Source organism: Bubalus kerabau, chromosome 6 (genome assembly GCF_029407905.1).
Source record: "Bubalus kerabau isolate K-KA32 ecotype Philippines breed swamp buffalo chromosome 6, PCC_UOA_SB_1v2, whole genome shotgun sequence".
Classification (NCBI taxonomy): domain Eukaryota; kingdom Metazoa; phylum Chordata; class Mammalia; order Artiodactyla; family Bovidae; genus Bubalus; species Bubalus kerabau.
Genome location: NC_073629.1, coordinates 40,619,059 through 40,691,147, shown reverse-complemented (window position 1 = coordinate 40,691,147; position 72,089 = coordinate 40,619,059). Strand labels below are relative to the sequence as shown.

The 72,089-nt window shown below is 36.9% G+C and overlaps 1 protein-coding gene across 3 annotated transcripts; it reads left to right on the top strand.

The window, feature by feature from the left end:
• Positions 1-25,577: 25,577 nt before the first annotated feature.
• Positions 25,578-48,330, top strand: LOC129655046 (alpha-amylase 2B-like). 3 transcript variants are annotated; one of them, XM_055584941.1, is made up of 11 exons: positions 25,578-25,882; positions 37,064-37,277; positions 37,614-37,760; positions 38,825-39,022; positions 39,417-39,647; positions 40,468-40,601; positions 43,413-43,466; positions 43,560-43,659; positions 46,394-46,512; positions 46,620-46,745; positions 48,083-48,330. In XM_055584941.1, the coding sequence occupies exons 2-11, from the start codon at positions 37,110-37,112 to the stop codon at positions 48,270-48,272; spliced, it is 1,467 nt and encodes a 488-aa protein (XP_055440916.1). In that variant the 5' UTR covers positions 25,578-25,882; positions 37,064-37,109; the 3' UTR covers positions 48,273-48,330. The 3 variants fall into 3 exon arrangements, with proteins under 3 accessions (XP_055440916.1, XP_055440914.1, XP_055440915.1); XM_055584939.1 differs by having other exon boundaries at positions 25,580-25,882; positions 43,344-43,466; XM_055584940.1 differs by lacking the exon at positions 25,578-25,882 and adding an exon at positions 25,934-26,097 and having other exon boundaries at positions 43,344-43,466.
• The last annotated feature ends 23,759 nt before the right edge of the window (positions 48,331-72,089 follow it).

The window sequence follows — 72,089 nt, the reverse complement described above, 5'->3', positions numbered from 1 at the left end:
CAACCCAAAAGTTTTTCAATTATTTTTGTACCTCTACATAAAACAGTGACAAATGATCATGGAATTGTATGGATTTATCTCAAGTGTATCATGTTTGGTAAAATAAACCAGACTCAGAAAATCACATACTATAGGCAAAACACTCTCCGACATACATCACAGCAGGATCCTCTATGACCCACCTCCCAGAATATTGGAAATAAAAGCAAAAATAAACAAATTGGACCTAATTAAACTTAAAAGCTTCTGCACAACAAAGGAAATTATAAGCAAGGTGAAAAGACAGCCTTCAGAATGGGAGAAAATAATAGCAAATGAAGCAACTGACAAACAACTAATCTCAAAAATATACAAGCAACTCCTACACCTCAATTCCAGAAAAATAAATGACCCAATCAAAAAATGGGCCAAAGAACTAAATAGACATTTCTCCAAAGAAGACATACAGATGGCTAACAAACACATGAAAAGATGCTCAACATCACTCATTATCAGAGAAATGCAAATCAAAACCACTATGAGGTACCATTTCACACCAGTCAGAATGGCTGCGATCCAAAAGTCTAAAAGCAATAAATGCTGGAGAGGGTGTGGAGAAAAGGGAACCCTCTTACACTGTTGGTGGGAATGCAAACTAATACAGCCACTATGGAGAACAGTGTGGAGATTCCTTAAAAAACTGGAAATAGAACTGCCTTATGATCCAGCAATCCCACTGCTGGGCATACACACTGAGGAAACCAGAATTGAAAGAGACACGTGTACCCCAGTGTTCATCGCAGCACTGTTTATAATAGCCAGGACATGGAAGCAACCTAGATGTCCATCAGCAGATGAATGGATAAGAAAGCAATGGTACATATACACAATGGAGTATTACTCAGCCATTAAAAGGAATACATGTGAATCAGTTCTAATGAGGTGGATGAAACTGGAGCCTATTATACAGAGTGAAGTAAACCAGAAAGAAAAACACCAATACAGTATACTAACGCATATATATGGAATTTAGAAAGATGGTAACAATAACCCTGTATAGGAGACAGCAAAAGAGACACTGATGTATAGAACAGTCTTTTGGACTCTGTGGGAGAGGGAGAGGGTGGGATGATTTGGCAGAATGGCATTGAAACATGTATAATATCATATATGAAACGAGTCGCCAGTCCAGGTTCGATGCACGATACTGGATGCTTGGGCTGGTGCACTGGAACGACCCAGGGGAATGGTATGGGGAGGGAGGAGGGTTCAGGATGGGGAACACATGTATACCTGTGGTGGATTCATTTTGATATATGGCAAAACCAATACAATATTGTAAAGTTAAAAAATAAAAAAAAAGAAAAAGAAAATCATATACTATGTGGCTACATTTTTATATAATAGTATAACATTAAAACTATAGAACAGCTAGTGAATTGGATAACCTGGTGAATGGTTACCAAGGGGCCAGGTCTGGTAGACGAGTTGACTACAAAGAGAATTGTGAAGTGTGATAGAAATATCTATTGTAATCTTTTCAAAAGTTCCATAAATCTTTATTGAGCTCCCATGGGTTGCAACATAGAGATATAATTTTATTGTTCTCTGTGTGTTTATCCAGTTTTCCAATACCAAATGTTGCAGAGACTATCCTTTCCTCTTGGGTGTTCTTTGTTCTCCTCTGAAATAATAGTTGACTGTATATTTAGAGCTTTTAATTTGGGGCTTTCTGATCTGCTCCACATGTCTATTTTTTTGCCATTCCCTACTGTTTTTTTGTTTTTATTACTATAGATTTAAAGCATAATTTAAAATCAGGAAATGTGATACTTTCAGTTTTGTTCTTTTTCCTTAGTACTGTTTTTGTTATTTAGGGTTTTTTGGGGATCCATACAGATTTTAAGATTGTTTTCTTCTGTTTCTATACAGAAAGTCATTGACATTTGATGGGAATTGTGTTGAATCTATAGGTGGATTTGGGTAGTATGGGTATTTTAGTAACATTAATTCTTCCAACCCATGAACACAGGATATTTTTTCATGTGTTTGTGTCTTCTTCAGTTTCTTTTGCAAACTCATGATTTTTGTTGTACCAATGTTTCACTTTCTTGGTTAAAATTATTCCTAAATATTTTGTTATTTTGTTTTTTTTTGTTTTGTTTTTAATTTTATTTTATTTTTAAACTTTACATAACTGTATTAGTTTTGCCAAATATCAAAATGAATCTGCCACAGGTATACATGTGTTCCCCATCCTGAACCCTCCTCCCTCCTCCCTCCCCATTCCATCCCTCTGGGTCGTCCCAGTGCACCAGCCCCAAGCATCCAGTATCATGCATCGAACCTGGACTGGCAACTCGTTTCATACATGATATTTTACATGTTTCAATGCCATTCTCCCAAATCTTCCCACCCTCTCCCTCTCCCACAGAGTCCATAAGACTGTTCTATACATCAGTGTCTCTTTTGCTGTCTTGTATACAGGGTTATTGTTACCATCTTTCTAAATTCCATATATATGCGTTAGTATACTGTATTGGTGTTTTTCTTTCTGGCTTACTTCACTCTGTATAATAGGCTCCAGTTTCATCCACCTCATTAGAACTGATTCACATGTATTCTTTTTAATGGCTGAATAATACTCCATTGTGTATATGTACCACAGCTTTCTTATCCATTTATCTGCTGATGGACATCTAGGTTGCTTCCATGTCCTGGCTATTATAAACAGTGCTGCGATGAACATTGGGGTACACGTGTCTCTTTCCCTTCTGGTTTCCTCAGTGTGTATGCCCAGCAGTGGGATTGCTGGATCATAAGGCAGGTCTATTTCCAGTTTTTTAAGGAATCTCCACACTGTTCTTATAGTGGCTGTACTAGTTTGCATTCCCACCAAGAGTGTAAGAGGGTTCCCTTTTCTCCACACCCTCTCCAGCATTTATTACTTGTAGACTTTTGGATCGCAGCCATTCTGACTGGTGTGAAATGGTACCTCATAGTGGTTTTGATTTGCATTTCTCTGATAATGAGTGATGTTGAGCATCTTTTCATGTGTTTGTTAGCCATCTGTATGTCTTCTTTGGAGAAATGTCTATTTAGTTCTTTGGCCCATTTTTTGATTGGGTCATTTATTTTTCTGGAGTTGAGCTGTAGGAGTTGCTTGTATATTCTCGAGATTAGTTGTTTGTCAGTTGCTTCATTTGCTATTATCTTCTCCCATTCTGAAGGCTGTCTTTTCACCTTGCTAATAGTTTCCTTTGATGTGCAGAAGCTTTTAAGGTTAATTAGGTCCCATTTGTTTATTTTTGCTTTTATTTCCAATATTCTGGGAGGTGGGTCATAGAGGATCCTGCTGTGATGTATGTCAGAGAGTGTTTTACCTATGTTCTCCTCTAGGAGTTTTATAGTTTCTGGTCTTACATTTAGATCTTTAATCCATTTTGAGTTTATTTTTGTGTATGGTGTTAGAAAGTGTTCTAGTTTCATTCTTTTACAAGTGGTTGACCAGAGTTCCCAGCACCACTTGTTAAAGAGATTGTCTTTAATCCATTGTATCTTCTTGCCTCCTTTGTCAAAGATAAGGTGTCCATATGTGCGTGGATTTATCTCTGGGCTTTCTATTTTGTTCCATTGATCTATATTTCTGTCTTTGTGCCAGTACCATACTGTCTTGATAACTGTGGCTCTACCTGAAGTCAGGTAGGTTGATTCCTCCAGTTCCATTCTTCTTTCTCAAGATCGCTTTGGCTATTTGAGTTTTTTTGTTTTTCCATACAAATTGTGAAATTATTTGTTCTAGCTCTGTGAAGAATGCTGTTGGTAGCTTGATAGGGATTGCATTGAATCTATAGATTGCTTTGGGTAGTATACTCATTTTCACTATATTGATTCTTCCAATCCATGAACATGGTATATTTCTCCATCTGTTAGTGTCCTCTTTGATTTCTTTCACCAGTGTTTTATAGTTTTCTATATATAGGTCTTTAGATTCTTTAGGTAGATATATTCCTAAGTATTTTATTCTTTCCGTTGCAATGGTGAATGGAATTGTTTCCTTAATTTCTCTTTCTGTTTTCTCATTATTAGTGTATAGGAATGCAAGGGATTTCTGTGTGTTGATTTTATATCCTGCAACTTTACTATAGTCATTGATTAGTTCTAGTAATTTTCTGGTGGAGTCTTTAGGGTTTTCTATGTAGAGGATCATGTCATCTGCAAACAGTGAGAGCTTTACTTCTTCTTTTCCAATTTGGATTCCTTTTATTTCTTTTTCTGCTCTGATTGCTGTGGCCAAAACTTCCAAAACTATGTTGAATAGTAATGGTGAAAGTGGACACCCTTGTCTTGTTCCTGACTTTAGAGGAAATGCTTTCAATTTTTCACCATTGAGGATAATGTTTGCTGTGGGTTTGTCATATATAGCTTTGATTATGTTGAGGTATGTTCCTTCTATTCCTGCTTTCTGGAGAGTTTTGATCATAAATGGATGTTGAATTTTGTCAAAGGCTTTCTCTGCATCTATTGAGATAATCATATGGTTTTTATTTTTCAATTTGTTAATGTGGTGTATTACATTGATTGATTTGCGGATATTGAAGAATCCTTGCATCCCTGGGATAAAGCCCACTTGGTCATGGTGTATGATCTTTTTAATGTGTTGTAATTAGAGCAGAAATAAATGCAAAAGAAACAAAAGAGACCATAGCAAAAATCAACAAAACCAAAAGCTGGTTCTTTGAAAGGATAATAAAATTGACAAACCATTAGCCAGACTCATCAAGAAACAAAGGGAGAAAAATCATATTAATAAAATTAGAAATGAAAATGAAGAGATCACAACAGACAACACAGAAATACAAAGGATCATAAGAGACTACTATCAATAATTATATGCCAATAAAATGGACAACAAGGAAGAAATGGACAAATTCTTAGAAAAGTACAACTTTCCAAAACTCGACCAGGAAGAAATAGAAAATCTTAACAGACCCATCACAAGCACGGAAATTGAAACTGTAATAAAAAATCTTCCAGCAAACAAAAGCCCAGGTCCAGACGGCTTCACAGCTGAATTCTACCAAAAATTTAGAGAAGAGCTAACACCTATCCTGCTCAAACTCTTCCAGAAAATTGCAGAGGATGGTAAACTTCCAAACTCATTCTATGAGGCCACCATCACCCTAATACCAAAACCTGACAAAGATCCCACAAAAAAAGAAAACTACAGGCCAATATCACTGATGAACATAGATGCAAAAATCCTTAACAAAATTCTATTTTGTTATTTTGAATGAGATAGATTTCTTTATTTTTTTAGATGTTACATGATTAAATCAATGTATAGAAATATAATTGATTTCTGTATGTTAGTTTTATATCTTGCAACTTTACTGAAATTGCTGACTAGTTACAATACTTTCTTTGGCTGAGTCTTTGAGATTTTCAATGTACAAGCCCATATTATTTGGAAATAACTACAGTTTTACTTCTTCTTTTTGGATGTTAATGACTTTTGTTTCTTTGTCTCACCAAATTGCTCCAGTTAGAACTTCTGCTATATTAAATGAGAGTGATAAAAGAGGACCTCTTTGTTTTGTTACTGATCTTAGATGAAAAGGTTTCAACTTTTTTTCCTTTGAATATAATGTTAGGTGTGTATTTCTTGTATATGGCCGTTATTTTGTTGAGGTATGTTCCTTCTATGCCCAATCTGTGGAGTATTTTTATCGTGAAAGGATGTTGTGTTTTGTCAAATGATTCTTCTATATCCAGTGAGATGATTGAGATATTTGTCTTTAATTTTCTTAAAAAGTTACATTTATTATATATGTTGAACCATTCTTACATCCCAGGGATAAATCTTACTTGGTCATGATGTATATGCATTTTAATGTATTCTTTAGTTGAATTTGCTAATATTTTGTTGAGAATTTTTACATCTATATACACCAGAGATACTGTCCTATAGTTTTCTTTTCTTGTGGTGTTCTTAGGTGACTTTCATATCAGGATAACATGGGCCTCATGGGATAAGTTGGAGGTATTCCTTCTCAATTTTCTGGAAGAGTTTCAAGAAGGGATGGTGCTAATTCTTCTGAAAATGTTCAGTAGAATTTGCCAGTGAAATTGTCTGGTCCTGGGGTTTGGGTTTTGGAAGGGCTTTGATTACTGATTCACTTTCTTTACTTGCTATTAGTCTGTTCAGATTTTCTGTTTCTTCCTGATTCAGTCTTAATAGGTTGTGTGTTTCTAGAAATGTTTCTACTTCTTCTACATGATTTAATTCATTAGCATCTAATTGTTTTTAATAGTTTCTTATGACTTTCTGTATTTCTTCAGTATTATCATCTTCTTCGTTTCTTTCTAGTTTTATTTCTCTTTTCTTCATAGTTAGCCCAGCTAAGGCAATGGCAACCCACTCCAGTACTCTTAACTGAAAAATCCCATGGACGGAGGAGCCTGGTAGGCTGTGGTTCATGGGATCGCAAAGAATTGGACACGACTGAGCGACTTCACTTTCCCTTTTCACTTCCATGCATTGGAGAAGGAAATGGCGACCCACTCCAGTGTTCTTGCCTGGAGAATCCCACGGACAGGGGAGCCTGGTGGGCTGCTGTCTATGGGGTCACAGAGAGTCAGACATGACTGAAGCGACTTAGCAGCAGCAGCAGCAGTCCAGCTAAAGATTTGTAATTTTTAAAAATCTTTATGAAGAAGCAGCTTAATTATGTTGAACCTTTTTATTTTGCTGATCTCTATTCATATATTTTCCCTCTAATCCTTACTACTTTCTTCCTTATGCTAACGTTGAGCTTACTTTGCTCTTTTTTTCTAGTTCCTTGAGATATAAAATAAGACTTTTTTGGTCATTTTTCTAATTTCTTAATATCTACATTTAACACAATGAACATATCTCCCAAAATTGTTTTTGCTTTATACCATGCATTTTGATATGTTGTATTTCCATTTTCGTTCAAGATAGTTTTTTTTTTTTACTTTTTTTTTAATTGATTTACACAATTTTGTGTTTTCTGTCAAAGCTCAACATGAATCAGCCATAGGTATACATATACCCCCTCCCTTTTGAACCTCTCTCCTATCTGCCACCCCAGCCCACCCCTCTAGATTGATACAAAGCTCCTGTTTGAGTTTCCTGAGCAACACAGCAGATTCCCATTGGCTATCTATTTTATGTATGGTAATAAAAAAATGGAAAAAAGCAAAATGGCTGTCTGGGGAGGCCTTAAAACTAGCTGTGAAAAGAAAAGAAGGGAAAAGCAAAGGAGAAAAGGAAAGATATAAGCATCTGAATGCAGAGTTCCAAAGAATAGCAAGAAGAGATAAGAAAGCCTTCCTCAGTGATCAATTCAAAGAAATAGGGGAAAACAACAGAATGGGAAAGACTAGAGATCTCTTCAAGAAAATCAGAGATACCAAGGGAACATTTCATGCAAAGATGGGCTCGATAAAGGACAGAAATGGTATGGACCTAACAGAAGCAGAAGATATTAAGAAGAGGTGGCAAGAATACACAGAAGGACTGTACAAAAATTTTCTTCACAACCCAGATAATCAGAATGGTGTGATCACTCACCTAGAGCCAGACATCCTTGAATGTGAAGTCAAGTGGGCCTTAGAAAGCATCACTACGAACAAAGCCAGTGGAGGTGATGGAATTCCAGTTGAGCTATTCCAAATCCTGAAAGATGATGCTGTGAAAGTGCTGCACTCAATATGTCAGCAAATTTGGAAAACTCAGCAGTGGCCACAGGACTGGAAAAGGTCAGTTTTCATTCCAATGCCAAAGAAAGGCAATGCCAAAGAATGCTCAAACTACCACACAATTGCACTCATCTCACATGCTAGTAAAGTAATGCTCAAAATTCTCCAAGCCAGGCTTCAGTAATACGTGAACTGTGAACTTCCTGATGTTCAAGCTGGTTTTAGAAAAGGCAGAGGAACCAGAGATCAAATTGCTAACATCAATTAGGAGTACGTCAAGTCTATATATTGTCACCTTGCTTCTTTAACTTATATGCAGAGTACATCATGAGAAACGCTGGCTGGAAGAAACACAGGCTGGAATCAAGATTTCTGGGAGAAATATCAATAACCTCAGATATGCAGATGAGACCACCTATATGGCAGAAAGTGAAGCACTAAAGAGTCTCTTGATGAAAATGAAAGAGGAGAGTGAAAAAGTTGGCTTAAAGCTCAACATTCAGAAAACTAAGATCAAGGCATCTGGTCCCATCACTTCATGGGAAATAGATGGGGAAACAATGGAAACAGTGTCAGACTGTTTTTTTGGGGGGCTCCAAAATCACTGCAGATGGTGACTGCAGCTATGAAATTAAAAGACGCTTACTCCTGGAAGGAAAATTATGACCAACCTAAAGAGCATATTAAAAAGCAGACATTACTTTGCCAAAAAAGGTTCATCTAGTTAAGACTTTAGTTTTTCCAGTGGTCATGTATGGATGTGAGAGTTGGACTGTGAAGAAAGTTGAGCACCGAAGAATTGATGCTTTTGAACTGTGGTGTTGGAGAAGACTCTTGAGAGTCCCTTGAGCCTCAAGGAGATCCAACCAGTCCATTCTAAAGGAGATTGGTCTGGGTGTTCTTTGTAAGGACTGGTGCTTAAGCTGAAACTTCAGTACTTTGGCCACCTCATGCGAAGAGTTGACTCATTGGAAAAGACTCTGATGCTGGGAAGGTTTGGGGGCAGGAGCAGAAGGGGACGACAGAGGATGAGATGGCTGGATGGCATCACCAACTCGATGGACGTGAGTCTGAGTGAACTCCAGGAGTTGGTGATGGACAGGGAGGCCTGGCTTGCTGCAATTCATGGGGTCACAAAGAGTCAGACACGACTGAGTGAACTCAACTGAACTGAGTGTAAGTTTCCATGTTACTTTTTCCATATATTTCCCCTTTCCTCCCCTCTCCCTATGTCCATAAGCCTAACCTCTATGTCTGTTTCTTCATTGCTGCCCTGGAAATAAATTCTTCACTACCATTTTTCTAGATTCCATATATATGCATTAGAATATATTTGTCTTTTTCTTTTTTGACTCACTCTGTATAATAGGTTCTAGGTTCATCCACCTCATCAGAACTGACTCAAATGTGTTCATTTTTATGGCTAAGTAATATTCCATTGTGTATATGTACCACAATTTCTTTATCCATTTATCTGTCAATGGACATCTATGTTGCTTCCATGTTCTAGCTATTGTAAATAGTGCTGCAGTGAACAGTGGGATACATGTGTCTTTTTCAGTTTGGTTTCCTCAGGGTATGTGCCTAGGAGTGGGATTGCTGGGTCTTTGGTGGTTTTATTCCTACTTTTTTTTTAAAGGACTCTCCATACTGTTTTCCATAGTGGCTGTATCAATTTACATTCCCACCAACAATGAAAGAGCATTCCCTTTTCTCCCCATCCTCTCCAGCATTCATTGATTATAGACTTTTTGATGATGACCATTCTGACTGGTGTGAGGTGATATCTCATTGTAGTTTTAATTTGCCTTTCTCTAATAATGAGCAATGTTGAGTATCTTTTCATGTGTTTGTTAGCCATTGATATGTCTTCTTTGGAGAAATGTCTCTCTAAGTTTTTTTCCCACTTTTTGATTGAGTTGTTTGTTTTTCTGGCATTGAGTTGTGTGAACTGCTTGTATATTTTGGAAATTGATCCATTGTCAATTGTTTAATTTGCTATTATTTTCTCCCATTCTAAGGGTAGTCTTTTCACCTTGCTTATAGTTTCTTTAGCTATGAAAAAGCTTTTAAGTTTAATCAGGTCCCACCTGTTTATTTTGTTTTTATTTGCATTACTCTAGGAGGTGGGTCATAGAACATCTTGCTTTGATTTATTCATTGAGTGTTCTGCATATGTTTTCCTCTACAGTTTTGTACTTTCTGGTATTACATTTAGGTCTTTAATCCATTTTGAGTTTATCTTTGTGTGTGGTGTTAGGAAGTGTTCTAATTTCATTCTTTAACATGTTCAGTTCAGTTCAGTCACTCAGTCGTGTCCGACTCTTTGCGATCCCATGAATCGCAGCACACCAGGCCTCCCTGTCCATCACCAACTCCTGGAGTTCATTCAAACTCATGTCCATCGAGTCAGTGATGCCATCCAGCCATCTCATCCTCTGTTGTCCCCTCCTCCTCCTGCCCCCAAAACTTCCCAGCATCAGAGTCTTTTCCAATGAGTCAACTCTTCGCATGAGGTGGCCAAAGTACTGGAGTTTCAGCTTTAGCATCATTCCTTCCAAAGAAATCCCAGGGCTGATCTCCTTCAGAAGGGACTAGTTGGATGTCCTTGCAGTCCAAGAGACTCAGAGTCTTCTCCAACACCACAGTTCAAAAGCATCAATTCTTCGGCACTCAGCTTTCTTCACAGTCCAACTCTCACATCCATACATGACCACTGGAAAAACCATAGCCTTGACTAGACGGACCTTTGTTGGCAAAGTAATGTCTCTGCTTTTCAATATGCTATCTATGTTGGATATAACTTTCCTTCCAAAGAGGAAGCATGTTTTAATTTCATGGCTGCAGTCACCATCTGCAGTGATTTTGGAGCCCCAAAACATAAAGTCTGACACTGTTTCCACTGTTTCCCCATCTATTTCCCATGAAGTGATGGGACCAGATGCCATGATCTTGGTTTTTTGAATGTTGAGCTTTAAGCCAACTTTTTCACTCTCCACTTTCACTTTTTTTTTAAATTTAATTTTATTTTTTAAACTTTACAATATTGTATTGGTTTTGCCAAGTATCAAAATGAATCCACCACAGATATACATGTGTTCCCCATCCTGAACCCTCCTCCCTCCTCCCTCCAGAGGCTTTTTAGTTCCTCTTCACTTTCTGCCATAAGGGTAGTGTCATCTGCATATCTGAGGTTATTGATATTTCTCCCAGCAATCTTGATTCCAGCTTGTGTTTCTTCCAGTCCAGCGTTTCTCATGATGTACTCTGCATATAAGTTAAAGAAGCAGGTGACAATATATAGCCTTGACGTACTCCTTTTCCTATTTGGAACCAGTCTGTTGTTCCATGTCCAGTTCTAACTGTTGCTTCCTGACCTGCATATAGGTTTCTCAAGAGGCAGGTCAGGTGGTCTGGTATTCCCATCTCTTTCAGAATTTTCCACAGTTTTTTGTGATCCACACGGTCAAAGGCTTTGGCATAGTCAATAATGCGGAAATAGATGTTTTTCTGAAACACCCTTGCTTTTTCCATGATCCAGCAGATGTTAGCAATTTGATCTCTGGTTCCTCTGCCTTTTCTAAAACCAGCTTGAACATCAGGAAGTTCACGGTTCATGTATTACTGAAGCCTAGCTTGGAGAATTTTGAGCATTACTTTACTAGCATGTGAGATGAGTGCAATTGTGTGGTAGTTTGAGCATTCTTTGGCATTGCCTTTCTTTGGCATTGGAATGAAACTGACCTTTTCCAGTCCTGTGGCCACTGCTGAGTTTTCCAAATATGCTGGCATATTGAGTGCAGCACTTTCACAGCATCATCTTTCAGGATTTGGAATAGCTCAACTGGAATTCCATCACCTCCACTGGCTTTGTTCGTAGTGATGCTTTCTAAGGCCCACTTGACTTCACATTCCAGGATGTCTGGCTCTAGGTCAGTGATCACACCATCGTGATTATCTGGGTCGTGAAGATCTTTTTTGTACAGTCCTTCTGTGTATTCTTGCCACCTCTTCTTAATATCTTCTGCTTCTATTTGGTCCATACCATTTCTGTCCTTTTTCGAGCCCATCTTTGCATGAAATGTTCCCTTGGTATCTCTGATTTTCTTGAAGAGATCTCTAGTCTTTCCCATTCTGTTGTTTTCCTCTATTTCTTTGCACTGATAGCTGAGGAAGGCTTTCTTATCTCTTCTTGCTATTCTTTGGAACTCTGCATTTAGATGCTTATGTCTTTCCTTTTCTCCTTTGCTTTTTGTTTCTCTTCTTTTCACAGCTATTTGTAAGGCCTCCCCAGACAGCCATTTTGCTTTTTTGCATTTCTTTTCCATGGGGATGGTCTTGATCCCTGTCTCCTATACAATGTCACGAACCTCATTCCATAGTTCATCAGGCAGTCTGTCTATCAGATCTAGGCCCTTAAATCTATTTCTCTCTTCCACTGTAAATCATAAGGGATTTGATTTAGGTCATACCTGAATAGTCTAGTGGTTTTCCTACTTTCTTCAATTTAAGTCTGAATTTGGCAATAAGGAGTTCATGATCTGAGCCACAGTCAGCTCCTGGTCTTGTTTTTGTTGACTGTATAGAGCTTCTCCATTTTTGGCTGCAAAGAATATAATCAATCTGATTTCAGTGTTGACAATCTGGTGATGTCCATGCTAGAGTCTTCTCTTGTGTTGTTGGAAGAGGGTGTTTGCTATGACCAGTGCATTTTCTTGGCAAAACTCTTTTAGTCTTTGCCCTGCTTCATTCCATATTCCAAGGCAAATTTGCCTGTTACTCCAGGTGTTTCTTGACTTGCTACTTTTGCATTCCAGTCCCCTATAATGAAAAGGACATCTTTTTTGGGTGTTAGTTCTAAAAGGTCTTTTACATGTAGCTGTCTGGTTTTTCCAGCACCATTTATTGAAGAGGCTGTCATTTCCCCATTGTATATTCTTGACTCCTTTGTCAAAAATAAGATACCCATAGGTGCATGGGTTTATTTCTGGACTTTCTATCTTGTTCCATTGGTCTATATTTCTATTTTTGTGCCAGTACCATACTGTCTTGATGACCACAGCTTTGTAGTATAATCTGAAGTCAGGAAAGTTGATTCCTCTGGCTCCATTCTTCTTTCTCAGGAGTGCTTTGGCTATTCAGAGTCTTTTGTGTTTGAATATGAATTTTGAGATTTTTTGTTCTAGTTCTGTAAAAAATGCCATTGGTAATTTGATAAGGATTGCCTTGCATCTGTAGATTGCGTTTGCTAGTGTACTCATTTTCACAATATTGATTCTTCCTACCCAGGAACATGGAATATCTCTCCATCTGTTTATGTCATCTTTGCTTTCTTTCGCTAGTGTCTTATAATTTTCTGTGTACAGTTCTTTTGTCTCCTTAGGTAAGTTTACTCCTAGATATTTAATTCTTTTTGTTGCAATGTTGAGTGGGATTGATTCCTTACTTTCTGTTTCTGTTTTTTCATTAGTGATAACGCAAGTGATTTCTCAGTATTGATTTTGTATCCTGCAACCTTGTTAAATTCACTGATTAGCTCTAGTAATTTTCTAATACTATCTTTAGTGTTTTCTATTTACAGTATCATGTCATCTGCAAACAGTGAGAGATTTACTTCTTCTTTTCTGAACTGAATTCCTTTTATTTCTTTTCCTTCCACGATTGATACAGCTAGGACTTCCAGAGCTGTGTTGAATAATAGTGGTGAGAGTGAACACCTTGTTTTGTTCCTGATTTTAGGGGGAATGCTTTCAGGTTTTCACCATTGAGAATAATGTTTGATGTGGGCTTATCATAAATGACCTTTACTATGTTGAGGTAGGTTCCTTCCATGGCCATTTTTGAAGGTTTTAATCACAAATGGGTGCTGAATTTTGTCAAAAGCTTTTCTGCATCTATTGAGATGATCATATGGTTTTTATCTTTCAATTTGTTAATATGGTATATCACATTGATTAATTTGCATTAATTGAAGAATCCTTGCATTCTTGGAATAAACCCAACTTGATCATGGTGTATGAGCTTTTTGATGTGTTGCTGAATTCTATTTGCTAAAATTTTGTTGAGGATTTTTGCATCTATGTTCATCAATGATAATGGCCTTTAGTTTTCTTTTTTTGTGTTGTCTCTGTTTGTTTTTGGTATCAGGGTGATGGTGCCCTCGTAGAATGAGTTTAGAAGTGTTCCTTCCTCTGCAATTTTTTCAAAGAGTTTTAGAAGGATAGGCATTAACTTTTCTCTAAATGTTTGATAGAATTCTCCTGTGAAGCTATCTGCCTGGGCTTTTGTTTTTGGGGGGGAGATTTTTGATCACAGCTTCAATTTCAGTGCTTGTAATTGGGTTGTTCATAATTTCTATTTCTTCTTGGTTCACTCTTAAAAGATTGAACTTTTCTAAGAATCTGTCCATTTCTTCCAGGTTATCCATTTTATTGACATATAGTTGTTCATAATATTTATTGCCATATAGTTGTCCATTGTATTTCTGCATTGTCGTTGTAACCTCTCCTTTTTTCATTTCTAATTTTGTTGATTTGATTCTCCTTTTTTTCTTGATGAGTCTGGCTAAAGGTTTGTCAATTTTGTTTATCTTCTCAAAGAACCAGCTTTTAGTTTTATTAATCTTTGCTATTGTGTCTTTCATTTCTTTTTCATTTATTTCTGCTCCAATCTTTATGATTTCTTTCCTTCTAATAATTTTGGAATATTGTTGCTCTTCCTTTTCTAGTTGTTTTAGGTGTGAAGTTAGGTTGTCTGTTTGATGTTTTTCTTATTTCTTGAGGTAGGATAGTATTGCTATAAACTTCCCTATTAGAACTGCTTTTGCTGCATCCCATAGGTTTTTAGTTGCCGTGTTTTCATTGTCATTTGTTTCTAGAAATTTTCTGATTTCTCTTTTGATTTCTTCAGTAACCTGTTGGTTATTTAGAAATGTGTTGTTTAGTCTCCATGTCTTTCTGTTTTTTTGCAGTTTTTTTCTTGTAATTGGTATCTAGTCTCATAGCTTTCTTGTCGGAGAAGATGCTTGATATAATTTCAGTTTTCTTAAATTTACTGAGGTTTGATTTGTGACCTAAGATGCGGTCTATCCTGGAGAATGTTCCATGTGCACTTGAGAAGAAGATGTATTCTTCTGCATTTGGATGGAATGTCCTAAAAATATCAATGAGATCCAACTCATCTAATGTATCATTTTAGACTTGTGTTTCCTTATTAATTTTCTGTTTTGATGATCTGTCCATTGGTGTGAGTGGGGTGTTAAAGTCTCCTATTATTATTCTGTTACTGTCAGTTTCTCCTTTTATGTCTGTTATGTATTGAGGTGCTCCTCTGTTGGTTGCATAGATATTTACAATTGTTATGTTTTCCTCTTGGATTGATCCCTTGATCATTATGCAGTATGTTTCCTTATTTCTTGTAATATTCTTTATTTTAAGGTCTATTTTCTCTAATAGGAGGATTGCTACTCCAGCTTTCTTTTGCTTCCCATTTTCATAGAAAATATTTTTCCCTCCTCTCACTTTCAGTCTATATATGTCTTTAGGTCTGAAGTAGGTTTCTTGTAGACAGCATAAATATGGGTCTTGTTTTTGTATCCATTCAGCCAGTCTGTGTCTTTTGGTTGGAGCATTTAATCCATTTATATTCATAGTAATTATTGATATATATGTTCCTATTGCCATTTTCTTAATTGTTTGGGGTTCATTATGTAGATCTTTTTTCTTCACTTGTATTTGTTAGTTATATAAGTCCCTTTTACATTTTTTGTAAAGCTGGTTTGGTGGTACTGATTTCTCTTTACTTTTGCTTGTCTGAAAAGCTTCTTATTTCTCCATCAATTTTGAATAAGATCCTTGCTGGGTACAATAATCTTGGTTATAGATTTTTTTTCCCTTTCAATATTTTAAATATACTATCCCATTCTCTTCTGGCCTGTAGAGTTTCTGCTGAAAATCAGCTGTTAAGCATATGAATTTTCCTTGTATGTTACTTGTTGCTTCTTCCTTGCTGCTTTTAATATTCTTTCTTTGTGTTTAGTCTTTGTTAGTTTCATTAGTATGTGTCTTGGCATGTTTCTCCTTGGGTTTATCCTGTAAGGGACGCTTTGTGCCTCTTGGACTTGATTGACTATTTCCTTTTCCATGTTGGGGAAATTTTAAACTATAATCTCATCAAAAATTGTCTCATAACCTTTCTTTTTTTCTTCTTCTGACACCCCTGTAATTCAAATGTTGGTGTGTTTAATATGGTCCCAGAGATCTCTGAGACTGTCCTCAGCTCTTTTCATTCTTTTTACTTTAGTCTGCTCTTTAGCAATTATTTCCACCATTTTATCTTCACTGATTCGTTTTTCTGCTTCAGATATTCTGCTATTGATTCCTTATAGAGTATTTTTAATTTCAGTAATTGTTTTGTTTGATTCTGTATATTTATTCTTTAATTCTTCTAGGTCTTTGTTACTTGAGTCTTGCGTTTTCTCCATTTTGTTTTCAAGGTTTTTGATCATATTAACTATCATTATTTTGAATTATTTTTCAGGTAGTTTGCCTATTTCCTCTTCATTTATTTGGACTTCTGTATTTCTAGTTTGTTCTTTCATTTATGTAGTATTTCTCTGCCTTTTCATTATTTTTTTAACCTATTGTTTGAAGTCCCCTTTTCACAGGCTTCAAGGTTAAATTCTTTCTTCCTTTTGCTTTTTGCATGCCTAAGGTTGTCCCAGTGGTTTGCGTAAGCTTCCTATAGGGTGACATTTGTGCTGAGTTTTTGTTTGTTTGTTTGTTTTTCCTCTGATGACCATGCCTGAGTGAGGTGGCAATCCTGTCTGCTAATGATTGTGTTTGTATTTTTGTTTTGTTTGTTTTTTAGATGAGGCATCCTTCACAGGGTGCTACTGGTGGTTGGGTGATGCCAGGTCTTGTATTCAAGTGGTTTCCTTTGTGTGAGTTCTCACTATTTGGTACTCCCTAGGGTTAGTTCTCTGGCAGTCTTGGGTCTTGGAGTCAGTGTTCCCACTCCAAAGGCTCAGGGCTTGATCTTGGTCAGGAACAAAAATTCCACAAATGATTTATTATGGCATTAAGTGAGATTAAAACAAATATCCCAAAATGAGAAACCAAAGATGAACCCCAGACAAATAGCAGTTAAAAATCAGGGAAATAATAATTAAAATAATGGAATATACACATATACACCCTTGAACAAAGTGAATACAGTCCACCAAAAATAAAGTACAGTAGATTGACCTGGCGAACAAATTAAATCAAAAATTGTATTTACTACTTAAGAACAAAATTAATTTAAGGCACAAAGCACAAAAATGGAAAAGAAAACTAAACAAGGTGCCAAGTGAGGAATAAAGCAATCAAAACAAAACTAACAAATACATTGAGAAGAGAGGAAAGAAAGAAAAGAAAGAAAGGACAGATATGCAAAGTTAAATAGAGGTAGATGAAGAAGATTTATATATATTAAAGATTAACTGTAAGGGGAAAAGAACAGTAGGAAAGACAAACAAAGGAATAAATGTACAAAAAATATAATAGGTTTTTAAAAAAAATTAAAAATATAAAAAAGAGAAAAGAAAAAAAAATGGAAGAAGAAAGAAAAAAGGGGAGGGGGAAGGAAAACTCCATAGAACTGCAAAAGCCCAATGTAGACACCGAGGTTTATAACAACAAAAAGTGTGATTGCATATTCACATATACATATACACCCATAAGCAAAATCAAAACTGTCCCCCAAAAATAAAGTACAATAGACCAACCCAGTGAACAAAGGAAACCAAAAATTATACCTACCAGAACAAAACTAACTAAAACACAAACTGGAAAACAAAACTACAGCAAGGTGCCAATTGGGGAATAAAGCAATGGAATAAAACTAACAATGTTGAGAGGAAAGGAAAGAAAGAACAGATATGCAAAGCTAAATAGAGGTAGATGAAGATTTACATACATTAAAGATTAATTGCAAGGGGCAAAAACAGTAGGAAAAGCAAACAAAGGAATAAATGTAGAAAAAATAATAATAGGTTTAAATAATTAAAAAAGAGAAAGAAATAAGGAAAACACAGAACTATAAAACCCCAACATAGAGGCAGAGTTTTATAACAACAATTTAAAAAAAATGTGATCGAGAAAAAAAAAAAGCTCAAAAGCTTAATTAGATTTCATAATGCCAATAAAATCAACAACTACAACATGGGGTGGGGGGAGAAAAAATACAAAAGAATCTATCAAGCAAATCAAAACATAAGAATAATAAATGTTTTTCTTGAGTCACTGCTGTCAGCTCAGATTATAATCTGGCCTTACACCTATGTGATCTTTCTTCCAATGTCCACAGCTATCAGAACTAGTGCATTTTCTTTTGTGGGCACTCTCAATGAGCTTTTATATATTCCATAGACACAGAGTCTGCCTAGTTGATCGTGTGGATTTAATCTGCAGTTTGTACAGCTGGTGCAAAGGTTTGGGGTCTTATTCCTTAGCCACACTGCCCCTGGGTTTCAATTATGGTTTTATTTCCACCTCTGCATGTGGGTTGTCCACTGGGGTTTGCTCCTGAGGCTGCCCTGGAGGACTTGGGTTTGCCCCTGTGAGGGCCAGATGTGGAGGTGGTACAGCTGCTTGGGTTGCAGGGGTTCTGGCATCACCAGGTACTCAGGGGAGTTGGTGGCTAGGGCAGCAGGAAATATACTGCTCTAGAAGGGTATGGCAACCAGTATTGGCCAATATGCTCCAGTGTTTTTGCCTGGAGAATCCCCCTCCCTGACAGAGAAGCCTGGTAGGCCACAGTCTATAGGGTGGCAGAGTCGGACATGACTGAAGCAACCCTTCGTGCATAGACGCAAGACTCTTTTTGCCTGTGACACCTATGCCCCAATAAGAGTTGAGTGTGAAAGTGGCACAACTGTTTGGGTTGCAGGGACCTAGCAGCACCAAGTGTGCAGGAACACGGACTGCCTCTACTGCAGGAGTTATGGCCCTGTCACAGTCTTTTTCTGAGCCCCTTGTAGCTGGCGATCAGAAGGCCTCTTTGGCCAGTCTTTCTCCATAGCTCCTCCTGTTCAGGTACTTAGAGGGCTCCCTTGCCTGGGGTCCTTCTCTGGTGTTTGGAGCATCAGGCACATAGAGGGGGCCCACCTGACTGGGCTCCTACTCTGTGGATCAGCACATCAGGCCCTTAAAGGGGCTCCCTGGGTGGGATCCTACTCTGTAGTTCAGCACATCAGTCACTTAAAGGAGCACCCTGGGTGGGGTCCTACCTTGTAGTTCAGTGCGTCAGGTGTTTGATGGGCCAGCTTCTCTATTGTTCAGCTGCTGATGCTGGCGTGTGGAGAGAGAGAGGCTATGGTGATGGCTCCACTCCCTATGGATGACTCAGCAGTATCGCCTTGCTTTCATGGCTGCCCAGCTTTCTTCCACAGGCATGTCCCACCATGATCTCCTCTCCCATCTCCTCGATCTGTCTCTCCTCAGTCAACAGCAGCCCTCACCCTGAGATTGCTCCACATTCCCCAAACTCCAACTCCCAGCCACTGCACCTTCCAGGGGCCCCCATTCTTGTTTGTGGTATGTATGACTGGCAAGGACTATCTGATTGTCATTCCATTTAGGCTGCTACAGATCAGCTGTTTCACTCTCAGCCGTAAATGTTTCTCCTCTAACTCAGACAGTTGCCCTGATGTGGGGATCAGACCCCTGCTTTAGTTCCCCCATCCGCCGAGGGCAGGTCCAGTGCTACTAACACTCCTGTTTTTCCCTCTAGTTCCTTCGTCCTACAGAGTTTTGGATGGTTCTGTATATTATTTTCCTCTGCTCAGGTACTACTGTCCACTCTCAGCTGGTGTTCTCCATGCACTTCTGTGTCTGAGGGTGTATTCCTGATGTATCCTTGGAGACAGATGTACTCTAGGTCTACCTACTCTTCTGCCCTCTTGTTCTTCTCCCAAGATAATTTTTAATTTTCCTTTTGATTTCTTCTTCTGCTCATTGGTTATTCAGAAATGTTTTGTTCAGCTTCCACATATTGTAGACTTTACAGCTTTTCTCTTGTAGATTTCAATTTCATACCACTCTGCTCATACAAGACAGTTGGTATGATTTCAGTCTTCTTAAATTTGCTAAAGTTTGTTTTACATCCTATCATATGATCTATCCTGGAGATTCTGTGGTCACCTGAGAGGAATGTATTCTGCTACTATTGGGTGGAATGTTTTATAAATGTCTGTTTGGTCCATTTGTTCTAAAGTTTGGTTCAATCCATTGTTGTCCTTTTGATTTTCTCTCTGTATGACCTCTCCATTGCTTACAGTAGCATCTTAAAGTACCCTGCTATTGTACTGTTGTCATTTTTCATTTGCTTAATATATTTTAGTGCTCTGATGTTGGTTTCATGTGTATTTACAATTGTTATATCTTCTTGAAGTATTGAACTCTTTGTCATTATATTATAGCCTTCTTTGTCGCTTGTTCCTGTTTTTGTCTCCAAGTCTATTTTGTCTTATATAAATATGGGTAACTTACTTGGAATATTTTCTTCTGTCCCTTCACTTTGAGCCTATGTATGTCTTTAGACATGAAATAAATCTCCTATAGGCAGCATATAGTTAGGGCTTGTTTTCCCTAGCCCACTCTGCCTTTTGATCCATGAATTCAATATCTTTACATTTAGAGTGATTATTGATATGAAAGGACTTACTACAGTCACCTTATTATTTGCTGTCTGCTTATATTTCATCTCTATTTTTTTCTTTTCCCTCTGTTTTTACCTACCTTTGTAAATTGGTGGTTTTCCCTAGTGATTTTCTCAGTCCCTCTTTTTATATTTTGTGTCTATTGTAGATTTTTGCTTTTTGGTTATCCTGAAGCTTACATAAAACATCTCATGGGAATAAAACAGTCCTTTTTTTTTATCCTGATAGGAACTTTTCTTTTCTCATATATAAATATTCCATCAGTTTACTCCTTTTATATTTTTGATGTCACAATTTTCTAATTTTTTTTTGTGTATTCATTACCAAATTATACTAGTTATAGTTATTTTTAATGCTTTTTCATTCAACCTTTATACTATAATTAAATGGTTAACACACCTGTATACTATAGTTTTCTAAATGTGATCTTTTATTTTTCATCTTTACTAAAGTATTGCATATTTTCAGATGTCTTTGTGTCACTAGTTGCATCTTTCCATCTCACCTTGAAGAGCTTTTTTAGCATTTCTTGTAAGTCAGGTCTGGTGACTTCAGCTTTTGTTTGTATAGGAAAGCTTTTCAGTTCAGTTAGGTTCAGTCACTCAGTCGTGTCCGACTCTTTGCAACCCCATGAATCGCAGCACGCCAGGCCTCCCTGTCCATCACCATCTCCCAGAGTTCACTCAGACTCACGTCCATCAAGTCAGTGATGCCATCCACCCATCTCATCCTCTGTCATTCCCCTCCTGCTCCTGCCCCCAATCCCTCTCAGCATCAGAGTCTTTTCCAATGAATCAGCTCTTCACATGAGGTGGCCAAAGTACTGGAGTTTCAGCTTCAGCATCATTCCTTCCAAAGAAATCCCAGGGCTGATCTCCTTCAGAATGGACTGGTTGGATCTCCTTGCAGTCCAAGGGACTCTCAAGAGTCTTCTCCAACACCACAGTTCAAAATCATCAATTCTTCGTCGCTCCGCTTTCTTCACAGTCCAACTCTCACATCCATACATGACTGGAAAAACCATAGCCTTGACTAGACGGACCTTTGTTGGCAAAGTAGTGTCTCTGCCTTTCAATATGCTATCTAGGTTGGTCATAACTTTCCTTCCAAGGAGTAAGCATCTTTTGATTTCATGGCTGCAGTCACCATCTACAGTGACTGGTTCCAAATAGGAAAAGGAGTACGTCAAGGCTGTATATTGTCACCCTGCTTATTTAACTTCTATGCAGAGTACATCATGAGAAATGCTGGGCTGGAAGAAGCACAAGCTGGAATCAAGATTGCCGGGAGAAATATCAATAACCTCAGATGTGCAGATGACACCACCCTTATGGCAGAAAGTGAAGAGGAACTAAAAAGCCTCTTGGTGAAAGTGAAAGTAGAGACTGAAAAAGTTGGCTTAAAGCTCAACATTCAGAAAATGAAGATCATGGCATCCGGTCCCATCACTTCATGGGAAATAGATGGGGAAATAGTGGAAACAGTGTCAGTCACTCACTTGTAGCCAATTCTTTGTTACCCCATGGACTGCAGCACACAGGGCTTCCCTGTCCATCACCAACTCCCGGAGCTTGCTCAAACTCAGGTCCATTGAGTTGGTGATTTATTTCTTTGTTATATCTGAAGGATAACTTTGCCTGATAAAGTATTCTAGTGGCAATTTTTAATCTTTCAACATATTTAACGTATCATGTCATTCCTTCCTGGCCTGGAGAGTTTCTTGTGAGAAATCCACTGATAGTCTAACAGAGTTCCTTTGTAGATCATGTTCCTTTTTTCTCTGGCTAAATTTAGGATTCTTTCTTTATCATTGATTTTTTTTTAACAGTTTTCATTGAATGTGTATTGGAAAGATTTTGATATTGAGATAATAGGCTGTTCTATTAGCTTCATGAATGTGTATGTCTAATTCCTTTCCCCAGTTTGAAAAGTTCTCAGCTATTATTTTCCAAATAAATTCCCTGCCCCCTTTTACCTTTCTCCTCCATCTGGTACACCAATTATTCTTATGTTTGTTTCTCTGATTAAATCCTTAGGGTTCATAGTGTTTCTTTATTTAAAAAATGATCATAGTTCTTCTAACTGGATCATTTCTAAATTCTTATCTTCCCAGTCACTTATTCTTTCTTTCATCTAATCTGTTCTGTTACCTTTGCTGTCTAATGACTTCTTTATTTTATTTATGGATTTATTCAGCTTCAGAATTTCTGTTTGGTTCCTAAAAATTCAGCTGATTTGGTAAACAATTCCTTCTAGTCATTAATTTTGTTCCGGAGTTCATTGACTTTCCTTTCTGAGTTTTCTTAGAGCTTATTGAATTTCTTCATAATAGCTACTTTGAATTCTTTATCAGATCTCAGTATTCTATGCCTTTGAGTTCAGTTCCTGGAGAATTATTATTTTCTCCTTGTGATACCATATTTCCTTGATTTTTCATGTTTGACATATGTGCCTCTGCTTTCACAGTTGAAGCAGCAAATAATTTCTCGGCTAAGAATTGTTTACTTGGGCTGTTACAGCTCAGTAGGTTGACAATTAGAAAGCTTTCTTTTGTTTTCCAGAAGGAGGCACTGTAGCTCAAGTTCTGCTGGCTCTTGGGACTGTGCTCGGGAGTTTAAAAAGAGTTGGCATCAAAATGGGGGTAGCTTAGGCTTAGCAACTGAGATTTTGAGGGTGCCAATGCTTGATAGGGGAATCCTAGAGTTAGGGAATCCAAGGATCCTGAAGCAGATAGTAGGAAACAGGTTTCTTCAATGCCTTTATCTTATCTGCCCCTTTTCCTTTCCTCCCCTCCTTCCCATCATAGAAGTCACTCCACAGAACTCCAGATCTACTAGGGAAAAATGGGACCTTGCATGTGGTCAATTTGTCACTCACCACTTTTGTTTTCCTCCTCCTCCTCTAACACAGAGGTAGCTATTTCCACTGCCAAAAGCCCAGTGTCATTTAAGGGTTACCTTGGAAAGAAGAGTTGCCTCAGCAAGTTCTTCCTTCTCCTCTACCTACAACCATGTCTCAGTCCTGCTCCAGTGGCATGCTGGGTTCCCTCATCAAGCTGGCTGGACCTCCGCAAATTCTGTCTCTAGTGAAGGTCCACCCAATTGTGCGTTCTTCAGGTTATACTTCTCCCAATTGGAGCAAATGAGAGTGGGGCAGACTCATCCATTCCCTTGGATCTGTAGCCCTCTTTGAGTCCCTATCTACCCATAGGAGAGTAGAAATCTTCTAAGTGTCCTGTATAAAAAATTCAGAGGACTTTTGTTTGGTTATGGATGTCCAATTAGTTGTAAGTCAAATGGGAGAGGAAAAAAAGGAACAATTCATACCACCATGATGCTGATGTCATGTCAGTTTTGCTCTTGTTTAGAGTGGTTATTTGTCTAGTGTAAATGCTGCTTGTCTTGCTCTTAGCACTTATTTTCTACATCAATAAAATGATTAGATAAGTGTTTTAAAATGACCAAAAAGTAGGACAAGAACAATGTATTAATGGCAGATTTTTTATAAATCTATAATTTCATGATTTTATATTAAATATATATATATTTGAAATTTTGGTTATTACTGAAAATCTAGAAATCACTGGACTAGTTTTTTCCAGTAATCTGTCTCAATGTTAACATTCTCTGATCTTATGGTTTATCCTTCCCTTGACTTCTTACATTCCAAGAGAAAGAAAATGTCATTTAAGAATATTTTATAAATCAAAGATGTTAAGGGAACTTAGTGGTTGTATCAGGAGAAGGCAATGGCACCCCACTTCAGTACTCTTGCCTGGAAAATCCCATGGACGGAGGAGCCTGGTAGGCTGCAGTCCATGGGGTCGCTAAGAGTCAGACACGACTGAGCGACTTCCCTTTCACTTTTCACTTTCATGCATTGGAGAAGGAAATGGCAACCCGCTCCAGTGTTCTTGCCTGGAGAATCCCAGGGACGGGGGAGCCTGGTGGGCTGCCGTCTATGGGGTCGCACAGAGTCGGACACGACTGAAGCGACTTAGCAGCAGCAGCAGCAGTGGTTATATCACTCAGGAGAGAATAGGTTATGCTGTAGTAACAAAGAGCTAAAAATTTTCAGTGCCTTACAGTAACAAAGTTTCTCTCTCATGTTCATCTCAGATTAACAAGGGGATTCTTCATATTAGTCACTTTATAATCTGTCATCGGAAAATCATCTTGACACATGTTTTACAATCATAGAAGCCTCAAAGTAAAACGTTACTTCTGTTTGCATTTCATTGCCAAAGCAAATCGCATGAGCACACCTGAATTCAATAGGACAGGGGTGTATATTTCACCTGCAGGGAGGAGCACTGAATATTTATAAGCAATGTATAATACCAGAAATTAAAACTAACAGAAGTATTAATTTTTATTTAGAATGAAAGAAAAAATAGGAAATTTTGGAATAACTCTTACTATTTCTATAATCTTCTGAACATATTAATATTAACTAAACAGAAATTTCCATATTTTAAGATATTGTCACATATAATTTTTTGTTTGATTTTTTAGAACCACCCAGTGAGGGAGATTAAAAGGACTGAATTGTGATAAAAACTTACTGCAGTGTTATTAATAGATCACTTGGTTTTGAATTTCAGTGTCAACATTTACTAAAATATAGTCATGGACAAACTGCATTATTCCATTTCTTAGTTTCTCAGGTTTCTTCTTTAAAGACTGAGTATAATCATAATTCTATGCTGAATTTATGTATCTGTGAGGAGTCAAAGTGATAATACATGGAAAAGGCACATAGTAATACTTGATGCACATCGGTAGTTGTAATTTTTTGAAATTTTTTCATATTTATCAACAGTACTAGTATTCTCATTTTTCAGATGAAGACCTAAATGCAATCTACAGATTTTAATGTTTTCTCTAAGCTTCACATAGTAAATGGCAAAGCTTGGATTCCAAATTAGATTTCCAGTTTAGAGATTTTGTTTATAGTCTACTTACACTTAACTAATTTGACACAATTATACTCTAATCTGTGTCTTTAAGGTTATTTTAACAAAAAGTACCCCCCCCCATAGATTTATATAAATGGATCAGGGAAAAAAAAGACTGACTGAGATTGGGAGAGGATATTGAGAATGAGAAAGGAAAACAAATAGAAAGTAAGCAACTGAAAAGGTATGGTGTCATTAGAAGAGGAGGCAGGGGAGCAAACTGAGCTGGGGGAGGGAAGTCAACAGTTTGGTCAGGAAGCAGGAGGGAGAGTGGCCAAATCTGGTGTCATGTGGAGCTCAGAGTATACTTTTTGTACAAATTAGATTTGGAGACTTTGAGCAGGATTGTAAGAGCACCTCTTGAAAAGCAGAGTATAGGAAATCTATAAAATCCTGAATTCAGATTTTTTTTTTCCTAACTGAAAAGAAAACTAAACCAGAACTGTGTGATTTTGTTGTTTTATAATTGGAAAGACTGAACTATGGATTTGGGAGACCACTGACTTAGGGAAGTTGATGTGGTAAGTTATTAAAATGGTTTTGAGTGTCATATAGTTCTTCCGTTTTTTTCTCAAAATGAGTGATTTCTGTCATATGCTTTGATACGTTCAGAGTTCACAATCTATTTTAAACTTGTTGACAACTCAAGTTTCAGTATCCAGCGGCACAAAATGTACTCTGTGTTGAAATGCATCTGGGCCGTGGCTCAAAATGTTTCTCTCATTTTATAAGTGTGGTATGTAAATTTGATTGTCTTTACCTTCATTTCTCTAATCTTTACATGTGACTTATTATCCTGAGAATAAACCTTGTAGATAAGTCTAAGTAAACAGAACTTTTTTCCTTCTTAACATTAGATATGTTTTATTGAAACTTCAAATATAAATGCTCCCTAAAGAATATTGCTTTGTTAAAATATTATCAAAGATCCTATTTAATGTTTTTTAGGAATTCCTAAGACATGTCATTTGGTAAATGATAGTAACCATTAGAGTTTTAAAATAAAAATAAATTTCCACTTTTTAGAACAATCCAGAAAATATGAGGTGTGGGCAACAGAGCACTGATATTAGTATTACTGTGAATAGCTTCTCTGAGTAGAACCACTTTAGAAAGACTATAATAGCAAGTAGACTATAATAACAATAGAAGTAGATATAAAAACTACTTCAAGTGCTTATTTTTCTGTTTTATTTTTAATGCCAAAGATGTCAAGAATTTGCAGTATTTACTTTTCAAGATATAAATATCTGTTTTAATGTCTCTGCTCTGAAGTTTATAACTCTTTAACTTAGATGAAAATTAAGATTACATGAGAAAACATATGACAATGGCTGATCCTTGGTAAAAGTTATTATATGTTTTCATATCTCCACCTATGCTATAATACTAATAAAACCCCCCAAATTGTGTCTGCAGGTTATCCTTTATTCTAATAATATTTTTATATGCTTTGTGAAAAACGCTTGTTGTTTAAAGGACAGTTCAGAGATAACTGATGAAGCAATGATGAGAAGTTTTTACAAAACTAATATGTAGTCTGCCAGAACCTCTAAAGAGGTTTAAAAAGAGAAAGCTGGAGAGAAAGAAAAAGAAAAGAAAATGGGGAAAAATTACAAGTGAAAAACATTCCTGGTTTCTTCTTATCACCATCTGTTCCTCTGGGGGGATATGAAAATACTCTGAGATGTAGGAAATACTTGAGAATTTGGGAAGAGTGGAATGGAAAGACAATACTTAAGATGAAAAGTGAAAGTAGGATGAGCGCATGAGTTTCTAGCAGTTGAATAGCATCAGAAGTAAAAATAACAATATAATAATAACATTACAGCAATGAAATATTGATACATTGAGCTTTTACTGTATCCATGCACTGGTGTAACAACTTTACATGTATTGATCAGTTTAATCATCATAACAGCTCTATGCAGTACATATTGCTTTTTTCTAGTTTATAGATAAATTTTAAGATCACACAGCTGATAAACGTCAAGGTCAGGATTTAAACTATATTTTGTGTAACTCCTAAAGTCTCATTCTTAACCATTACATTTTAATATTTGAAACCTTGAGTCAAGTGTGAAGTTCAAATGATGCTCTTTTTCTCTCTCAACTCTTTATCACCATCAGTGCTATGTCATCCACTCTCTACTCAGTCTTTGCTATTCTGTTTCTAATATTCATCTATATCCAATTAGTTTCTTGTCCTCTTTGCCAATTTTCCTTCGTTTCTTGTTATTGAAAACATTTATTTGGTAATTAAACTCCTCTCCCTACTTTGAAGGCAACTTTATATGTTCCCTTCTAGCTGACCCATCATATAGACTGCAAAGCTATAACACTGGATTCAACATCCGTATTGGTATCTTGTCAACTTTCAAGAGTCTAGCTCTCCAGGTCTGATAATCCCACCAGAGTGCATTGGCCTATACATGCTAGTTGCTTATAATGGCATTTGTTTTGATTGGTTGGCGTCTGTACTAAATCAGTTGTTAAATATTTTGTGCGTCATTTCCGAAACTATCATTTCTTTGTTGAAAACTGCCAAATCTCTCTTCTTTCTCCATATCTAGTGTTTTTTAATACAGTAAATCAATATATCCCATAATCACTCTTCAGGGTCCCTAAACCAAGTCTGCCTCTAGATTACACTATGAATAATAATAGTATTGCCATTGTTCTACTCACTAACTTTTAAATCATAGAGTCACTAACCTTTAAATCATAGAGTCCTCTTTGATTCTTCCTTTTCTCTATTCCCCTACATTTGATTAGCTACCATTTTTGTAGAATTATCTCCACCAAATGTATTGTTGGGCTTCCCTGGTGGCCCTGACAGTAAAGAATCTCCCTGCAGTGTGGGAGACCCAGGTTTGATCCCTGGGTTATAAGGTCCCCCAGAGAAGGAAATGCCAACCCACTCGAGTATTTTGCCTGGAAAATTCTATGATCAGAAGAGCCTAGCAGGCTATAGTCCATGGTGTCAAAGAGTCAACAGGACTGAGCAACTAACACACACAAATCTATTGTCTCTCTCCCCTTTATATCATTTCATTATTGCTGAATAACAATAATAACTTACTATGTCTCAGATATCTCTTTGTCGACTAAGTAGTTCTTCTACTGATTTAGCTATGGAACAATCATTCAACTACAGTTAGCTGGTAGGTCAGCTCACATGATTGGAAAGGCTCAGGCCACTTAAATCTCTCCACATGGTCTTCTATCCCAGTTATTGCACCACAATGGTCTCAGATTTTCAAGAGATGTACAGATGACAATCAAACTTCTGACTGTGTCTGTATCTTGTTTGCTGATATCCCTCTGGACAAAACAAGTTATAAACCAACTCCATAATCTATGTAGGAAGAGATTCCACAAAAATATGGATACTGGCAAATGTCATTCATTGGCACTTATTGGTACATAGTCTCCAATTTTTATTTTACTGCTGAAATCCTAGTTCAGGTTTTTCATCACTAGTCTGTTGTACTACTGCATAAGTTTCTATCTTTGCCTGCCAGTTCTCTTTGCCTGCCAATCCAATCCATCTGCTATACTCCAGAAACTCTAATCATGTTACTTTCCATTTTAAAAACAAGCAAAACCTTCTGTAGCTTCTCATAATTTTTAGAAAAGTCTGCTTACTTCTCCCTGACTTTGCAAGACCCTCAATATAATTTTACTAAGTCCTATTGCTCCAACACTTCTAATTCAGTGTTCTATAAAACTATATTCAGTTCAGTTCAGTCGCTCAGTCATGTCCGACTCTTTGCAACCCCATGAATCGCAGCACGCCAGGCCTCCCTGTCCATCACCATCTCCCAGAGTTCACTCAAACTCACGTCCATCAAGTCAGTGATGCTATCCAGCCATCTCATCCTCTGTCGTCCCCTTTTCCTCCTGCCCCCAATCCCTCCCAGCATCAGAGTCTTTTCCAATGAGTCACCTCTTTGCATGAGGTGGCCAAAGTACTGGAGTTTCAGCTTTAGCATCATTCCTTCCAAAGAACACCCAGGTCTGATCTCCTTTAGAATGGACTGGTTGGATCTCCTTGCAGTCCAAGGGACTTGCTATTCTCCTTGCCCAATTCCTACAATTGATAAACATTTTTTTCTTATTTAAAAACCATTTCACTTTATCTCTTTTCATTAAAATAAAACTGATTCTTCAGGGCAGTTTTCAGTCAGTTCAGTTCAGTCACTCAGTTGTGTCTGACTCTTTGTGACCCCATGGACTGCAGCACACCATGCCTCCCCTTCCACCAGCTCCTGGAGCTTGCTCAAACTCTGTCCATTAAGTCGGTTTTGTCATCCAACCATCTCATCCTCTGTCATCCCCTTCTCCTACTGCCTTCAATCTTGCCTAGCATCAGGGTCTTTTCCAATGAGTAAGTTTTTTGCATCAAGTGGCCAAGTATTGGAGTTTCAGCTTCAGTATCAGTCCTTCCAATGAATATTCACAACTGACTTCTTTCAGGATTGAGTGGTTTGATCTCCTTGCAACCCAAGGAACTTCAAGAGCCTTCTACAACAACACAGTTCAAAAGCATCAGTTCGCTGGGCAAACCACTTCAGCATTCTTGTGTTAAGAACCCCATGAACAGTATGATAAGGCAAGGCAATTTTACATTCCTCTATTCCTGTCAGTCACAAGGGATTTTCCTATAAATGGAATCCCAGAACACTTACTCACATGTCTCTTAAAATAATGATTATGTTTTTCACTTTATTATTGTTATTTGTATTTGTGCATGGACTTGTCCTTTCTCAGGCTGAATATGATAAAGGTGCTACAACAGTGCTGTCCAATAGAAATATAATGAAAACCACATATGTAATGTAAAAATTTTAGTAGCCATATTAAAAGAGATAAAAAGAAACTAGAGGATTTAATGTTAATAATAAAATTTTATCTAGCCTAATTGGGCTTCCCTGGTTGCTCATATGGTAAAGAATCCTCCTGTAATAGGGGAGACCTGGGTACGATCCCTGGGTTAGGAAGATCCTCTGGAGGAAGGCATGGCAACCCACTCCAATATTCTTGCCTGGAGAATCCCCATGAACAGAGGAGCCTGGCGGGCTATAGTCCATGAGGTCGCAAAGAGTCAGGCGCAACTGAGTGACTAAGCACAGCACAGCCCAGTGTATTAAAAGTAACTCATCATACAAATAAATTTTTTACATTCTTTTTCATACTAACTCTTCAAAATCTGAAGTATATTTTCCATATATAACATGTTTCTGTTTCAGTTCAGTCACTCAGTCGTGTCCGACTCTTTGCAACCCCATGGACTGCAGCACACCAGGCCTCCCTATCCATCACCAACTCCTGGAGTTTACTCAAACTCATGTCCATTGAGTTGGTGATGCCGTCCAACCCCCTCATCCTCTGTTGTCCCCTTCTCCTCTTGCCTTCAATCTTTCCCAGCATCAGGGTCTTATCAAATGAGTCAGCTCCTTGCATCAGGTGGCCAAAGTGTTGGAGTTTCAGCTTCGGCATCAGTCCTTCCAATGAACATTCAGGGCTGATTACCTTAGGATGGACTGGTTGGATCTCCTTGCAGTTCAAGGGACCCTCAAGAGTCTTCTCCAACACCATAGTTCAAAAGCATCAATTCTTCGGTGCTCAACTTTCTTTGTAGTCCAACTCTCACATCCATATATGACTACTGAAAAAACCATAGCTTTGACTAAATGGAGCTTTGTTGGCAAAGAAATGTCTCTGCTTTTTAATATGCTGTCTAGGTTGATCATAACTTTGCTTCCAAGGAGTAAGCATCCTTTAATTTCATGGCTTCAGTCACCATCTGCAGTGTTTTTGGAGCCCCAAAAAATAACATCAGCCACTGTTTCCACTGTTTCCCCATCTATTTGCCATCAAGGGATGGGACCAGGTGCCATATTCATTGTTTTCTGAATGTTGAGCTTTAAACCAACTTTTTCACTCTCCTCTTTCACCTTCATCAAGAGGCTCTTTAGTTGTTCTTCACTTTCTGCCATAAGGGTGGTGTCATCTGCATACCTGAGGTTATCAATACTTCTCTGAGCAATCTTGATTCCAGATTGTGCTTCTTCCAGTCCAGCGTTTCTCATGATGTACTCTGCATATAAGTTAAATAAGCAGGGTGACAATATACAGCCTTGACGAACTCCTTTTTCTATTTGGAACCAATCTGTTTTTCCATGTCCAGTCTAACCTGACCTGCATACAGATTTCTCAAGAGGCAGGTCAGGTGGTCTGGTATTTTCATCTCTTTCAGAATTTTCCACAGTTTGTTTTGAGTCACACAGTGAAAGGCTTTGCCATAGTCAATAAAGCAGAAATGGATGTTTTTCTGGAACTATCTTGCTTTCTCACTGATCCAGTGGATGTTGGCAATTTGATCTCTGGTTCCTCTGCCTTTTCTAAAACCAGCTTGAACATCTGGAAGTTCACGGTTCATGTATTGCTAAAGCCAGGCTTGGAGAAATTTGAGCATTATTTTGCTAGTGTGTGAGATGAGTGCAATTGTGTGGTGGTTTGAGCATCCTTTGGCATTGTCTTTCTTAGGGATTGGAATGAAAACTGACCTTTTCCAGTCCTGTGGCTACTGCTGAGTTTTCCAAATTTGCTGGCATATTGAGTGCAGCACTTTCACAGCATTATCTTTCAGGATTTGAAATAGCTCAACTGGAATTCTGTTTGCACTGATGCTTTCTAAGGCCCACTTGACTTCACATTCTAGGATGTCTAGCTCTAGGTCAGTGATCACACCATCGTGAAAATCTGGGTCATGAAGGCCTATTTTATACAGTTCTTCTGTGTATTCTTGCCACCTCTTAGTATCTTCTGCTTCTGTTAGGTCCATGCCATTTCTGTCCTTTATCAAGCCCATCTTTGCATGAAATGTTCCCTTGCTGCTGCTGCTGCTGCTGCTAAGTCGCTTCAGTCGTGTCCAACTCTGTGCGACCCCATAGATGGCAGCCTACCAGGCTCCCCTGTCCCTGGGATTCTCCAGGCAAGAACACTGGAGTGGGTTGCCATTTCCTTCTCCAATGCATGAAAGTGAAAAGTGAAAATGAAGTCACTCAGTCGTGTCTGACTCTTAGCAACCCCATGGACTGCAGCCTACCAGGCTCCTCCGTCCATGGGATTTTCCAGGCAAAAGTACTGGAGTGGGTTGCCATTGCCTTCTCTAAATGTTCCCTTGGTATCTCTAATATTCTTGAAAAGATCTCTGGTCTTTGCCTTTCTATTGTTTTCCTCTGTTCCTTTGCAATGATTGCTGAAGAAGGCTTCTTATCTCTCCTTGCTATTCTTTGGAACTCTGCATTCAAATGGGTATATCTTTCCTCTTCTTCTTTGCTTTTCACTTCTCTTTTCACAGCTATTTGTAAGGCCTCCTCAGACAGCCACTTTGCTTTTTTGCATTTCTTTTTCTTGGGGATGGTCTTGCTCCCTGTCTCCCGTACAATGTCATGAACCTTTGTCCACAGTTCATCAGGCACTCTGTCTATCAGATCTAGTCCCTTAAATCTATTTCTGACTTACACTGTTTCCCTACTTTCTTCAATTTAAGTCTGAATTTGGCAAGAAGGAATTCATGATCTGAGCCACAGTCAGCTCCTGGTCTTGTTTTTGCTGACTGTATAGAGTTTCTCCATCTTTGGCTGCAAAGAATATAATAAATCTGATTTCGGTGTTGACCATTTGGTGATGTCCATGTGTAGAGTCTTCTCTTGTGTTGTTGGAAGAGGGTGTTTGCTATGACCAGTGCGTTCTCTTGGCAAAACTCTATTAGCCTTTGCCCTGCTTCATTCTTTACTCCAAGGCCAAATTTTCCTGTTACTCCGGGTGTTTCTTGACTTGCTACTTTTGCATTCCAGTCCCCTGTAATGAAAAGGACATCTTTTTGGGGGTGTTAATTTTAGAAGGTCTTGTAGGTCTTCATAGAACCTTTCAAATTCAGCTTCTTCATCATTACTTGTCAGGGCATAGACTTGGATTACTGTGATATTGAATGGTTTGCCTTGGAAAAGAACAGAGATCATTCTGTCATTTTTGAGACTGCATCAAGTACTGCATTTTGGACTCTTTTGTTGGCTATGAGGGCTGCTCCATTTCTTCTAAGGGATTCTTGCCCACAGTAGTAGACATAATGGTTATCTGAGTTAAATTCACCCATTCCAGTCCATTTTAGTTTGCTGATTCCTAAAATGTTGAAGTTCACGCTTACCATCTCCTGATTGATCACTTCCAATTTGCCTTGATTCATGGACCTAACATTCCAGGTTCCTATGCAGTATTGCTGTTTATAGCATCGGACTTTACTTCCATCACCAGTCACACCCACAACTGGGTGTTGTTTTTGCTTTGGCTCTGTCTCTTCATTCTTTCTGGAGTTATATCTCCACTGATCTCCAGTGGCATATTGAGTACCTACCTACCTGGGGAGTTTGTCTTTCAGTGTCCTATCTTTTTGTGCTTTCATACTGTTCACAGTGTTCTCAAGGCAAGAATATTGAAGTGGCTTGCCATTCCCTTCTCCAGTGGACCACATTTGTCAGAACTCTCCACCATGACCTGTCTGACTTGGGTTGCCCTACACAGCATGGCTCATAGTTTCATTGAGTTAGACAAGGCTGTGGTCCTTGTGACTAGATTGGTTAGTTTTCTGTGATTTTGATTTTCAGTCTTTGTGCCCTCTGGTGGAGAAGGTTAGAGGCTTATGAAAGCTTCCTGATGGGATAGACTGACTGAGGGGGATCGTATTTCAAGGGTTTAATAGTGAAGTGTTCCTTGTGGCTACCATATTGGACATTACAACTCAAAAATTCTATGAGAAACTTTGTTGTAGTACATAGAATGTTGACCTGTGCTAGGACAATTTTCAAATTTCAACTTTGTAACTTATTATGTGAGCCTGAACAATTTGTTCAGTCTCTCTAAGCCTTAGTTCTTTTATGTGTGCAAAGTTTCTGCAATGATTAGAGTAGACTATATTATACAATTTCTGACATAATGTTCATTTGTTTTAAAAAAAATCAATGTGGACATGACCCAAGCTACACCAGTGTCTTACACAATACCTGAATTTTAGAGTCTGTATGTTGCAAACATTTATTGATTATGCTATTTGTTTTGCAAGGACCATTAACTATGAAGTCTACCCTTAAGAAAATTTGTTCCAGAATCATGGCCATGTAAATATTTACTTTTTACAGAATTAATCAAATATCACTTATTAATATCATATAAGTTCAAAAACTATCATAGAGAAAAGTCCTACCTTACTATCAAGATAAACTTCATAAAGATGCTTTATGCATCTGAAAGGAAGAATAGTTACTAAGTATTCAAGGGTGATAGAAGGGAACTTGAAAATACTTGAAAGTCATGAAGGAATAAAGTTGCTTGTAAAATATAAAGGAATTTTAGTTTTGCAATGGATGGGTGTTAGAGACTGTGTTTGTGTTTCACTCCACCACAAAATTCAGATGTTGATACGCTACCTCTCAGTGGGATGATATTGGGCAATGACACCTTTGGGAAGTAATTATGTTAAGGTAAAGTCATGAGAGTGAAGCTCCCCTGATAGAATTAGTGTCCTTGTAAGAAGCAAAAAAGTGTAAAATTCTCAATGGTCTACACCATGTGAGGATACAAGAAGAAAATGTCCATCTGTGATCATGGAAGGGAGCTTTCACCAGACACTGGATTTCTGATATTTTGATCTTGGGTTCCCCAGACTCCACGAATGTGAGAAATAAACATTTAATTATAAGCCATCCAGTCTATGGTATTCTTGTTACAGCAGCTTGAACTAAATAATAATTTTTAAAAAAATTTGAACATAGAGATTATTCACAAAGTGGATTGGAGAAAGGACTGAAGCAGAGCATTAGGATTCATAGAGTGCTCTTGGTATTTCCTCCACGAAGCTAGTACTTCATTTTTCCTCATCTTAGTAAATGGTGTCACCAAATACCCACTTCTTTAGTTTGTCTCTTTCCCTTATTCTTGAGCTCCAATCTATCTGTAAACCTATTGCCTTTTTACCTGTGAAATGTGTTCTGTCATTGCCCCAGTCCAAACCATTTACTTCTTTCCTAGACCACTGAAAAAGCCTACTGATCTGTTTGCCTCTATTCTTGTCTTCCTATAAGCTACTTTCTTCACAGCAGAGCACTAATTATTTTTAAAAGCTAATCAGAATCTTTTAGGTCCCTTTATTTGACCCTCAGTGGCCTTCTCTTTCATTATATTCCATAGGGCCCTACATGATCTGGCCTATTTCTCTTGACCTCATCTTGTTTTCCTTTCCCCTTTGCCACCTGCTTTAGTTGCACTGACTTTTATTTATTTTATTTTATCTTTTTAGTGTCATTTGAGTATTCTTAGCTTTTTCCTACTTTGGGCTTTTACTATTGCACTTTCTTCTAACTAGATTACTCTTTTTCTGATCTTAAAATAATTGCCTTCTTCTAATCTTTCAAATTCTACCTGAAAATCACTTTGTCAAAGGTACCTTCCCTGACTATTCAGTCTAAAATACACTGATGGTGAAGTCATTTTCTATTTTATTACACTGTTATTTAATACTAGTTCTTATTGCCATCTTACATTGTTTTACTATTATTATTATCTACTCATGTATTTTCTTTCTTTTCCACTATAATGTAAGTTGCTCGAGAACAGTATCTTGTCTGTCTTGTTCATCATTGTATCCTGAATATTATCCATGTTCTTAGCAAAAAAACAGACACTTAGTTAATGCTTGTTGAATGACTAGATTAACTTTTTTCCACCTGTATTATATTCTGTCTAGTAGAATTTCATGTATATTAAGAAGGAAAATGGATGTGAATTTATTAACAGTGTTTTATCATGTATAAGAGATACTTGGTTATAAGAAATAAGAGGGGAAAAAAAGCCACACTCTACTGCTACAGCCAATGCATTAAGCACAGGATTTGATGAAGAGGGGAGGAAGGAAGGTCTGTTTCCTCAATTCATGGTCATTCATCTTCGAAGTGGTTTCTTAAATCTTGGTGCAGAAAGTTAAATGATTACAATTTTTGGTTGAGGGTAAAACCAGAATGGAATTGAATAGTCTGTTTTTGTTTTGTTTTGTTTTTTGAAACTGAAATGTTATGAATATTTGCAATATTTTGACTGTGAATTCAGTTGACTCCAATTGTTTTTTCCTTCTATTAATAAAGGACTTCAGAAATAAGGTCTAATCCTAGCTAAGTAATGCATGATTATGAACTTTATATATATTTTAATATTCTCTCAATAAGGAAAACATTGTTATAAAAGGTCATTTAAATCACGACTCTCCAAACTCCCAGCCATGGACCAGTACCAGTACCAGTACATGACCTATTAGGAACTGGGTCTCATAGCAAGAGGTGTGTGCAGCTTATGAGCCAACAAGGCTTCATCTGCCACTCCCCATTGCTCCCAACACTCGAATTACCACCTGTACCATCCCCCACCCCTGGTAGCCGTGGAAAAATTGTCTTCCATGAAACAAGACCCTGGTTCCAAAAATGTTGGTGACCGCTGATTTAGGTGGTATTCCTATGAGATTTTATGGATGTTCTTCATCTGTTTAATGTTATTATTAATAGTTCTCTTCAGATTATGAATAAAGAGTCTGTGGTCCAAGTGTTTATTCATGTTAACATTTACTTTGTAAAATATTCTTCTTACAGGAATATAGATAGTTGCTGGAAAGAACACTGACAACTTCAATGCAAAATGAAGTTCTTTCTGTTGCTTTCAGTCATTGTGTTCTGCTGGGCTCAGTATGCCCCACACACCAAAACTGGACGGACATCTATTGTCCATCTGTTTGAGTGGCGCTGGGTCGATATTGCTCTTGAATGTGAGCGATACTTAGCCCCCAAAGGATTTGGAGGGGTTCAGGTGAGTATTGTTCATTGTATAAGTTGCAGACTTTGCTGTGCTGAGAGTAAGTGGTAATATCTTCTGTGTCTGAAAGCTGGGACCACATTTTACTTCACAATTAAAGTACTCTAAGTAAAACAGTTTTCTGAGGGAAAAAAAAAAATTGAAATTGTTGGCGACTTTGTTTTATTTCTAAGATAATTTTTTTCACCAGGATATTCAATAGTTGCAAAGAAATGTAGCTGCAAATACAAAGATTCAGAAGTAATTTTAGACTATTGATTAGTTTCTAAAATATTCAATGATATAAAGTAAGCCATAATTTGATACTTATTAAGCTTGTTTTATTTGTAGATCTCCCCACCCAGTGAAAATGCTGTGATTACTGACCCTTCAAGACCTTGGTGGGAAAGATACCAACCAGTTAGCTACAAGTTATGTACAAGATCAGGAAATGAAAGTGAATTCAAAGACATGGTGACTAGATGTAACAATGTTGGTGTAAGTGAATTAAAGTTTTCTTTAAACATATTATATAGAAAAATAATTTATCTCTCTTGCCTCTTGTTCCTTTTAAGCAGAATAATTTTCATATATTTTGAAATTTTACTTCATACTTTAGCTACAAATAAATTTTATATTTTTTTAATTTTATATTTTAAAAATATAAAATTTAGTTGTTACCTAATATTCAGCTTTTGTAATTATTTGTATATATGCCATTTGTCCACTAAAGAAGATGAAGGAAAAGTTTAAGGCCACAAGCTTAAAGCAAAATAGCAAGTTTTAACCCCTTTTTCTGTACACATTCATCAGAAATACTTTTCCAGTTTTGAATAGGAAATTCTACTTATAATATTTACTGATAGGTTCATGTGACTTGTTTCTCCACCCATAATCCCAGGTCTTCCTTCCCACAGGTTTTATGATGATATGTAATTATTTTCTCTTTGATAAGGAGGATAATGAAAGACAATACCTAATTTTATTTCTTCTGATCCTAAATAGATACTAGAGGCTGGCTTCTGTTTTTTAGGATGACCCATGTAATTTCAAAAATCAATAATCTCTCCTGCCTCAACTGATTCTGATCCCCTGTCAATAATAGTGTCTTTGCATTTTTTTCATAGTTTTGGTAGTTTGGGGTTCATTTAATTTATCATACTCAGCACTTACACAGTCATGTCTGACCCGTTGCAAGCCTATGGACTATAGCCCGCCAGTCTCCATGGTCCATGGAATTTTCCAGGCAAGAATACTGGAGTGGGTTACCATTTCCTTCTCCAGGGGATCTTCTCTGACCCAGGGATCGATCTCATGTCTCCTGCATCTCCTGCATTGCAGGCAGGTTCTTTACTGCTTGAGCCATTTGACCAAGTGGCTGGAATGCATGTAGGGCTTCAGTTCACAATGCTTTCTTTTATACTTGACTGTTGCTTTTCTAAGATGGTAAGTTATAAAATAACAAATATTTTGGAGTGTCATCAATGTGCTATAAACTCTAAATAATAATATAAATTTCTACCTCTCTGTAAGCCAAACTGAAATAGAAATTTTTCTTTCAGGTTCGCATTTATGTGGATGCTGTAATTAATCATATGACTGGAAGTGGTGTGAGTGCGGGAACGAGCAGTACTTGTGGAAGTTACTTCAACCCTGGAACTAGGGATTTCCCAGCAGTCCCATACTCTGGATGGGATTTTAATGATGGAAAATGTAAAACTGGAAATGGAGAAATTAAGAGCTATAATGTTGCTTATCAGGTACTTAGAAAAAATGAGTTATCTATGCTTTTTATTATCCACATGTAGTTTACTGATCTCCATTTTAAATGTTAGTTTAGATTGTTTAGGAAAACAAGATTCCAAGTCTGACTGTTAAAAATAATAATTTCAAATCAATATTTAAAACATTTTCTGAAATCTAATTTTTCACAATGAAAAACGTCATCCACTGCATTTTCTACATTCTCCATTTTTATAATGAAAACTATTTCTAAGGTATGTCCATAGTAGGATGTCAGTAACTTAAGAGACCAGAGCAAAGAAGGCACTATAGAAATATCTATTAATATTAATGAATAAATGAAAATAATTAAATGGATTCTCAGGTGGAGGTGATGTTCCAAGGATCAATCACAAAGTTTTACTTCTGTAGGTCAGAGATTGTCGTCTGGTTGGTCTTCTTGATCTTGCATTGGCGAAAGATTACGTGCGCTCCACAGTTGCTGAATATCTAAACCGACTCATTGACATTGGTGTAGCAGGGTTCCGAATTGATGCTTCTAAGCACATGTGGCCTGGAGACATAAAGGCAGTTTTGGATAAACTGCATAATCTAAACACAAGCTGGTTCCCTGAAGGAAGTAGACCTTTCATTTACCAGGAGGTATGTCAATACATGTGTATGCTAAGTCACTTCAGTCGTATCTGACTCTTTGCAACTCTATGGATTGTGTCCATATAAAATAATACCATTTATTATTTATCAGAGTATAATTCATCATCAGTATTCATCAATAATTTATCAGAAAATAAATGGCAGATTTCATTAAAAACACAGTTTCTGTAGATTAATGGATGAATCATTTATATAGAAGAGTGTTCCTTAACCTCCTTTTATTCAGAGACTGTATGTTTGTCATAAGAGGTTTTTTATGCAAGTTCTGATAATTTATATAGGTTGCAAAAATCTCTATGTCATATAATGTCCCCAGAAGTCATTATAGAAGACAGATAATAATATAGTAATTGTCTTAAGACAGGTTATCTGACTTTAAATCTTGGCTAGAGCACTATTTAGATGTATAGTAAATTGATCAACCTGAGGAGCAATTTTTTCAAAATTTATCAAAAAGAATAATGATAATGGTTATATCTTTATATTATTTGGAGAATTAAAGAGGTAATATTTATCAAACACTGAGAAATATTGTCAGCCAGACATTAAGTGCTATATAAATATGAGCTACTTTTATCATTTATGAATAAGACTAATTTGGACAGCATTCTCACAGGACAACAGGTTACTTTGTCATGCTCCTTTTAATATTGTAGTATATATTTTAGCAAAGAAAAATAAGAATTTTGATATAAGGAAAACTATTTGGGGCATTTCATAAAAATAGTATAAAGCTATTTTCTATATAATTTTAACTTATTAGTTAAAATTCTTTCTTAAATGATATTTTTTTCTTCATTTCTATGAGGTAATTGATGTGGGTGGTGAGACAATTACAAGCAGTGAGTACTTTGGAAATGGCCATGTGACAGAATTTAAGTATGGTGCAAAACTAGGCACAGTTCTACGCAAGTGGAGTGGAGAGAAGATGGCTTACTTAAAGTAAATGAAATATGATTTATCCTTTGAATTATTTCACAGATTTATTTGTTATATTACCCCAGCATGAGTTTTCTTCTTAATACATTTTATTTAGACAACTTTCAAGGATTCATTTACTAATAACAAGTGTTATACTTCCCTAACTGCTAAGGGATCATCATTATTATTTAGAATGTCAATCACAAAGAGGTGCTTTTTGAGATCCAAAGCATAATCTAGAGATTTTAATCTGTGATTTTGATCTAGAGATTTCAATATGACTCTACTAGATTTGACTAATGTTTGCATATAATTTTCAAGCCCAGGTTATTGTTAAAATGATTCTATAATTTATGAATGGCTTCCTACAATGAAGCCATGCTATAGAATTACATATATTAATCAACTAATTGATTTCAAATATTAACATTATAACAATATAATATTGAAGGCTTATTTAAACCCAGTTTCTCATCTGTATAGTATGATAGTGGATGTTGGTCCTTCTAAAGCCCATCTAAATTATAATATACTGAAAATTTTAAAATATGTTTTATAACAAAAATCTTATACCTGTAACATGATGTAATTTAAGTAATTCCTACATATATACATGCATGGAATATATTCCTAGATAAAATTGAGGTTCTTTCAGTTTTTAAGTATCAAAAAAGACACATTTTTCATTTTTACCAAGAATTTTATTGAACAACATATTCACCATTTAGTTCCACTGTCTTCTGCCTGGCAACTTCATAATTTTATCTATTATACAGTATCTGCTTTTCATTCTTTGTTGCAGTTTTGTTTTTATTTATTTTTTTTAATTAAATTTTATTTTATTATTATTATTTTTTTTTTTTTTACTTTACAATATTCTATTGGTTTTGCCATACATCAACATGCATCCACCATGGGTGTACACGTGTTCCCCATTCTGAACCCCCTCCCACCTCCCTCTCCATACCATCCCTCTAGGTCATCCCAGTGCACCAGCCCCAAGCTTCTTTTATCCTGCATCAAACCTGGACTGGCGATTCATTTCTTATATGATATTATACATGTTTTAATGCCATTCTCCCAAATCATCCCCCTCTCCCTCTCCCACAGAGTCCAAAAGACTGTTCTATAAGTCTGTGTCTCTTTTGCTGTCTCGCATACGGGGTTGTCGTTACCATCTTTCTAAATTCCATATGTATGCGTTAGTATACTGTATTGGTGTTTTTCTTTCTGGCAGTTTTGTTTTTAAAATGGAATTTTTTATTTATGTTTAATTAGAGAACTGCATGCAGAAATATAGTCAAGAAGTTTTTTTCCCCACTTAACTATGTGGAACCCAAATATCAAAGCGATTAACCTAACCACGCTGGTACAAATGATTTTCAATTCCTGATTTGGGTATTTTGAATGTGTTGGCTGGCTATCACATGTGTGGTATAACATTGATTGCTCTCAAAAGTGTCTCAGTTTGATTACTATAAACTTCATCTGGTCTACTAGACCATGGTAGATCATCTAGTGTGGAATTGCAAACATGAAGATAATGTAGTTTAAAAAAAAAAACCGATGTAAATTCCTCCTTTTCCTCTGGCTTAATGAATATCATTTATTCAGTATAAAATCTTTATATGTTCCACATGTTAAGAATAAATGTACATTAAATCTTGAAAAAAAAAAAAGAAACTTTGTAAAACTTCACAAAAATTTGCACTTTTGGCACAATCAATCAGTAACGGTGCCTTCTCCATAACCTGCTCAAATCGTTTTTTGCATTTCTGCTGCTGCTGCGTCACTTTAGTCGTGTCCGACTCTGTGTGACCCCAGAGACGGCAGCCCACCGGGCTCCTCTGTCCCTGGGATTCTCCAGGCAAGAACACTGGAGTGGGTTGCCATTTCCTCCTCCAATGCACGAAAGTGAAAAGTGAAAGTGAAGTCGTTCAGTCGTGTCCAACTCTTAGCGACCCCATGGACTGCAGCCTACCAGGCTCCTCCACCCATGGGATTTTCCAGGCAAGAGTACTGGAGTGGGGTGCCATTGCCTTCTCCTTTTGCATTTCAGTTGCATTGAATGTTTCTTGAAATAGTGGGCTTCGCTGATAGCTCAGTTGGTAAAGAATCCGCCTGCAATGCAGGAGACCCCAATTCGATTTCTGGATTGGGAAGATCTGCTGGAGAGGGGATAGGCTACCCACTCCAGTATTCTTGGGCTTCCCTTGTGACTCAGCTGGTAAAGAATCTGCCTGCAATGCGGGAGACCTGGGTTCGATCACTATGTTGGGAAGATCCCCTGGAGAAGGGAAAGGCTACCTACTCCAGTATTCTGGTCTAGAGAATTCCCTGGCCTGTATAGTCCATGGGGTCTCTAAGAGTCGGACATGACTGTAATGAAGCATGGTATGCCGAAAATGCTGCTTTTTATCTGCATCATTAATATTAAAATGGCTAACAAAAACTCACCAATTTTGATTTTTTTTTTAAATGCATACTGCTATGACAGCTGTCACAACACAATCTAACTAAGTTGTTTCAGTTGAAAGATAACTAAGCACTACTAGAGCCATCTAATGGCAAAAACCAAATGCAACTTTTAGCCAACCCAATATATCTATATATATTATATTTTAAAAGCCTTGAGAATAATCGTTTAATTAGAAAGAGCATTTCATTACAGGGTGCTATAGTGAAAGGAATACACATTTAGGTTACTCTAAAGTCATTGTAAAAGAATACATATATGTGTTTTTAAGATTTGTTTTTTAATAGGAACTGGGGAGAAGGCTGGGGTTTCATGCCTTCTGACAGGGCACTTGTCTTTGTTGACAACCATGACAGTCAGCGAGGGCATGGAGCTGGGGGAGCATCTATTCTTACATTCTGGGATGCTAGGTAAGAAACAAAGTTCTCCATTTTTAAACCTACATTTTAATGATGTTAAAAATATTATTTTCTTCTATAATGTTATAATTTTATGCCTTTTAGACTGTACAAAATGGGAGTTGGATTTATGCTCGCTCATCCCTATGGATTTACACGAGTAATGTCAAGCTACCATTGGCCAAGACATTTTGAGAATGGAAAAGTGAGTTTTGGTGCTGTCCAAAATATCTTTTTCTCAAACAAAAAAAAATAATTTTGGTTTAATTTCTCATGATGCTATTACATTCACTAGTTTATCAAATATTTATTAAGTGTAAATCTGATATAGTGCTCTTTTAACAATGCAGTGGATATTTAAAAATCAAAAATGAATTGATCTCTGTTGACAGAGTATGTAGGTTGTTTCAAATTATAACAAATATACACTCTCAGCCAACTGGCCTACAAAAAAAATACCCCTTAAAAATAAGGATACAGTGAGTAAAATGTATATTAAGGTACTTGGAAATTTAGTGAAGTTTACTTTTCAAACTGGAGATTTCAAATGTAGCATCATACAGCAACTTCATACCTCAAGGGGAAAATTCTCTTCAGATAGATATTTCTCTAATTTCTAGTAGGTCCTTTTCAAGTTTAGAAGTCCACTACTACTTTTTACAGCAACTCATTCTATTCTTAACAGCCTTAATATTTAGGTGTTCCTTTATATTGGCCCAACTTATAATTTCCACTACAATTAGTCTTTTTTTTATTTCTGATGTCAGGAGTCATGGCATATGTTCATTTCCCTTTTTCCATAACATTTGCAAGGCTTTTTCAAGACTTCTGCATGCTAACAACTCTTAGTTTTATCCATCATTCATCATACCATATGATTTAAGACAGATATTGATAACCTTCCTTGACATAATCTGTCTTTTCCTATGATTATCTTTGAAAGTACCAGTCAGAAATTTGGTCAATTTAGTAAAGGATATTATTATATTTTGATTAATATATTTATTGAAAAAAGGAGAATGAAATAAAATAATATGTATTTAGCAATTATCATCTGTAAAGCATTTTTATATATCTTATTCAATTTTTATAGAAACTAAGTCATATCTTCATTTTATAGAAGAGGAAAGTGAGGCACAGAAGTTATGTGTATTAACTAAGCTTTCCTTGTTAGTAGTAACAGAACCTGTTACTTAGTCTTAGTAATAGAACCTAAGAATAAGTCTTTAAATCTTGCTTTTTCTAACAATAAATTCCTTGCCATTTCAATGACATTATACTCACTTCCAATAGTGATATTGAAAAGTCATTGTAATTGCTTGGAAAGATAATGAGAGGGTTAAAAAAAAAATCATTCCCTTGTTTGAAATACGGCACTAGAGAATGAAAAGTTAGGGATAAGAGAAATTCAGTAAAAATACTGAGCAAGTTGGATAGTAAATGAAGACACTACAAAGACACAAATAGGACAGATTGGGTTTGGTGTACTAAATGAGCGGCTCAGATGGTAAAAATAAGGACACATGTAATGTTAAAAATGTAAGCTATTATCAATAAATGGTGCTGGGAAAACTGGATAACTACATGTAAAAGAACAAAATTAGACCACTTCCTAACACCATTCAAAAATAAACTCAAAATGGATTAAAGACCTAAATGTAAGGCCAGAAACTATAAAACTCTTGGAGGAAAACATAGGCAGAACACTGACGTAAATCACAGCGAGATCCTCTTTGACCCACCTCCTAGAGTAATGGAAATAAAAACAAAAATTAAAAAATGGCACCTAATCAAACTTAAAAGTTTTTGCACAGCAAAGGAAACTATAAACAAGATGAAAAGACAGCCCTCAGAATGGGAGAAAATAATAGCAAATGAAGCAACTGACAGAGGATTAATCCCTAAAATACACAAGCAGCTCATGAAGCTCAATATCAGAAGAACAAATAACTCAATAAAAAAAAGGTGGGGGGGACAGAAGACCTAAACAGACATTTCTCTAGAGAACACATACAGATGGCCAGTAAACACATGAAAAGATGCTCAACATCACTCATTATTAAAGAAATGCAAATCAAAACTACAATGAGGTATCACCTCACATCAGTCAGAATGGCCATCACCAAAAGAAAGATCTATAATTGAATGCAGGAGAGGATGTGGAGAAAAGGGAACCTGCTTGCACTGTTGGTAGGAATGTAAATTGATACAGTAACTATGGAGAACAGTATAGAGATTTCTTTAAAAATTAGGAATAAAATTATCATATGACCCAGCAATCCCACTACTGGGCATATACCCTGAGAAAACCATTATTAAAAAATACACATGTACCCCAATGTTCATAGCAGCCCTATTTACAATAGACAGGACATGGAAGCAACCTAGATGTCCAGTGACAGATGAATGGATAAAGTTGTGGTACATATACCCAATAGAATATTGCTCAGACATAAAAAGGAATGAATTTGAGTGAGTTAAAGTGAGATGGATGAACCTAGAGCCTGTTATATACAGTGAAGTAGGTCAGAGAAAAATAGATATATTAATGCATATATGTAGAATCTAGAAAAATGGTATTTTTGAACCTATTTGCAGGGTAGGAAGAGACTTAGACATAGAGAAGAGACTTGTGGACACTGCAGGGGAAGGAGGGATGGAAAATTGAGAGTAACATTGAAACATACATCACCATATGTAAAATAGCTAGTGGGAAGTTGCTGTATTATTAAGGGAGCTCAACCTACTGCTCTGTGACAATGTGGAAGGGTGGTATTGGAGGGTAGGGCATTCAGGAGGGAGGAGGCATGTGTATACTTGTGGCTGATTCATATTTTTATGCAGCAGAAGCCAACACAACATTGTAAAGCAGTTTTCCTCCAATTAAAAAAAAATTGAGCTTTTAAAATTGATTTTTATTTTTTTTTTTGCTAATTGAGGATGTTAATGATTGGGTCGGGCCACCAAATAATAATGGAGTAATTAAAGAAGTTACTATTAATCCAGATACTACTTGTGGCAATGGCTGGGTCTGTGAACATCGATGGCGTCAAATAAGGTAGGAATACTTATTTAGACATATCCTCTAATAATAAACTTTCTTAACATTTTGTTTTAAACTATTGAAGCATTCATCATTATTTCACATGCTCTTTTTTTTTTTAGGAACATGGTTATATTCCGTAATGTGGTTGATGGACAACCTTTTACAAACTGGTGGGATAATGGTAGTAACCAAGTAGCTTTTGGAAGAGGAAACAAAGGATTCATTGTTTTCAACAATGATGACTGGTAAGTAAATATCAGTTAAAAATGATATTTTATGCTAATATTATTGGTTTATTCTTTTCCTGCTCATTTACTTTTTTCATCTCTGAAAAATTCTTTAGATGGCAGATTAAGAAAACATAATGATCAGAAAAGGCCAGAAGAAAAATGATGATGATGACTCTTATTCTTTTGACCTCTGTTTATAAGTACTTTCTTTTCTAAGTGGAGTTATTTTTTGTGCACTCTTGCTTATCTTTGGTAGATATGATGCACATGTATATGCCCCTCATATAAAGTGCACAGCATAGTTAATAAAAACTTTGTGAAATTTCTAGAAGAATGTCTTCTAGGGATTTTAAATCAATAATGGGAAAATGTTCCCTCTAGTCTGAAATATCTTTTTCTATAACTTTTTTTCACCTACTTTACTATCTGGTTTTTTGGTCTTCTTTTTCACTTTCCTGTCTCTTTGTGACAAATACTTTTTAAAGCATATATATAATGAATACATATAATACATATAAAGGTCATTTAATCACCTCAGGAGACTTTTGAGTTTTAGTTCTGAGACATCTCATACTGATTTTCATTTATGATACTTATAATTCTCTACCTCCAGCATACTGTTTCCCTTATAGAACTATAGCTCAGAAGACCTCTTTGCAAGCAGTTACAATGTCTTAATCCAAGGCCAACTTCCACTCTTCTTAGCCCACTCTAGGCCGACATATATTTCACTGACAAAAAAATAAATAAAGTATATACTTATCTTCCCCAAGAATTCATTGCTAGTCCTTTGATGTCTGTCTTTTGTATGTCTGTCTTTTGTATGTTTGTCTTTTGTAGATGGGAGATACAAGTTTATGAGACATCTTTATATTTTGAAACTGTATACTTCTTCATAGAAATGTGAGATTATTTTTATCTGCAACCTCAATTTATTTTAACTTCTTAAAAAATTTTTTGAAGAAATAATCAAATTTAAATTCTTGAAAGTAATAAGTATATTCTTAAGTTCAGACAAAGGCAAATTAAAAATATTTGTGTTTACCAAAGGTAGTAATTTTCTCTAAGGAACATAAGTCACTCAAATCTTCACTGATACTCTTCAAACTTATTTTTTTTCTATAAAATTTATTATTGACTAAGAAACTCTGAAGTCCTCTATAAGAATTTTGTTGGCTCTGATAAAACTAGTTACATCCACTGAAGAGGTCTTTGTGTTTGAATTTTATTTTAATTGCGATCTTGACTGCTTAGAGTTCTATAGCACACAGTTAAACTATTTTAGAGACAGTCTCTAATCTTGATTTTACTTGTGGAGAATTCAAGTTAAATCTTAAATTTCATTTTTACAGGGCATTATCTGCAACTTTGCAAACTGGTCTTCCTCCTGGTACATATTGTGATGTTATTTCTGGAGATAAAATTGGTGACAATTGTACAGGAATTGAAATCAATGTTTCTTGTGATGGTAATGCTTATTTTTCAATTAGTAACTCTGCTGAGGATCCATTTATTGCAATTCATACTGAATCTAAATTATAAAATTTAAATTAAATATATGTATATATATTCCCAGAGAAATAAAGTTTCTTTTATTATATATGTAATATGTAACTTTTCATGATTCATTAATTTTGGTAAAAGCTATAATAATCAACTTGAACAATTCAGAAAAGCATAAAAAATGATAATTATAAGTACAATCAACATTTTGTTTCATTTTAGAAGATTCTCATTATTTCTCAAAATAATTTCTAAAAACTCAGAAAGGCATGTTGAAAAATATGTTTGTTGCCATTAACACCATTTGCCCAGCTATGTGTCTTTAATCCATATCTGTATTTCTTACATAAAATGTTTCTAACAGCAGCACAGCATAGCTTATTTAATGATGATTCCCATACAGTCATACAAGTATAACACGGGTATTTTTCACAATATAAAGACCTTTTCATGGTTAAGAAATTAAAAAAATAAAATAAATTATGTAGTCTATAATTCTTAATTCTCTTGAGCTCACAGGTATCTTCTCCTACTTTATATTCTTTCTTCTTTTTCTTTCCCTTTCATGTTAATAGCTTTAACATGATGATGTTGTATGGCTTTTGCTCCATCTCTTAACCCCTAATGTGGATGTATGTTTAGGTAGGGCTTTCATGGCACCCTATACTCAGATTTTCTTCCTGATCTTTTAGCTATTTATTCTCCTTCACTTTGATTGTAAGTTTGGAATTTGTTAAGTCTCTCATCTAGGGTTTCTTATAACTCTCAGTTGTTTTATATTCATGATTGAATCAGAAAATAGAAGCCATATCTTGGAAATTCTCTTTTCACCCATAAATCTTGTATCTACATTTGCCCTTTCATATTCTTCTTTCATCCTATCATAATGAGCATAGAGCACTTCATTTTACCGAAGTCCATGCCCTCCATTTTCACCTTTTTGAGGACTTTATTTCTTAGATTATCCCTTTTCTTCTGACTTAACAATCTTTCTTTTTTAGTCCCCTCTCTCAGCTAAATAAAATCCATGACTCTCAATTTTGCTCTTCCTTGTCAAACTCCTAAGTTTTCATGACACAGTCTCAATGTCCTCAACACCAGTCGTTTTTCATCTCCTTACTCCAGTTTCCATCATTACTTCATTTAATCTGCTATTGTCAACATAATCAAAAATATTTTTGTTACTAATACCATGTACTCCTTTATCCTCATCTTGCTCTGTTTCACTACACTATTCAATATGGAGAGACACTCTCACTTCCTCTCTTCCTTTGGTCTCTATGATTCTACTCTTTCCTTATTTTCCTTCTCTCTTGCTGATTGCTCTTTTTCAGTTTTTTTTTTTTTTTTTTTTTTTTTGGTTTAGCTTCTGTTTCACCTAAGAACTCAGTTGGATTTAATTCTCGGTCTCTCTAACCTCTCTCTAAGTAATTGCAATCATTTCCATGGATTTAAAACACATGTTTTGGCATAGAGACCTGAATCTGCCAACCAGAGCTCTTCTTCACCTTCACATTTACAACAAATGCTTCACATCTCTACTTCAGTATTTCACAGACATCTCATATGTGGCATATCCAAAATGTGACCTTCAATTTTTGTCTTCAGCAAACCTTTAATACTCCCTGCTGCTCTGTTTCACCACTTACTTAGAGACCTGTGATATTTCCTTGATTTTTTTTTTCCCTTTCTCTTAACTTGCCCTTTTCCCCCACATAAACCTTAAATCTACTAATTTTTATTCAAAATATTTCTTAATTCCTTGCACTTCCTTTCTTGTATCCTCTTCATTTTTCTTACCTGTGTTTCAAAACAACTTGTATCCTATTTGTACTGCTTTACTTCCTCAACTGATTTACTGGATTCCTTGATCGCTCAGTTGGTCAAGAATCCACCTGCAATGCAGGAGACCCCGGTTCAATTTCTGGATTAGAAAGATCCACTGGAGAAGGAGGGATAGGCTGCCCACTCCAGGATTCTTGGGCTTCCATTGTGGCTAAGCTGGTAAAGAATCCACCTGCATTGCGGGAGATCCGGGTTCAATCCCTGGGTTGGAAAGATCACCTGGAGAAGGGAAGGGCCAGAATACCCACTCCAGTATTCTGGCCTGGAGAATTCCATGGACTGTGTAGTCCATGGGGTCGCAAAGAATTGCACAGGATTGAGAGACTTTCACTTTCAGATTGAGTTCTTAAACAATATGTACCAGACTCTGTTCTGAGACTCAAGATTCAATAAAGACCAAAATAGAATACTATCTCATAGTATTATGGTGAGTGGTAAGAAGGAAAGTATAGAAAGTCATGACAATACGAGGGGAATTTGACCTAATCCCAGATAAATATCTTTGTAGACGTGGCCTTTCAACTGAGATTTGAATGATAAATTTGAGTTAGTTAGGGAAAGAGGTGAGAAAAGAACATTCCAAGTAGAAGAGACAGAATTTCCTAGATGGGTGAAGGAGATGGGTGAGTTTGAGTAACTAAAGATTAGTATGGCTAGAGGAAAATATAAAGAGGAGAGTCTGGGAGATGAGGCTTCAGATGCACACAGGTATAACCATCCTGTAAAGAATTTTGGCCTTTTATCCTAAGGTAAGTGGTAATCCACTGCTCGACTTTGGAAAGGTGATGGTGCTGGTGGTGGTTTTCTAATTTGAAAACATCACTCTGGATGCATATAGAGAATACAATGATTAGCAAAAGGGCTAAAGTAGATGCTGATATTGCAATGAGCCCCTCCATAATCAAAAGAATAGGAAGTTCTGTTAGTCAGGTATTCTAATAGTAACAATTTCAGTAGATATCCTTCATATTTTATTTTCCTGGACAAGATCTTTAAACTCTAGACAAATATCTTTCCTGTCAAATACTGTTATCCAATAACAGAATGCCTTTCAAATATCCTTTTTGCAGTTTGCAACCTTAAGTTCATAATGTTCATCTTCCTTTCCCTTCCCTGGGTGGGTATAGACCTTATTATCATGGTTACTGACTCCTCTCTTGAAAGGGTCCTCTGGATACAATTTTATATAAAAGAAAGCAGGTGATTCTTATATGTTACAAAACTGCTATGAGTTGTTCCCAGGCCCTGGCTTGTGATTAGTTTCCTTGCATCCATCCTGCAATGCATTTGTTATAAACAATAAAGTCTGACTTTAAATTGTGAGTCTGTGGTGTTTTGTATATAATAATATTAGTAAAATAAGAGACTTTAGTCATTTAAGAAAAGGATGGCTAGATAGTAGCAGTGGAGAGAAAAGAACACAGTCAAGAAATATTTAGATGGTAAATTAAGAATGTGATGCTGAATTGGACCTGAGTGACATAAAAGAACAGGGCTTCAATAGATGAAACCAGATTTCTGGTTTGCAGAACTGAATGACTGGTGATGCCAGTCACTGAGTTATGGGACTGCTTATAAAGAACAGGGCTTCCCTTGTGGCTCAGCTGGTAAAGAATTTGCCTGCAATGCGGGAGACCTGGGTTCAATCTCTGGGTTGGGTAGATCCCCTGGAGAAGGGAAAGGCTACCCACTCCAGTATTCTGGCCTGGAGAATTCAATGGACTATACAGACTCCAGTATTCTGGCCTAAAGAATTCCCTGGAGTGTACAGTCTATGGGTCACAAAGAGTCGGACACGACTGGGTGACTTTCACTTCACTTCACTTCATAAAGAACAGGAGCCAGCTGAGCTAAAACCTGGGTTAAGAGCATCTGAAAAATAGTAGGGGCAAACATTCAAAAATGTCTCCAAAGTGAAAAATAACATGTCATATTTGAGAAAATGAAGAAAAGCCAGCATGACTGAAGGTATGGTATTGGCAAGGAAAGAGCAAAACTGAGGCTGGAGAGCTGGGTTCATACTAGGTAATGTATAGTTCTATAGGTTATCATAAGGGGTTGAGAAATTACACAAAATGTTTTAAAAATTTAGTGGTTTTAAGCCTGGAAGTTTGTAGTTGGACTTAAATGCTATGACTAGTATTCTGTGAAAGTGAAAATCCCTCAGTTGTGTCCAAATCTTTGTGACTCATGGACTATACAGTCCATGGAATTCTCTAGGCGAGAATACTGGAGTCTTTGTCTTCTCCAGGGGATCTTCCCAACCTCGGGATTGAACCGGGGTCTCCTGCATTTCAGGCAGATTCTTTACCAACTGAGCTATGAGGGTAACTGTTTGTAAAATAAATTGAGATAATGAAAGAGGAAAGAAAAATATGTCAATTTTTGAAAAGTAGAAACTTCTTAAGGATAAGGCCTTGGAATAGACATGTACCTCTCAACCTCTTTCTGATTTTTCCCAAATTTAATTAATTCCCAATTACCCTGATTTCTCAGGTCATAAATGTCATAGGATCTCAATAAAAATATTATAAGCTTAGTACCAGATCACCATAATGATGAGAATATCTTAAAGCAATTCATACAAATTCTTTGGTTTCCCTGTACATATAAAAGTTATCTTTATACTGTAGTCTGTTAGGTATGCAATAGAATTAGACCTTTAAAAGTGTACTTACCTTAATTAAAAAATATTAATACTTTATTGCTAAAAGAGGCTCTCATCTGAGCCATCAGTGAATCATAATCTTTTTGAAGTAATATAATCAAAGATCACTGATTACAGATCATTATAATAAATATAATGAAAAAGTTTGAAATATTGTGAGAATTGCCAAAATGTATCAGAGAGACACAAAATGAGCACATGGTGTTGAAAAATTGATACTTATAAACTTGCTCATAGACCTTCAATTTTTAAGAAGTGCAATATTTGCAAAACAGCAAGGAATGAGTTATGTGTGTATTTGACAAAATTCAATATCCTCTCAACAAATGAAGCATAGAAGGAATGTAACTCAACATAGGGCTTCCTTGATGGCTCTTTGGTAAAGAATCCACCTACCAATGCTGGAGATGAGGGTTCAATCAATAGTATCCTTTCCAGAAGGAAATGGCAACCCACTCCAAAGTTTTGCTGACAATGCTCATGGACAGAAGTGCCTGGCAGGCTACAGTCCAGGGTCATGAAAGAGTTGAACACGACAACTAAACAACAAGCTCAACATAATAAAAATCATACATGACAAGCCCACAGATAACATCATACTCAAATGTGAAAGTCTGAGAGTTTTTTCTTTAAAATCAGGAACCTCACAAGGATGTCCATTCTCTCCACTTCTATTCAAAGCAGTATAGGAACACATTAGGCAAGACAGAGACGTAAAAGGCATTCAAATTGGAAAGGAAGAAGTAAAATTGTCTCTGTTTGTAGACAATAAGATATTATATATGGAAATTCTTAAATACTCCAGAAAGATATCTCTTAGAATTAATAAACAAATTCAGTAAATTTGCAGGATACAAGATCAACATGAAAAAAATCATTATAATAACAACAAGCCATCAGAGAAATTAAGAAAGCAATCCCGTTTTCAACAGCACCAAAAATAATAAAATACTTAAAAATAATTAGTCAAGGGAGTGAAAGATCTGTTGGCTGAAAACTGTAAAACATTGAGGAAAGACACTGAAGAAGACATAAACAAGTAGAAAGATATCCTATGTTTTTGGGTTGGAAGGATTAACACTATTAAAATGTACATATCACCAAAAGTGATCTACAGATTCAATGTAATCCCTGTCAAAATTGCAATGGCATTTTTTCATATAAATAAAAAGCAATCTTAAAATTCCTATGATATCACCATATACCTTGAATATCTAAGGAAATCTTGAGAAAGACAAAAAAAAATCTGAAGCATCACTCTTCCTTATTTCAGACTAAACTAATTTCAAAACTATAGTAATCAAAATAATACAATATTGGCACAAAAATAAGGCACATAGGCCAGTGGAACAGAGCTTAGATATAAACCCTCACATATATGGTCAAACAATCTTTGACAAGGGTGCCAACACCAGTCAGTATGGAAAGGATAGTCACTTCAATAAATGATGCTGGAAAAAATGATTTTCTACAGGCAAAAGGATGAAAATGGACCCCTGTCTTATAGCACTGAAAAAAAAATTTGAAATGACTTTAAAGACTTAAATGGTAGCTCAGATAGTAAAGACTCTGACTGCAATGTGGGATACCCGAGTTCGATCCTTGGGTCAGGAAGACCCTTTGGAAAAGGGAATGGCAACCCACTCCAGTATTCTTGCCTGGAGAATTCCATGGACAGAGAAGCCTGGCAAGCTATATAGTCCATGGAGTCGCAAAGATGACTGTGCAACTAACTCTTTCACTTTTCACATGCAAAAGAATGAAACTCAAATAGAGTGCGTCTAGATGCTGGACCAGTATATGATAAAGGCTTCCTAAAGACATTTATGTTCAAGAAACCAAAGAAATTATACATTCTGTGGTATCAAGCAATAAGTCATAAGGTTTTTGCAAAAATAGAAAAATCTTTATTTAAACCAAATTTTTTAGAACATTTGCCTTTTGTTCTTATGACTGTATCAAAACAAATTCCTTCCTTCCAATTTGAAAGTAACTGGAAAAAATTCAGGGCCTTTATTTAGGGCTGGTTTAATTGATTTAATCTTTCTCTTCTTTTGTTTCCCTTTGCAAGCCTCTTTTTAAAAATCTAAAGATAAAGAGAAAACAAATCTAGATTTATCAAATGCAGCTTACAGTTTGTTGCAGAAAAGTATAAAGTTTTAGAAGAAATTATTTGAGTGCCAATAAAAATAATACTTTAAAAAAACAGAAGGGAAAGTGATATATTTAAAAAAAAAACCAGAAACCTTCAAAGGTCTTTCACAAGAAATTGAACAGATGGGCAAATATGCAGCCTGTTTGCTCTTTTTGTCCTTGAACATGAACTCTGGGGAAAAAGAGAAGTATGGCTAAGAGCCACTCACATAATTTGTTTTTAGTGTGTTGGAAAAGTTTAGGTACAAAAAGCACCATTTACACTAGAATGAAAGGTAATATTTATTATTTCTCTGTAATTGCAAAATACAACCCATTTGAGAGGGATATTTTTAAAGGACTTTTTTTTGGTCATGAAATGCTTATATTTTCATCAATTCAATTAATGGACATTTGGGAAACACTTCTTTGAACCTCAGTTTCCTCACCTCAGTTTAATTTTAATAAAATTAATATCTACTTTTTTAACCTGGTGTATTAAATGAGAAATTGTATAATATACTGAAGCTGAAGCTCCAATACTTTGGCCACCTGATGCGAAAAACTGACTCCTTAGCAAAGACCCTGATGCTGGGAAAGATTGAAGGCAGGAGGAGAAGGGGATGACAGAGTATGAGATGGTTGGATGGCATCACCGTCTTGATGGACATGAGTTTGAGCAAGCTCTGGGAGTTTCTGATAGGCAGTGAAGCCTGGCATGCTGCAGTCCATGGGGTCACAAAGAGTTGGACAACTGAGTGAACTGAACTGAACTGAACTGATATAATATACTAACCATTATTCCTGGATAAATGCATATTTCTTCAACTTCTCACTAAATATGTGGTTTTTATTCTTTTTAAAAATTGTTGTTATTTTGTAATAAGGTATAGCTGATTAATAAACAATGTTGTGATAGTTTCAGGTGAACAGCAAAGGGACTCAGTCATACATATACATGTATCCATTCTCCCCGAACTCTCTGCCATCTAGGCTGCCACATAACATTGAGCAGAGATCATGTGTTATACAGTAGGTCTTTGTTGATTATCCATTTTAAATATAGCAGTGTCTGTATGTCCATCCCAAACTCCCTAATTATCTCTTCCCCCATTTTTTCCCCCAGCAACTACAAGTTCATTCTTGAAGTCTGTGAGTATTTTTAAATTCACTTGTATCATCTCATTTTAGATTCCACATATATGGTATGTCACAATGTTTTTCCTTCTCCATCTGACTTACTTCACTCAATATGACACTCTCTGTGTGTGTGCATGCTAAGTGGCTTCAGTCATGTCTGACTCTTTGTGACCTTGTAAATTGTAGCCCACCAGGCTCTTCTGTCCCTGGGATTCTCCAGGCAAGAATACTAGAGTGGGTTGCCATGCACTCCTTCAGGGGACCTACCCAATCCAGGGATCAAACCCACATCTCCTGCAGCTCCTGCATTACAGGCAGATTCTTTACCACTGAGCCACCAGGAAAACCCATGCCACTCTTTAGGTTCATCCATATTGCTGCAAGTGGCATCATTTCATTCTTTTTAATGGCTAAGAAGCTGTGTTATTTATTCTTAATGCTGACGTCAGGCAATGTGAACTCTCCTAAAATCTAACTCAAATAAGAAAATCACAAAGCACTGGAATTGGAGCAGAAAGTAAAATGCACCTCTAATTTGAAATCTTGCCAGAGTCAGTCTGTGTCATTAGCTAAATGTTCATTGACAGAAAATCTATGTCTTAATTTTAGTATTTATAATTCAGTTCTAGATCATAGGATTTGTAGGAATGCCACTATCAGAAATGTCAGACTTAGCTTTGTATATTTACTACATGTGCTGTAGGGCCACAAGTAAAGATTAAGTAAACTGTATGTTTTAATGCAAGTGCATATCAATCAATCCAATGTATATTTATTAAGTGCATAGAACTCTTTAGGTACTTCAAAACTTGTTATCCATGTTTATGTACCAGGGTAGTTGGGAGAACAAAATAGAACTGCCTCATACATTTATAAAAATAGAGGGAAATACTTAACATTGCACAATAAAATATAGGTAATGTGTTGTTTGCTGCTCCATAGAACATACACAACCTTGTCATGGTGAGAGACTTGCATAACTCAGTGAAGCTATGAACCATGCCATGCAGGGCCACCCAAGATGGATGAGTCATAGTGAAGAATTCTGATAAAACCTGGTCCACTGGCAGAGGGAATGAAAAACCATTCCAGTATTCTTGGCTGGAGAACCCTATGAATGGTATGGATAGGCAAAAGATACAAAACAGGAAGATGAGGCTCCCAGGTTGGAAGGTGTCCAACGTGCTATTGGGGAAGAGTGGAGGGCAATTACTAATTGCTCCAGAAAGAATGAAGTGGCTGAGACAAAGCAGAAATGGCATTCTTTGTGGATGTGTCTGGCAGTGAAAGTAAATCCAATGCTATAAAGAACAGTATTGCATAGGAACCTGGAGTGTTAGATTGATGAACCAGGGTAAATTGGATGTGGTCAAGAAGGAGATGGCATGATTCAACATCAACATCAGGAATCAATGAACTGAAATGGACAGGAATAGAAGAATTTAATTTATATGGCCATTATATCTACTACTGTGGGCAAGAATCTCTTAGAAGCAATGGAGTAGCCCTCAGAGGCAACAAAAGAGTCTGAAATGTAGTGGTTGGGTGCAACCTCAAAAATGAGAGAATGATCTCGTTTCATTTCCAAGGCAAACAATTGAACATCACAGTAATCCAAGTTTATACCCCAATTACTAATGCTGAAGAAGCTCAAGTTGACTGGTTCTACAAAGACATACCAGACCTTTTAGAACTAACACCAAAACTAAAAGATGTCCTTTTCAACATAGGGGATTAGAATGCAAAAGTAGGAAGTCAAGAGATACCTGGAATAACAGGCAAGTTTGGCCTTGGAGTACAAAATAAAACTGGGCAAAAGCTAACAGTTTTGTCAAGAGAATACTGTGGTCATACCAAACAACCCTTTCCAACAACCCCAGAGATGATATGAATGTCAACAAATGGTCAATACCAAAATCAGATTGATTGCATTCTTTGCATCCAAAGATGGAGAAGCTCTACAAAGTCAGGAAAAACCAGACCTAACTCAAATTTGTTGTGATTATACAGTGTAGGTGATGAACAGATTCAAGGGATTAGATCTGCTAGACAGAGTGCCTGAAGAACTAGAGATGACGGTTCATAATGTTGCACAGGACGCAATGACCAAAGCCATCCTAAAAAAAAAAAAAAAAAATTGCAAGAAGGCAAAGTGGTTGTCTGAGAAGGCTTTACAAATAGCTAAGGAAAGAAGAGAAGTGAAAAGCAAGGGAGAAAGGGAAAGATCAACTGAATGCAGAGTTCCAGAGAATAGCAAGGAGAGATAAGAAGGCCTTCTTAAAATTAACAATGCAAACAAATAGAGGGAAACAATAGAATGTGAAAAACTAGATATCTCTTCAAGAAAACTGGAGTTATCAAGGGAGGATTTCATGCAAGTATGGGCACGTTAAAGGGCAAAAATGGTAAGGACCTAATAGAAGCAGAAGAGATTAAGAAGAGGTGACAAGAATACACAGATGAATTATACAAAACCATTTTATTGAGTCACTCACATAATTTGTTTTTAGGTAGAATAGTGACTCAGATAAGCAAGATGGTGTGGTCACTCTAGAGTCAGACATCCTAGAGAGTGAAGTTAAGTGGGCCTTGGAAAGCGTTACTATGAACAAAGCTAGTGGAGGGGATATAATTCCAGCTGAGCTATTTAAAATCCTCAAAGATGATGCTGTTAAAAAGTCCTGCATTCAATATGTCAGCAAATTTGGAAAACCCAGTAGTGGCTACAGTACTGGAAAAAGTCAGTTTTCATTCCAATCCCAGATGCAAAGCTAAAGCATGTTCAAATTATCATACAATTGCACTCACGTCATATGCTTGAAAGGTTATGCTAAAATCCTTCAAGGTAGGCTTCAGCAGTATGTGAACTGAGAACTTCCAGATGTACAGGCTTGATTTAGAATAGGCAGAGGAACCTGAGATCAAATTGCCGACATTTGTTGGATCATAGAAAATGCAATGGAATTCTAGGAAAACTTCTGCTTCATTGACTACAGTAAACCTTTGACTGTGTTGATCACAACCAACTGGAAAATTCTTAAAGAGATAGGAATACCAGACCACCTTACATGTCTTCTGAGAAACCTGTGTGTGAATCAAGAAGCAATAGTTAGAATGAAATATGGAACAACTAAATGGTTAAAAACTAGGAAAGGAGTATGACAAGGCTGTATATTGTCACCCTGTTTATTTATCTTCTATGCAGAGTTCTGTTCAGTTCAGTCATTCAGTCTTGTTTAGCTCTTTGTGACCCCATGGACTGCAGCACACCAGGCTTCCCTGTCCATCACCTACTCCTGGAGCTTACTCAAACTCATGTCCATCGAGCTCGTGGTTCCACACCATGGGAAATGCCAGGTGGATGAATCAGAAGCTAGAATCAAGATTGCTGAGAGAAATATCAACAACCTCAGATATGTAGATGATACCATTCTAGTGGCAGAAAGTAAAGAAGAACTAAAGAGCCTCTTGATGAGGGTGAGTGAGAAGAGTGAAAAGTTGGTTTAAATTAAAAAAACTAAGATCACGGCATCTGGTCTAATCACTTCCTGATGAATAGAAGAGGAAAAAGTAAAAGTTAAGGCAGTGATAGATTTTTTCCTTGGGCTCCAAAATTTACTGCTGACCATGTCTGCTGCCCTGAGATTAAAGATGCTTGCTCCCTTGGAAGGAAAGCTGTCAAATCTAGACAGTGTATTAAAAAGCAGAGACATCACTTTGCTGACAAAGCTCTGGATAGTCAAAGCTTGGGTTTTCCAATACGGATTTGAAAGTTGGATCATAAAGAAGGCTGAGTCCTGAAGAATTGATGCTTTCAAAATGTGGTGCTGGAGAAGGTTTTTAAGAGTCCCTTGGACAGCAAGGAGATCAAGCCAGTCAATCCTAAAGGAAATCAACCTTGAATATTCATTGGTAGGACTAATGCTGAAGCTGAAGCTCTGATAATTTGGCCACCAGATGCGAAGAGCCAACTCATTGCAAAAGACCCTGATGCGTGAAAAGATTGAAGGCAAAAGAAGAAGGGGCTGGCAGAGGATAGATGGTTAGATGGCATCACTGACTCAGTGGATATGAATTTGAGTCAACTCTGCGAGATAGTGAAGGACAGGGGAGCCTGGAGTGCTGCAGTCCTTAAGGCCGTAAAGAGTTAGGACTGAACAACAACAAATAGGCTGTTTGACTTCAAAGGAGGGAAATGATGCATGTTCTGAGATGGTCTGAGAAAGCTTTGTGGAGAAGGAAGGTGTTGATAATTAGATAAGGAGGTTTTAAAAGGAGGATAAAAGAGGAAGGAGTATTCCAAGAAGAAAGGTGTGAAAGAGGCACAAAGGAATGAAAGAGACTGTGTGGTGATAAATAGATCAGTTGATTACTGAGGCTGTAGAGGGAGATTTATAAGATACTATTGGAAAATATTTTGGATAAGTAGAAAGAGACTAATACATTTCCCCTCAAGTCTTTCCTATTAGGTTTGATGTATTAATATCAATAATAGCATTTCCAATTATATAGAATATCTCTACCTATGCAAGATAATTATATGTTACCATGGGGAAATTCTAGGAACTATCAGTCCTTAATTGATATAATCAGAATTAGTTTATTAAGTTTTAGTTTACATTACTTTTATGGTTTTCATACTCCTCCTACCAGCCCCCAGCTGTGCAGTTTAAATGAAATTAAATTATACTGTAGTCCACTAGCACATAGGTCTGCTAATATATGAACCTTTCAAGTTTGTGTAAATCTGTATTTGTCAGTCCTCACTACACATTTCTATTGTCATGTGTTAAAATATTTGATTTTGAATGACATCCTACTTCCTACTTACTATTTTTATATCACTGGGGATGGAAATAATAGGACTATCCCTTGATTTAACTGTCAGTCAAGGGACACTTCTCTTGCCTGGAAAATCCCATGGACGGAGGAGCCTGGTAGGCTGCAGTCCATGGCATCATGAAGAGTCGAACACGACTGAGTGACTTCACTCTCATTTTTCACTTTCATGCATTGGAGAAGGAAATGGCAACCCACTCCAGTGTTCTTGCATGGAGAATCCCAGGGATGGGGCAGCCTGGTGGGCTGCCGTCTGTGGGGTCGCACAGAATCGGACATGACTGAAGCGACTTAGTAGCAGCAGCAGCAGCAGCAGCAGCAGCAAGGGACACTTCAAGTTTAATATAAAATTTTGAAAAGCCCCTCACTCTGCCAGAAACTAATGGTTTTAGGAATATTCCTGGCTTTGTAGAAGAGAGCTCAATTATAAAATGTTTTCCTATATCATAATGAGTATTAATAAATTTTATCCAACAAAATTCTCCTTAACTGAAAATATATTAATTTTTTTTTCATTTGAAAAGGAAAAGCATTATTTGTTACAGGGTATTTTCTGCCTTATATATATTCTAAAGTTACCAAATCAATGAAGAAATTGATAATCCATTTTTTGTTTAAAAAAAAAACAGCCAACAAAGGGAAGGAAAATAAAAATGACTAATATTTAAATAGAAATTTTTCTGAGAAAAGCATATTTTGGTAAATATAGTCTCATTTCATAGAGGTTTAGTTTTAAATTTACCAAATGCTCCCAGTTTCTGGGGTGAAATTTATTGAAAAACCAAAGAAAAGTGTAAGGAAGATAGAAACCAAAGCATTGCCTTTATTTAAAAGCTAATAATATAAGAGAGAGCTTCCCTGGTGATTAGACAGTAAAGAATCTACCTGCAATGCAGGAGACCCTGAGTTGGGACGATCCCCTGGAGAAGGAAAGGGCTACCCACTCCAGTATTCTTGCCTGAAGAATTTCATGGACAGAAGACAGTGGTTGTTTGTTTGTTTGTTTGTTTTTAATTTATTTTTTATTTTAATTGGAGGCTAATTACTTTACAATATTATGGTGGTTTTTGCCATACATTCACATGAATCAGCCATGGGTGTACATGTGTTCCGCATCCTGAACCCCCCTCCCACCTCCCTCCCCATCCCATCCCTCAGGGTCATCCCAGTGCACCAGCCCTGAGCACCCTGCCTCATACATGGAACCTGGACTGGTGATCTGTTTCACATATGATAATATACATGTTTCAATGCTATTCTCTCAAATCATCCCACCCTCACCTTCTCCCACAGAGTCCAACAGTCTGTTCTTTACATCTGTGTCTCTTTTGCTGTCTTGCATATAGGTTCATCGTTGCCATCTTTCTAAATTCCATATATATGCATTAATATACTGTATTGGTATTTTTCTTTCTGACTTACTTCACTCTGTAGTTTTTATTAGTGGGCAAATGACAGTCTTAATAGTGAACTTAAGAATTAAATAGACATTTATACTCAACAGGCTGAACTGGAGCAGGGCCCCTGGAAAGGCAGAGTGACTTCAGAAGAAAAATGCAGAATATCTTTATCAACATATAAAAATCATTGCCTTCTACTAACCCTGGGGTTCTTCATTTCTTCCTTTTCTAGTTGCTTTAGGTGTAGAGTTAGGTTATTTGTTTGACTTTTTTCTTGTTTCTTGAGGTATGCCTATATTGCTATGAACTTTCCCCTTAGGACTGCTTTTATAGTGTCCTACAGGTTTTGGGTCGTGTTTTCATTTTCATTCATTTCTATGCAAATTTTGATTTCTTTTTTTATTTCTTCTGTGATTTGTTGGTTATTCAGCAGCGTGTTGTTCAGCCTCCATATGTTGGAATCTTTAATAGTTTTTCTCCTGTAATTGAGATCTAATCTTACTGCATGTGGTCAGAAAAGATGCTTGGAATGATTTCAATTTTTTTGAATTTACCAAGGCTAGATTTATGGCCCAGGATGTGATCTATCCTGGAGAAGGTTCTGTGGGCACTTGAAAAAAATGTGAAATTCATTGTTTTGGGATGAAATGTCCTATAGATATCAATTAGGTCTAACTGGTCTATTGTATCATTTAAAGTTTGTGTTTCCTTGTTAATTTTCTGTTTAGCTGATCTATCCATAGGTGTGAGTGGGGTATTAAAGTCTCTCACTATTATTGTGTTATAGTTAATTTCTCTTTTCATACTTGTTAGCATTTGTCTTACATATTGCAGTGCTCCTATGTTGGGTGCATATATATTTATAATTGTTATATCTTCTTCTTGGATTGATCTTTTGATCATTATGTAGTGACCTTCTTTGTCTCTTCACAGCCTTTGTTTTAAAGTCTATTTTATCTGATATGAGTATTGCTACTCCTGCTTTCTTTTGGTCTCTATTTGCATGGAAAATCTTTTTCCAGCCCTTCACTTTCAGTCTGTATGTGTCCCCTGTTTTGAGGTGGGTCTCTTGTAGACAACATATGTAGGGGTCTTGTTTTTGTATCCATTCAGCCAGTCTTTGTCTTTTGGTTGGGGCATTCAACCCATTTATGTTTAAGGTAATTATTGATAAGTATGATCCGGTTGCCATTTAATTTATTGTTTTGGGTTTGAATTTATACACCGTTTTTGTGTTTCCTGTCTAGAGACTATCCTTAAGTATTTGTTGGAGAGTTGGTTTGGTGGTGCTGAATTCTCTCAGCTTTTGCTTGTCTGTAAAGCTTTTGATTTCTCCTTCATATTTGAATGAGATCCTTGCTGGGTACAATAATCTGGGCTTTAGATTATTTTCTTTCATCACTTTAAGTATGTCTTGCCATTCCCTCCTGGCTTGAAGAGTTTTTATTGAAAGATCAGCTGTTATCCTTATGGGAATTCCCTTGTGTGTTATTTTTCCCTTGCTGCTTTTAATATGTGTTCTTTGTGTTTTATTAGGGCAGAAATAAATGCAAAAGAAACAAAAGAGACCATAGCAAAAATCAACAAAGACAAAAGCTGGTTCTTTGAAAGGATAAATAAAATTGACAAACCATTAGCCAGACTCATCAAGAAACAAAGGGAGAAAAATCAAATCAATAAAATTAGAAATGAAAATGGAGAGATCCCAACAGACAACACAGAAGTACAAAGGATCATAAGAGACTACTATCAGAAACTATATGCCAATAAAATGGACAACGTGGAAGAAATGGACAAATTCTTAGAAAAGTACAACTTTCCAAAACTCGACCAGGAAGAAATAGAAAATCTTAACAGACCCATCACAAGCACGGAAATTGAAACTGTAATCAGAAATCTTCCAGCAAACAAAAGCCCAGGTCCAGACGGCTTCACAGCTGAATTCTACCAAAAATTTAGAGAAGAGCTAACACCTATCCTGCTCAAACTCTTCCAGAAAATTGCAGAGGAAGGTAAACTTCCAAACTCATTCTATGAGGCCACCATCACCCTAATACCAAAACCTGACAAAGATGCCACAAAAAAAGAAAACTACAGGCCAATATCACTGATGAACATAGATGCAAAAATCCTTAACAAAATTCTAGCAATCAGAATCCAACAACACATTAAAAAGATCATACACCATGACCAAGCGGGCTTTATCCCAGGGATGCAAGGATTCTTCAATATCCACAAATCAATCAATGTAATACACCACATTAACAAATTGAAAAATAAAAACCATAGGATTATCTCAATAGATGCAGAGAAAGCCTTTGACAAAATTCAACATCCATTTATGATCAAAACTCTCCAGAAAGCAGGAATAGAAGGAACATACCTCAACATAATCAAAGCTATATATGACAAACCCACAGCAAACATTATCCTCAATGGTGAAAAATTAAAAGCATTTCCTCTAAAGTCAGGAACAAGACAAGGGTGCCCACTTTCACCACTACTATTCAACATAGTTTTGGAAGTTTTGGCCACAGCAATCAGAGCAGAAAAAGAAATAAAAGGAATCCAAATTGGAAAAGAAGAAGTAAAACTCTCACTGTTTGCAGATGACATGATCCTCTACATAGAAAACCTTAAAGACACCACCAGAAAATTACTAGACCTAATCAATGCATATAGTAAATTTGCAGGATATAAAATCAACACACAGAAATCCCTTGCATTCCTATACACTAATAATGAGAAAACAGAAAGAGAAATTAAGGAAACAATTCCATTCACCATTGTAACAGAAAGAATAAAATACTTAGGAATATATCTACCTAAAGAAACTAAAGACCTATATATAGAAAACTATAAAACACTGGTGAAAGAAATCAAAGAGGACACTAATAGATGGAGAAATATACCATGTTTATGGATTGGAAGAATCAATATAGTGAAAATGAGTATACTATCCAAAGCAATATATAGATTCAATGCAATCCCTATCAAGCTACCAATGGTATTCTTCACAGAGCTAGAACAAATAATTTCACAATTTGTATGGAAATACAAAAAACCTCAAATAGCCAAAGCAATCTTGAGAAAGAAAAATGGAACTGGAGGAATCAACCTACCTGACTTCAGGCTCTATTACAAAGCCACAGTTATCAAGACAGTACGGTACTGGCACAAAGACAGAAATAGAGGTCAATGGAACAAAATAGAAAGCCCAGAGATAAATCCATGCACATATGGACACCTTATCTTTGACAAAGGAGGCAAGAATATACAATGGATTAAAGACAATCTCTTTAACAAGTGGTGCTGGGAAAACTGGTCAATCACTTGTAAAAGAATGAAACTAGAACACTTTCTTACACCATACACAAAAATAAACTCAAAATGGATTAAAGATCTAAACGTAAGACCAGAAACTATAAAACTCCTAGAGGAGAACATAGGCAAAACACTCTCTGACATACACCACAGCAGGATCCTCTATGACCCACCTCCCAGAATATTGGAAATAAAAGCAAAAATAAACAAATAGGACCTAATTAAACTTAAAAGCTTCTGTACAACAAAGGAAACTATAACTAAGGTGAAAAGACAGCCTTCAGAATGGGAGAAAATAATAGCAAATGAAGCAACTGACAAAGAACTAATCTCAAAAATATACAAGCAACTCCCACAGCTCAATTCCAGAAAAATAAATGACCCATTCAAAAAATGGGCCAAAGAACTAAATCGACATTTCTCCAAAGACATACAGATGGCTAACAAACACATGAAAAGATGCTCAACATCACTCATTATCAGAGAAATGCAAATCAAAACTACTATGAGGTACCATTTCACACCAGTCAGAATGGCTATGATCCAAAAGTCTAAAAGCAATACATGCTGGAGAGGGTGTGGAGAAAAGGGAACCCTCTTACACTGTTGGTGGGAACGCAATCTAGTACAGCCACTATGGAGAACATTGTGGAGATTCCTTAAAAAACTGGAAATAGAACTGCCTTATGATCCAGCAATCCCACTGCTGGGCATACACACTGAGGAAACCAGAATTGAAAGAGACACGTGTACCCCAATGTTCATCGCAGCACTGTTTATAATAGCCAGGACATGGAAGCAACCTAGATGTCCATCAGCAGATGAATGGATAAGAAAGCAATGGTACATATACACAATGGAGTATTACTCAGCCATTAAAAAGAATACATTTGAATCAGTTCTAATGAGATGGATGAAACTGGAGCCTATTATACAGAGTGAAGTAAGCCAGAAAGTAAAACACCAATACAGTATACTAACGCATATATATGGAATTTAGAAAGATGGTAACAAGAACCCTGTATAGGAGACAGCAAAAGAGACACTGATGTATAGAACAGTCTTTTCGACTCTGTGGGAGAGGGAGAGGGTGGGATGATTTGGCAGAATGGCATTGAAACATGTATAATATCATATATGAAACGAGTCACCAGTCCAGGTTCGATGCATGATACTGGATGCTTGGGGCTGGTGCACTGGGACGACCCAGAGGGATGGTATGGGGAGGGAGAAGGGAGCAGGGTTCAGGATGGGGAACACATGTATACCTGTGGCAGATTCATTTTGATATATGGCAAAACCAATACAATATTGTAAAGTTAAAAAAGAAAATGAAGAAAAATAAAAAAAAAATAAAAATCATTGCCAAGAGAAAGAGAAGGAACTAGGCTATATGTGTCCAATATTTCCTTCCAAACTGATCAAAAGACTACCCACTCCTCTAGTGAGTGAAGTGGCAGAAAGAAGCCAGAGCATTCTGTAAAGGTAACTATTCCTTAAAAAATAAAAAATAATCGAATAAGGAAAAATAAATCTCCTTCATGGTTCTTTGTGTTTTAAAGGTGTAATAAGCATTTTAGGTCAAAATAAATAATTTTAATAAAGAATATGAATTAAAAAAGAACCTCAGTTATGGTTTCATTCTATACATTTTCTCTATTTTTTACTACTGACATTTTAATAAATATTCAGAGTTCTCTCTAACACTTAATTTGCTTTGGAATTCCCGGAATTCCTATCTATGGCCCATGATTGTCTTTGATTTTATTTCCCTTTTGAAACCTTCTTACCCTTATGCAACATTTGGTCATGCAGAACTCACAAGAATTAGTTAGGTTCAGTAGCTCAGTCATGTCCGACTCTGCAACCCCATGGACTGTAGCAATGCCAGGCTTCCCTGTCCATCACCAACTCCCGGAGCTTGCTCAAACTGTCCATCAAGTCGGTGATGCCATCCAACAATCTCATTCTCTGTCGTCCCCTTCTCCTCCTGCCTTCAATCCTGCCCAGCATTAGGGGCTTTTCCAATGAGTCAGTTCTTTGCATCAGGTGGCCAAAGTTTTGGAGTTTCAGCTTCAGCATCTATCCTGCCAATGAATATTCAGGAATGATCTCCTTTAGGATTGACTGGTTTGATCTCCTTGCTGTCCAAGGGACTCTAAAGAGTCTTCTCCAACACCACAGTTCAAAAGCATCAATTCTTTGGTGCTCAGCTTTCTTTATAGTCCAACACGCACATCCATACATGACTACTGGAAAAACCATAGTTTTAAAGGCTTAATAATATTTATATTAACTGAATTAAATTTTAATGATTATTTTAAGAGTCTCCTGGAAATGATCTTAACTCAGAGGTATGACTGCATTGGTAGTAATATCATAATGGGGAAGATATGTAAGTGGACTCTGAGCAGTCTTCCAACCACTAAATATCAGTTTCTGCCTACTCTATCATTTTTCACTTAAGACTAAGGAATGCTCTGAGTGACAAAACCTGTAATAATCATTTCTACTTACACATCAGCTGAAAAGTTGCTTGGAAGTATTTTTATTTTCTATGTAGCAGTAACAAATATATTCCACAGACAGAGACTTATGAATGCAAATGATAGAATATCTCACTTCCTCTCTCAAGAGTACCCTTCACAAATAGATAGAATCTTTTATATTAACAAGGTTTAACGTGGCACATATTCTAGTAAAAGCTTGGTTAAAGGGGTGATAGGGAAAATGCGTACTTTTTATAATGTGGTTATTTAGACTGATCAGGAAAGGAAAATTTCCTCTGTGATGAATCATTGGATCATGGAAAAAGCAAGAGAGTTCCAGAAAAACATCTATTTCTGCTTTATTGACTATGCCAAAGCCTTTGACTGTGTGGATCACAATAAACTGTGGAAAATTCTGAAAGAGATGGGAATACCAGACCACCTGACCTGCCTCTTGAGAAACCTGTATGCAGGTCAGAAAGCAACAGTTAAACCGGACATGGAACAACAGACTGGTTCCAAATAGGAAAAGGAGTGCGTCAAGGCTGTATATTGTCACCCTGCTTATTTAACTTCTATGCAGAGTACATCATGAGAAACGCTGGATTGGAAGAAACACAAGCTGGAATCAAGATTGCCAGGAGAAATATCAATAACCTCAGATATGCAGATGACACCACCCTTATGGCAGAAAGTGCAGAGGAACTAAAAAGCCTCTTGATGAAAGTGAAAGAGGAGAGTAAAAAAGTTGGCTTAAAACTCAACCTTCAGAAAACGAAGATCGTGGCTTCTGGTCCCATCACTTCATGGGAAATAGATGGGGAAACATTGGAAACAGTGTCAGACTTTATTTTTTTGGGCTCCAAAATCACTGCAGATGGTGACTGCAGCCATGAAATTAAAAGACGCTTACTCCTTGGAAGGAAAGTTATGACCAACCTGGATAGCATATTCAAAAGCATAGACATTGCTTTGCCAACAAAGGTCCGTCTAGTCAAGGCTATGGTTTTTCCAGTGGTCATGTATGGATGTGAGAGTTGGACTGTGAAGAAGGCTGAGTGCTGAAGAATTGATGCTTTGAACTGTGGTGTTGGAGAAGACTCTTGAGAGTCCTTTGGACTGCAAGGAGATCCAACCAGTCCATTCTAAAGGAGATCAGCCCTGGGTGTTCTTTGGAAGGAATAATGCTACAGCTGAAACTCGAGTACTTTGACCACCTCATGAGAAGAGTTGACTCATTGGAAAAGTCTCTGATGCTGGGAGTGATTGGGGGTAGGAGGAAAAGGGAATGACAGAGGATGAGATGGTTGGATGGCATCACTGACTCAATGGACATGAGTTTGAGTGAACTCCAGTAGATGGTGATGGACAGGGAGGCCTGGCGTGCTGCGATTTGTGGGGTCGCAAAGAGTTGGACATGACTGAGCGACTGAACTGAACTGAACTGAACTGATGAATCATTAGCATAGTTATTTTGTTATTTTTAGCTATTTACATGTGGATTTAATTAGTGTATATATGAAAAAATTACCTTTAGGAGTAAGGGGAAATTTTGTTATTTTCTATTTAAGATGATTTTGTAGTCAAGTAGGCTACAAATTTGTTTTTTAATGTATCAGGAGAATCTCCTCACTCTGCCCTTTTTAAAATTAAAACATTATGTGAAATACCAAAAGAAAAATATAGTAATGAGGCTACTCTGTATGGAGTTGCAAAGGGATGTTTAGGGCCTGGATTGCCTGTCCTCACATTCTCCCTCCTTGTCCTGGGCAGCTTGAAAACATCTATAGGAGCATGATATGTTGCTTTTAAACTTAAGCACAGGAAGAACCCTTTAAAATATTAAATTTCACATTTAATTTCAATACTTTACATGGGAAATATTTTTAAGAGGGTGTGTGTTAGTCACTCAGTCATGTCCAGCTCTCTGCAACCCCATGGACTGTAGCCTGCCAGGCTCCTCAGTCCATGAAATTCTCCAGGCAAGAATACTGGAGTGGATTGCCATTTCCTTCTACAGGGGATCTTCCTGGCCCAGGGATCAAACCTGGGTCTCCTGCATGCAAGCAGATGCTTTACCCTCTGAGCTACTGCTACTGCTAAGTCACTTCAGTCGTGTCCAACTCTGTGCGACCCTATGGACGGTAGCCCACCAGGCTCCCCCATCCCTGGGATTCTCCAGGCAAGAACACTGGAGTGGGTTGCCATTTCCTTCTCCAATGCATGAAAGTGAAAAGTGAAAGTGAAGTCGCTCAGTCGTGTCCGACTCTTTGCAACCCATGGACTGCAGCCTACCAGGCTCCTCCGCCCATGGGATTTTCCAGGGCGGGAAATTTCAGGGATTTTCTGAGCTACTAGGGAAGCCCAAAGTGAAAGTGACTCAGTTGTATCTGACTGTTTGCGACACCATGGATTGCATAGTCCATGGAATTCTCCAGGCCAGAATACTGGAGTGGGTAGCTGTTCCCTTCTCCAGCGGATCTTCCCAACCCAGGGATTGAACCCAGGTCTCCCTCATTGCAGACAGACTTTATGAACTGAGCCACAAGGGAAGGCCATTTTTGAGAGGTTTAACAGTTAAATTTTTGTAAAGTCATTTATGAAATGTATGTATGTGTGCTCAGTCATGTCTAGGTCTTTGCAGCTCCATGGAATCTGCCAGGCTCCTCTGTCCATGGGATTTCTCAAGCAAGAATATTGGAGCAGTTGCCATTTCCTACTCCAGGGGATCTTCCAGACCCAGGGATCTAACCTTTGTCTCTTGCATATCAGCATTTGCATGTGGATTCTTTACCACTAGCTCCACCTGGGAAGCCTGTATTATGAAATAATCTGTAATATGTCAAAATCTTCTTACTATTTTTTATAGCACTATTTTTATACAGCAACGTATAATGTTGAAAATAAGTAGAATGTAACTCACAAATAGTATAAAAAGTTGAATAGTTTTCAGTTTTAATAATGCTGCATAATCAATAAACTCAAAATCTCAGGCAGTTAAAACAACAAATGCTTATATTTCTTGCTCTGAGGTCTGCAGGTTGAGATATCTCTGCTTCATGCTGCAGTTTACCTGGACTTGACTTCAGGCTGTCAATTAAAGTCACATCTGATCCATTTTCTTCAATCAGTGGCTATGCAAGGTATATTCTTTTTATGGTTCAAGGCAGAAATACAGGGACCAAGTCTAATCAGGAAAGGACACATAAAGCCTTTGCTTGCTTCAGTGTGAAAATATTCCATTGATTAAAGGAAGACATGTGGATCAGCCTAAGAGCTATATTTAGTGGCTTTGAGGATAATGTCATTTGCGTAAGAAAATATACTCTATATACTTTAATAGGAAGAATCTCAAAGTCATATGGAAAATACCTTCAGAATTTGGAATAATAATATAGGACAAAAATAACAAAGGCAAGTATATATATGAAATATCAAACAAAAACCAAACTCAGCTTTTATCATAACACTTCATGACAAATATTGTATACTAAATCACCAATGTATTAGCATACTTACATGTGCATGATACTTTCCATTACCATAATTCTGATTATATAGCTTCCATAGTTAGCAATGACTTTTAGTGATAATATCTTCTAGGATATTATACACATGAACCAGAAGATTTCAACATGTGAAATGTGATGAATATTTATCCCTGTCAAGCATCTTCTCCTCCTTTATTGGTAACAGCACATAGCTTTCCTGTAATCACACAGAGACCATATTTCACCCGTTCTGTTAAGGCATGAAAGTGAAAGTGTTAGTCACTCAGTCATGTCTGACTCTTTGCGACCCCATAGACTGTAGCCCACCAGACTCCTCTGTCCATGGAATTCTCCAGGCAAGAATCCTGGAGTGGGTTGCCATTCCCTTCTCCAGGGGATCTTCTCGACCCAGGAATCAAAGCCAGGTCTCCTGAATCACAGGCAGATTCTTTATTGTCTGAGCCACCAGGGAAGCCCTGTCTGTTAATGCATAGTTAGCCTTATTTCTCACCTGCAGTGGTAGGCAT

Excerpts from the sequence above, each read along its gene's own strand:
- LOC129655046 (XM_055584939.1), top strand. The coding sequence starts at position 37,110 with ATGAAGTTCTTTCTGTTGCTTTCAGTCATTGTGTTCTGCTGGGCTCAG. Across the intron at positions 40,602-43,343 it reads GAGAAGATGGCTTACTTAAA|GAACTGGGGAGAAGGCTGGG; the intron begins GTAAATGAAATA and ends GTTTTTTAATAG. Across the intron at positions 43,660-46,393 it reads GACATTTTGAGAATGGAAAA|GATGTTAATGATTGGGTCGG; the intron begins GTGAGTTTTGGT and ends TTGCTAATTGAG.